The sequence below is a fragment of the Heterocephalus glaber genome, unplaced genomic scaffold (genome assembly GCF_053883595.1).
Source record: "Heterocephalus glaber isolate CG9 unplaced genomic scaffold, H.glaber_assembly_v1.0 deba00001509, whole genome shotgun sequence".
Classification (NCBI taxonomy): Eukaryota; Metazoa; Chordata; class Mammalia; order Rodentia; family Bathyergidae; genus Heterocephalus; species Heterocephalus glaber.
This window is the reverse complement of record NW_028258325.1, coordinates 25,708,013-25,780,101: the sequence shown is the minus strand read 5'-3', so window position 1 is coordinate 25,780,101 and position 72,089 is coordinate 25,708,013.

Below are 72,089 nucleotides of genomic sequence, written 5' to 3'. Positions count from 1 at the left end.
TGAGTTAACATTTAAACACAAGACTAGATAATTATGAAACTTTTAGAAGAAAGCATAGAAGAAATGCTTCACAACATTATTCCAGGCAATGGTTTTTTGGATAGGACCTCAGAAACCCAGGAAACCAAAATAAAAATAGACATATGAGATTGCATCAAAATGAAATAGTATTTGCACAGGAAAAGAAGCAAGAAGGTGGAAAAATGACCTTCAATATTAGGAGAAATTATGTTAAAAGTATGCATCACATACTTATTATTATTTCTGCAGTTAGGAGTCTTACATTACCTTAGCTGTGTTCTTCATTCAGGGTTTCAACAAAGTTTTGGTTAAGCTGTGATCTAATCTTAGGTTCAAGTTATTTCAGCTTCACATGATTGCTAGTAGAATTCATTGCAGTTATGATACTGAGGCCCTTATTCAGCTCAGACAGATTAACCATACTTTTCAAATATAATTATCATGTGTGTGTGAGTGTGTGTGAACTTGAGTCTGCCATAGTGCTCAAATATTTGCTAAAATACTGTTCTAAAGATTTCTTTGAAAGATTTGTGAATGAAATTCACAATTATATGAGTGGGCTTTGAATAAACCCAATTAATTTCCCTAACATGAATGTGCTTCATTCAAGTGGAGGTTTGAATAAAGCAAAAACTGATTTCTCCCAAGCAAAAGGGAATTCTGCTAGGATGATGTACTTTGGATTTGAACTGGAGTATGAGCTTTTCACCTTCTAGCCTACTCTGCTTTCCCTACTTTATATTTGCCAGCATCTATAATTTTGTGTTATTTACTTAGAATAATCTATACTATACATACATATATACATCTATGTGATATGTGTTACTTTACATGTATATAATCATTTGTCTTTTTTTTGGAGGTTCTATTACAGTTAGTGTGTGTCCTCCTCCATATCGCAGCATTTTGCTTCTTCAAGGCCAACAGGAGAGTTTGTTACTTCAGTTGGCTAAGTTTGAGTGTTTCATAACATAAGATCATCATGGGATTTTCACCTCATCATATTTCACTTGCTTAACCAGTGTGAAGCACATCTCAGTTCTACTAACACTCCAGTAAAGAGTATCACCAGCTCTGAACTGACACTAATTCCATGAGACTCAAAATAATGTGGTTCACCAAAAAGGGTAGGAGCTGCATCAAGGTTAGTTTTTGAATTGAATACAGTTAGGCTCACATTGCAAAGGTAAGCCAGTTTCCCCACTGATCAAAGGAAATTCTGGAAGAATGGAAAGTTATGGAATGGTGTTCACTGAATGGTATGCCTAGGTTCTTAAGCAGGGACCAATGAGCCATATGGGCTAAGTTTCTTCTATTATGATTCATTTATGTTGGATTCCTCCCTTGGACCATGTAATCCAAAACACAAGAGTTTGGCTATCAGTTTTCAATGAGAATTAATATCCAAGACTGTAAAGTGAAACCTCTTTTTGTATATATTTACGTTTTACATATCAATTCTACCTAATGGTGAGTGTATTACTGGGTTAATTGCAGGTTCTTATTGGTCAAGAACATATTCTTCATTTCTAGAGAACTAATTTAAGAGACTGTAATGAAACTGATTTAAGAGGTTCTTAAACTTGAAACTGTAGATCACAAGTGAAAATCCACTTTCCCTCTGGATACAGGAAGAGATCATATGCTTTTCTCTAATATTTTATTTCTAGGTGAACTGATTAGCTTCACCATTGTTGGTACAAAATAACACAGGCAGAATTTAAAGGAGGACAGTCTTAATTTGGTTCTCATTTTTAGAGGATTCCATCGTTGTTTACCAGCTCTGTATCAGTCAGTGCTCTCCAGAGACACAGATTTAATTAAAGATAGATAATACATAAGATTTTCAAGGTAGTCTTTCAATGGCTGCCTGCAAAGTCAAGTTTGGAAGAGTGCAAAAGGGCTGTCTGTGCACTGGAGATCCAAAGGATCCAGCCAAAGATTGAAGGTCTGGAGCTTGCTGTAGTGTCCCACGTGAATCCATATCAGAAGTCAAAGAGTCTGTACTGAAAGGCTGAAGGGTCTGTGCTGGAAGCCAGGAAACAATGTTGGATTTGAAGGTGAAGACTGGAGCTCCTCCAAAAAATCAGAAGCAATTCTTTCTTCTTTACTTCCTTTTTATTCCATTCAGGCTAAAAACCTACTGGTTGATGTCACTGACACCCAGGTTGGGTCTTCTGTCTTCAGTAAATCCCTTCAACCACACTCAGAACTATGCTTATCCAGTTTAGTTGAATGTTTCTTACTCAAATTGAAACAATCAGTTAACTATCACAGGCTTCAAAGCAGCAAAGGTGTGATGGAGCAAACCTTCTCAGTTCTTAGCAGCGAGGAAGCAGAACGCAGAGGATGTGTGTCAGAGAGGAAGCAGCCAGGGACCAGATATATTTCCCAACATCATGCCTTCCTGACCATCCAGACACACTCAGAAGTGTGCTTTAGTTAACACCTAGACAGCAACCAAACCAATCAAATTGGGAATTAAGCTTAAATGTCACAAAAGTCAGCATGAAATTATTTAAAATAGTTATTTACCTATTTCTCTTTTTTTTGCTTAAATTCTTTTATTGGTACATTTTAGGTAAACAATATGTTTACATTTATCATTGGGTGCTTGTGCCTGTACATAATGTATATTGGTTCTTATTTTTTAACCATTACCTGTGCGCCCTTCACCCCTCAACCCTTCCCTATTTACATACTTCATTTCCATTTTTTTTTCTTTTCTCATAATTTTTCCTTTCCATTCTTTCCTTTCCCAATCTTTTTATAAAATGAAGTACTACTCAGCCATAAAGAATGAGAAACTAGAGACATTTAGAGCTAAATGGATGCATATTGAGGCCATCGTCTTAAGTGAAATAAATAGGACACACACGTGTAAATACCAAATAGTTTCTCTAGTGTGAGAAACTGAAAGTGTAAACAAGGATGAAAATGATTAAAATGAATAACTGATAATTTGAAACTTTTTTTCATAGGCTATGACATTGTTTTTACTTCTTCCCTTCTGAAGAATTTTATTGCAATGAAAGTATGAAATTATTATTGTTTTTAAAATATTGACTTCAACTGAGAATTCTCTGAGCCATTCTTTCTGTGAATCTGTGAAACTACCTTGCCTCGGATTGAGATCTTCAGTGGGAGATTCAGTGATTTTGAGGATCTACTGATTTCTGAAGTTCTTCAGAGAAACAAGATAACAATCTAAGAAAATGTCTGAAATATAGTGTAGTTCTCAGTAATTTCTCTACACTAAGACAACAAAAATTCGAGTTAAAGACCTGCAGAAAAGGAGGGAAAACTCAAACATCTGTTCTCTGTTGAAATCTTGGAGCCAGCATTCCAACAGTACGAATTAAACAAAAGAAGATAGAGTTTTACAAAAATTGCAAATCAGAATCCAGGAACATATTGAAATGATCTTCTTATTTTCTCCTTCTGGTTGAACTTTGTAAAGGCAAATAAAGTATCCCAAAATATCTACAAACTGTTAGGTGAAATCATTTATATCTAATCAACAATTGTTAAGTATCCCAAGAAACAAGGTCTAAATATAACGTATTGAAAACAAAAATAAATAATTAAAAACCAGCTAAATATACTGAAAAATTAACTTTTGGAGATAGTAAGACATAAATTTATAGAAATGAAGGGTAATAAATTCAAGAAAATATATAAAGAAATTGAAAATTTTATCAGAGAACTAGAATTGTGACAAAAATAAATTTAAAATTTAGAACTAAACAGGCCAACCAAAGTCTATGATGAACATAGATTTCATGAGTAGAAAAAAATATCTTTCTCTTGTTGTAGCAAAGAGCATTATAATAAAGGCTGTAAAAGCTTCTCCAAAAAGGATAATTGTAGAAAAATATTTTAGGGTTTTTAAGGTTTAGAATTTTATGCTCAGCAAGGATTAGTCAGAATTTACATACTAAGCAAGGTGCTAGGGATATCAGTAGTTTCATCATTAAAATATGTGAGCCCATTCTGAGGTTTTTTTATGTTGTTTTTTGTATTCTAATCTAATAAATGTGGCCTGAACAAAGTGGTGTAGAAAGATGTGGAACTCAATAAATATGATGAATGTCATAGTTTGGTTTGGTATAAACCATTTTGAAAGTCTTAGAACTAAAATAATAATTAAAATAAATCAAAATGAAAAGATAACATTATGAGATGATGATTGTTACATAGAAAGACTTGCAGATTTATGGTTCCACTGCACAGATAAAGAGGTCAAGGATAAGATTAGAAAGACAACCATAACTTTTCAGTATGGTGACTTTGATTTTATTAATACATATCCAGACTGTAGTCTTAAATAACCACCTGTCTTTCTATATACTTGTATTGAGTAGATATAAAAAAATCAAAATATTTTAAAGGTGCATTGCTTATTTTAGCCAAGCAGCAACTTTGTAATAATAAATTATTTTAAGTTATACAGTAATTATCAATATCTCATTTAAAATTTTAATGCTGTATCCTCAAATTGCTTTATATCTGTTCCTTTGTTAATAAAACTTGAATAACACAGTTTACATAGACACTGTAGCAAAGATAAACGATCTAGAGATGACAGATTCATTCAGACTTCTTAGATGTTTTAAATAATTCTTAAATTTTGTTTACTTGATTATAAAGTGTCCTATGGGGTTTTGATAATGATGTAAATCTCTGAGAGTAAGGACAACATGCTGAGTTATTAAATTAGCCTCTAAATTAAATTTTGAGCCTATCTTTGTTTCAGTTTGGCAACACATACATTTATTAAGCTCAGAAGTACATTCAAGTACTTTTAAAAGAGAATAATATTTCTTTGAGAAGACTAAAATCATTCAACAATTTTTACACAGGATTCCACCCCCTCCTTTTTTATTAGAATTTTGAAGTTGGTGTCCATTTGTGAAGTTAAACAGACTTGTTACTTATTTAAATAAAGGTGATGTCTCTAAAAACATGTGACTGCTAATCTTCTAAGGTAGAAATATTTTTATGCTTCATGATTAATCCTTAGTTGAGGCTATCGACAATTTATCATGATTGTGTAATCTGTTGCTTTTACTCAATCTTCATGTCTGTTTTGCATTTTTATCATTTTCCTTCCTCTTGAATTTCTGCTTTACTTTCTTTCCTGCATCATGTACTGTAAGGTTTTTTAAATATCTTTTTAAAAAATTTATCCAAGTTTAATCTCACTTCAAAACATAGTTAACTATCACTTAGTGATGATTCAGTATAGAAAACCTGCCTTAGTCACTTTTCCATCTCTGGACACAATACCTAACACATACAACTGACAAGAGGAAATATTTTATTTAGCTCATTGTTTTAATATATGAATGGCTGGGTTCAAGGTAGAGATGTCATGGAGCAAAGCTGCTTTTTGCAAGGCAGCTGAGGAACAAAGCAGAAGGGCAAAATAGAAGAGGCCAGGGACCAGACCAAGGCCCCAAGGGCATGCCTTGTTTTTCTACACAGACATGCATAGAATTGCCCTTGATCCAATCTCAAACAGTATCAAATTGAAACTATTCTAATCACCACATCCTGCCTCTTTTCACCTTGCTACCCAAACACATGTCCTTAAAGCATACGTACGGTTTTGCCTCAAAATAATGATTATGTTATACATATCAGATGCCCATTTTTGCATTGGGTCTTTAAATTTGGGAGGTCTGATCTTTTTAAGATCTTTATAGATTCGAGATAGTAGACCTTTGTCTGAGGAAAAGCAGGTGAAGATTTTTTCCCACATTGTGGGTTGTCTCTTCACACTGCTGGTGGTTTCTCTTGCTGTGCGGCAGCCTTTTAATAAGAAGAGATCCCATTTGTTGATGGTTTGTGCTAGTTCAGGGGCAACTGAGGTTTTGTTTGTAAAATCTTTTCCTACACCAATGTCTTCAAAAGTTCTACCTAAGCTCTGTTCCAACTGTTTCAGAGTTTCTATTTTAATATTTAGGTCTTTAATCCATTTCAATTTTAGTTAAGTGCATGGTGAGAGATATAGGTCTAGTTTTAATCTTTGGCAAGTTGAAAGCCAATTTTTCCAGCACCATTGATTAAAGAGGTTACTTTTCCTCCAGTGAGGGTGTTTGACTCCTTTATCGAAGATGAGATGGCTGTGTCTGGTGTTGTTTCTGCATCTTCTAATCTGTTCCACTTGTCCCCAAGTCTGTTTCTTTGCCAGTACCATGCTGTTTTTATCACAGTAGCTTTGTAGTATAGTTGCAGGTTGGGGATTGTGATACCCCCTTGCCATGTCTTTGTTACCTAGAATTGCTTGTGCTATTTTGGGTCTCTCCTTGTTCCAAATGAATTTTTGGATTGTTTTCTCAAGGTCCATGAAGTATGCTGCTGGGATCTCAATTGGAATTGCATTGAATCTGTATAGCAGTTTTGGAAGTATGGGCATTTTCACTATATTAATCCTTCCTACCAAGGAACAGGGGATGTGTGTCCATTTCCTGATATCATCTTCAATCTCTCTTTTCAGAGTGCTATAGTTTTCAGAGAAGAGGTCTTTGATTTCTTTCCTTAGGTTGATTACTAGGAATTTCAGTTTTTTTGGATGCTATTGTGAAAGGAATTATTTGCCCTATTTCTCTCTCAGTGAGTCTGTCATTGGTGTAGAGGAAAGCTATTGATTTTTGTGTGTTGACCTTGTAACCAGCTACTTGACTGAATTTGGTTATTAAGTCTAGAAGACTTTTGGTGGAGTTCTTGGGGTCCTCTGTATACAATATCATGTCATCTGCAAATAATGACAATTTGACTTCTTTATTTCCTATCTTTATTCCTTTTATTTCTTTCTCTTGTCTAATTGCTGTGGCTAGTGTTTCCAAAACCATATTGAACAAGAGTGGTGATAGTGGACATCCTTGTCTTGTTCCTGATTTTAGTGTGAAAGATTTCAGTTTTTGACCATTTAGTATGATATTGGCTGTTGGCTTTTCATAGATGGCTTTTATCAGTTTGAGGTAGAGACCAACTATTCCAATTTTTTGTAGGGTTTTTATCATAAATGCATGTTGGAGTTCATCAAATGCTTTTTCTGTGTCTATGGAGATAGTCATACGTTTTTTGTCCTTGGCTCTACTGATACATTGATTGATTTGTGTATGTTGAACCATCCCTGCATCCCTGGGATGAATCCCACTTGATCAGGGTGTATGATCTTCTTGATGATCTTCTGCATTCTGTTTGCCAGTATTTTATTAAGGAGTTTTGCATCTATGTTCATTAGTGAGATTGGCCTATAGTTCTACTTTTCAGTTGGATCTTTCTCTGCTTTGGGGAATCAAGGTGATGCTTGCTTCCAGGAATGAATCTTGCAGTATTGCTTCCCTTTCAATTTCATTAAAGAGTTTGATCAGTAGTGGCAGTAGTTCCTCTCTAAATGTCTTGTAGACTTCAGCAGTGAAGACATCAGGGCCCGGGCTTTTCTTAGTAAATAAGTTTTTAATTACATTTTCAATTTAATTGGATTATATTGGGTTGTTCAGAATTTTTAGGTATTCTTTGTTTAACTTTGGTAATTCATATGTATCTAGGAATCTGTCCACTTCTTCTGTGTTGTCCATCTTATTGGCATATAGGTTCTGGAAGTAGGTATTGATGGGATCATCATCTGGATTTCTGCTGGGTCTGTTGTCATTTCACCCTTTTCATTCCTAATTGCATGGATTTGGGCCTTTTCTTTCCTTTTCCTGATAAGATTGGCTAAGGGTTTGTCAATTTTGTTGATTCTTTCAAAGAACCAACTCTTGGCTTCATTGATTTTTTGTATCATTCTCTTAGTCTCCATTGCATAGATTACTCCTCTGATCTTTACCATTTCCTGCCTTGAATGAGCTTTGGGGTTGTCCTGCTCTTCTCTTTCTAGAAGCTTGAGGTTCAGCATCAGGTTGTTTAATTGGGCTTATTCTGTTTTCCTAATATGTGTATTCACTGCTATGAATTTCCCTTGTAAGACTGTTTTCATTGGGTCCCATAGATTCCAATATGTTGTATTCTCATTGTCATTTAATTGAAGGAACTGTCTGATTTCTTCTTTAATTTACTCTGTGACCCATTGGTTATTCAGAAGTGTGTTGTTCAATTTCCACATGTTCATGAAATTTTTCCAGTTTCTTTTGCTATGGCTCTCCAATTTCATCACACTATGGTCTGATAATATACAGGGGATAACTTCAATTCCTTTGCACTTACTTAAACATGTTCTATGTGTGAGTATGTGGTCTATTTTGGAGAATGACTCATGTGCAGTTGAGAAGAATGTGTATTCTGATTTTGTGGGGTGGAAGACTCTGTAAACATCTGTTAAGTTCATTTGTTCAAGAGTTCAATTGAGTTCTAGTATTTCATTACTTATTTTTTGTCTAGTTGATCTATCTATTTGTGACAGTGGGGTATTGAGGTCCTCCACTACAATTGTATTAGTGCATATATGACTTTTCATGTCCGTTCACATTTGTTTTATGCAGTTGGGTGCACTAGTGTTTGCTGCATAGATATTAATGATTTTCATTTCTTCCTCTTGGATTGTTCCCTTTACAAGGATGTAGTGTCCTTCTTCATCTCTCTTAATCAGTGTTGGTTTGAAATCTACTTGATCTGCAAAGAGAATAGCTACTCCTGCTTTTTCTTGGGTTCCCGTCACATGAAGTATTGTTTTCCACCCTTAAACTTTCAGTCTATGAATTTCCTTTTGAATGAAGTGTGTTTCTTGCATGCAGCATATTGTTGGATTTTGCTTCTTGACCCATTCTGCCAGTCTGTTTCTTTTGATTGGAGAATTGAGACCATTCACATTGATGGTTATAACTGAAACATATTGACTTATCATTGCCATGGCTTTTTCTTTTTGTTGGGTTCTCCCCCTTTACATTTAATTTCTTGTTGTGCCAGATGGGTTCATTCTGCTTTGCTTCCTGGGGTTGTGATCCTCAATGTCTGTTCCTAGGATATTGTGTAAAATTCTTTGGAGTGCTGGTTTGGTATTCATGAAGTTCCTAAGGTGCTCTTTGTCATGAAAGTATCTTATTTCTCCATCCATTTTGAAAGATGGTTTTGTAGGGTACATCAATCTGGGTTGGAGGTTGTTTTCTTTGAGGGCTTGGAATATGTCACTCCAAGCTCTTCTTGCCTTGATGGTTTGTGTTGAGAAGTCTGGTGTGATTCTGATGTGCTTTCCTTTTTATGTGATTTGTTTCTTTTCTCTAACTGCTTGTAGAACTTTGTTCTTCTGTTGAGTTTCTGGAATCTTAACAATTATATGCCCATGTGTAGATTTTTTTTGATCAAGGCTATCTGGAGTCTTATATGCCTCACTTATCTGCATGTCAAGTTCTTTTCCCCTGCTTGGCAAGTTTTCTCCCATTACTTCTGCAAAGAGTTTTTTTTTTTTTTTTTTTTTAATGTTATCTGCACTCTCTCCTGTTTCTTCATTGACTCTGATCAGTCTTATTTTATTCTTCTTTGCATCATCTAGCAGCTGCTGGATTGATTTCTCATGTTCCTTTATAATTTTGAAACAATTTTTCTTTTCCTGGTCACTAATTGCAATCTTACCTTCTATATCTGAAATTCTGTCCTCACATTAGCTCATTCTGTTGTGTAGACTTTCAGTGGAGTTTTTCATCTCCTGGAAATCTATTTGCATCTCTTTTATGGATTCCATTTGTTTCCTATGTTGGGATTCCATCATGTTCCTCTGTTCCTCTCTAGATTTATTGATCATGTCTTGCACTAGGGGCACAATTTCTCTTGTTAGCTGAGAAATTATTTCTGATTTCATTTTTTCTAGATCCCCTTTTGTTGCCAGTTCAGTGGGTCCAGGTGGTTGAGTATCAGAGTTTTCCATCTCATTTCCCTTTGGGGTTGCTGTAGGTGATCTGGAAGTCTGGTTTTGAGACTTATTTACATTTTTTCACCTTTCGACTCAGGGGGTTGGGGGTACTGTTGGCACCTGTGCGGCTCAACTCCTCTGATCTGGGAGAGGTGGGCCATGGGCTGGGAGCGGCAGTAGGGATAGTGCCCTGAAAGCCCCCTCCTCTGAACCAGCAGTTGCGGGATGGTTGGTGGCCTGTAAGCCCCTTTCTCTGGGCCAGGATCAGTGGGACAGTGGCTCAGAACCCCCCTATGTCTGGGCAGGAATTCTTTAAATGCTGAGAACTTGATTAGCTCCAGTACAGTGGTCTGGTGGTCCAGTGTCCTCTGAGTCTTTGTAGTGTGGAACCAGTTGGCTGTACAGAGAAAAGGTCAAAGGAGCGGGGGCGGGGTCCAGTGGATTGCTGCCAGGGTGCGGGCTGATTTTGTGTTTTCAGCACAACTGGCGACCTGGGGACTGTGACCGCAGACCTGCCTGTCTGCAATGGGCTGATTGGGTGTTTTCAGAGTGACTCAGAATTAAGTGAATCTTGAGAAACAATTCCCTAGGATCCCCTTCTTATGCACATGTCCTAGGGACTCTCCTCTCAAATAAATGCTTTACATATTTGTACCATTGAGGCTATGATGGTTGGAGTCTTGCAGACTTCTGAGATGCTGTCAAGGCATTTTTCTTTCTATTGTACTCATACAAAGTACTTGTTTTCTTTTATTGGAGCTATTTCTTTGACAACTACACCTCTTTTTACTACACCTTTACACATAGTCTGGTCTAGGACAAAATTTTCATTTTTCAAATTTTTCAGCAATGCCATTTCCCCTGGAGTCTCACTAAAATTCTGGCTGAAAGCAGCCAGCAAGTAACCATGCTACAGCCTGACTGGTTGGCTGTCTTGAATTTTTCTCTACAAGAGAATTAATTAGTCCTCTGGCCTGACTCTCAGCCTCCAACAGTTCCAGGACATAAACAAAATATAGACAAATTTTCTCCCAGAGCATAACATATATGGCCTCAAATCCAACTACCGATGGAGGCTTTTTCCCAACTGAAACCTCCTGAACTTGGGCATTACTGTTTGCATTTCTATAAGCATGCACATATTCTGAACTCTGACTAGAATCAACTATCAAGCACTGTTTATAGCATTCTAGGACCTCAATAGCTTGCATTTCCAAAAATTTCCTGTCCTCCTCCAAATCTATTCCAAGGACTTCTAAATCACATGTATCTGACCCTATTTCTCTTGTACCAATTGTCTGTATTAGTAACTTTTCTATTGCTGAACACAGTGAAACCACAACTTACATGAGGAAAGGTTTAATTTAACTTACAGTTTAAATCTGTGATAGGACCATGCCAAGGCAGAAACATTATGGCAGAAGGGCATGGTGGAGCAAAGGTGCTTATTTGATGGCAGACCAGAAGCAGAGCAGAAGAAGTGTGGCAGAGTGGAAGGACCCCAAGACTATGCCTCCATGACCCACACAGACACACTTAGAATTCTTCTCCACCAATCCACTGGGGAATCCAAAAGCCAATCAAGTTGAAACTCTACCTTAACTACCAAAGAACCACATGGCAGGGTCATTATTGCACAATACAAGAAATATATGATTTTGAAAAACATATAAGCTGGTAGTACAGAAAATCATGGTCTCTTGGGCTCTCTCCACATGCTAACAAAGCAGAATGGAAACGTGTAAATATACAAGGTGAAAACTACACTCATGAATGCCTTTGGCATCTACAATAAGAGTGTGAAGAGTTAGAAACATAAGTGTGAAAACATTTTCTGAGAAATTCAGAGAAAACTTGTATTTTGAAGAAAGAGAATGAAGAATATCAAATGGGCAAAAATCATGTGCATAATGGTGTCTAGCACTGTCTCAGAAATACCATCTGTTTGTTAAATTAGTCACAGGTGGAAATGAGCAAGTAATATGTAGGCAAAATCAGTATGGTGAGTCTGAAGCAGGGAGTCTACAAAGGGAACAGCAAAAATTAAAGATGAGATTAAAGGAATCTGGGGGTAACTCCAAAATCTTAGAAGGATCTTTGTGGATTTTTTTTTAATGAAGAAGCAAATTTGGAGTATGAATAGTATCTAAAGAAATAATTTCAAAAGCAATAAATATAAATGCTCAAGTCTTTAACTTCAATGCTATAATTCTCATGGAAAACTGTTGTGAAAGTAGACAGTAACAATTTTATTGAAGAGTTAACTAATATTTTACTAAAATACTTGTATAATGAATAGATTTGCTAAAAGAATCAAGAAAAATTGGATGAAAATAATTCAATTTATAAACTAGCATAATTAATAACGAACACAAAGTTGTATTTAATGGAAACCAAGACAAACAATATTAATGACAGCATTTTGTGTGTAACTACTATGGAAATAGTGATATTATATAAGATTAATGTAGACTTCCTTATATTACTGTTATGTATTCAAGTACTAAAATAATTATGCAATCACTATGTGAACTTTACTGATTAAGCAAACTCAGGCCCACATATCCTGAATTCCTATCTTATTTGAAACACTATACTAGCTTTTGGATGTTGGTTGGGTTACTCAAATTCTTTGTGCCTCAGTTTTTTCAATATATAGGATAATAATACTAACAAATGTTTCACAGCAATTTTATGACAAATAAATGAGTTCACATATTCAAAATACATGTAACAGCTTGTCATTGAGTAAACCATAATAAATTAAAACATAGACTAAAGAGAAATGTGCAGTGTTTATCTATTGTATCTATTGTTATACATATAACAGTAAAATCTTCTTAAGACACGGTCCAGGAACACACCAAACAAGGCATTTGTTGAATGAAACTCCTGTAATATAAAACAAATTGTCAAACAAAAAATTACCTTACTGAAACATAAATACAAAGTCTGATAAGTATTTTCTGTGAAAAGCATCCTAAAAAGTGAAATTACATGTTTAAAAATTTGTGACATTTACTTTTTTGTTCTGGGGCCAGGGATTTAACTCAGTGTTTCCGCCAGCTGCCTCACAAGAGCAAGGTCCCAAGTTCGATCTCCGGTACAAAAAAAAAAACCCTACTTTTTTGTTCATACCATCAAATCTTTCAGTAAGTATTTTAATTTAAAAACCATAATATTTATCAAGCTATTGGTTATATACAGTATAATTTTAAGATAATAAAAAGGAGTCATAAGCATTATAAAGTAACAATATTTTTAATTAAAAAATATTTCCATTATTCACATTTTTTTACTGAAGTGGCAAAATTAGAATAAATGCTCCATTTGTGAAATTTGGACAGCGTTTTAAGATGTCAGAAAGAATAATTTAAGATATTTAGTTGTACATTGGAATAAGTGATCAAATAATGGGTGGAATAAGTCTTTACCAGACTGATTGGCAGGACATTGTCACCTCTGTGTAGACTAGAATTTCACCTAAAGCTAACAGAGTAATTTTTCTCAGTGGTATTTAATATTTCTGTGTAAGGGAAAAAATTCAGCAGCTTCAATGACCAGAAGTAAAGCACTGTTTCTTTATGTTTATTATAATTTGAGTAAACATTAAAAAGATGTTGATAAAATTATTTTATGTTCTTGGGATGAGGCCAAACCCTGCAGTTTCCATGATAAGACAGTCTGGCTTTCCTTGGGGGATTTATAGTCTAGAAGAAAAGATAGGCAAATTAGTATTTAACATGCAAAATGCTATTGGAATTAGCTTTGAAAAGCATGTAATCCAATATTGAGTGTAAAGTGGGCAGATTAAATAATGTTTTCCAGAAGTAATTGCTTATTAAAATTTTAGAGGTAGACAGGGCATAAGTCAGTTGAAGAATGAAGAAAATGACTGTTTAGCCTCAAATGTTTCAGACAAACAGATGTAGGTTGCATTACGTAAGTTGGATTAGCAAATCCTCTATTGTAAAACTCAAGCAAGATAACTTTGAGGGAGAAGGGATCTTTCAAGAAGAAAATCTAAAACTAGGTTCTTAAGTTGAAACTCAAAGTTATAAGATATTATGCTTTAGTTAGAGTATTAATAGTTCATGTTTAGAACAAATGAGTGGAGCACATATTTTGAAATAGACTGGTAGAGGTGAACCCTAAGGTTGAAGTTCAGAGAGCTGCTAGTACAATTTTCTATTTTATCTTTTAGGAAATTATAGTAAAATATGAAGATAGCCAAAAATTCTCCTTCTTGGTTTGTATGAATATTTCCAATGTAAATTTACTACACATCTGATTAAAAAGATGAAATTTATTTTACTGTGAATTCTAGTAGAGTGTGATTTTCTCTAACCAGTAGAATAAGACACATTTGATTTAAATTATCAAGTCTATACCTCAAGAAACCTTGAAACCCTTGACCTGAGATTTCCATATAAAAAGCCTTATATATGTATAATTAGGATTGGTTTTTAGGTAGAGAAATTCATCCAAACATCAGAAACTATTATCAGACATGAAAATGAGACTCTTTCAGGTAATCTAGCTCCACTGAAGTCACATGGATTTAGCCAGATACATGCCAAATAAAAGAGCCATCTGGAGAAATGCAGCCCAAATTCCTGATCCACAAATCTGTGAGCAAATGATATGGTTCTTGTTTAATTGCAAAATGTTTTGAGACAGATCTTGATGAAGATACGGTAATCAATTGAAGGGCTTTAAACAAAGAGAATAGATGTTAGATGATCAATTTCACTACTTCAAGATCACTCTGGCTAAATTGGGGAGAATGTCATAGTGTTAGGTTGTGAACAAAGATTTTACATGACTTTTACTATAATCTGTGAAAGGTAACAAATATTTGAAATAAAATGATTGCTTTAAAAATAAGTGGACAGATTTGACTGATAATACTATAAGACAGAAATAGTGTTTTATAGTAGTGAAGGATTTATAATGGAACAATGAAGAATGGTGTCAATTCATTTTTAGGATTATGCATGTTTTCTTAGGCTGTTCCTAAGGTAGGTTTCATATATAGCCATTTTGTACAGGGAACATTGGAAAAGATACTGAGTCAGTGTTAACTTTTGGAATATTTTTTATTCAGAAATAAGAAATTAAGTTCTTTTATAATGTAACTAATAAATAAAATGGAAAATTAAGTACAATGATCTGGATCAGGAAGAAGAAATATAGACTTAAAAAGCAACCTCAAATGTGTTGTGGATAAAATTAGTCAAATGGAGAGCAGGTTGTGAGTAGAGAACTCAAGGATTCAAAATATAAATCTGGAGGCTTACAGAAAAATTTGAAAATTAAAACAGAGAGAGATGAAGTCAAATATATCTGGGATAAGATAGTCTCAAAGGTTCTGCTGTTGTTTTCCACTTAGGAGGATTAAAAATTAGAACATTCACAGTCTATTCATATTCTCTGTCTCCCTCTGTCTCTCTCTCCAAACACTGTAAACTTTCTTAAATTTTTGTTTATAGTAGTAAGAAAATAAAGAGCAATAACAAAGAATCATAGCTTGTATATGTAAAATTGCTTCAGAAATTCATTTAACCATTTTTGTATATTGGTGCTATTTTTCTTGCTTGAATATTTCCAATTATATGAAATAAATACAAATTTTTCTCATTCAAGTTTTTAAAATAACATATATAATATGCTCTTCATTCTCCCTGACCAACACAGAGTACACATCTTTTTCATCTGCTGTCACTTATGTTCTAGTCAGAACTACAGATTTATTAACATTTTGCTCCTTCTTCCATAGGAAACCATTATTACTGTGAAGATGCCCAAGTAGAGACTTCCATATGGGTGGGTCAGGCAATGTGAGAGATATAAAATGGAATTTTTCTAGGCAAAGGCACTTAAGATGTGTGTGTGTGTGTGTGCGCGCAACACGCATACGTGAGCATGCTTCCAGCTTGCTTTTTTTCTCTACTCAGCAAATTTTATGTGATGCTAGTGATGAGATATCCATGATATAAAAGGAATCTGATTCCCCCAGTATTAGAAATAAATATTATTTTCTTCATTGCAATAGCTAGGGCTACAATAACTAATAAAATTAATTGGCAATTGTAATGGGAATTCCATGAACAAAACAATCTAAATTAAGTGAGAACAGTTTATTGTTTCTTGTGAGTTATGAAGCAGGAAAATAGCTGGCCCAGGCTAGGAAAAGGTAGACCTGTTGCCATCATTACATTAGGAAGAACAGTGCTTATCTGATCTGTATCTTTAGGAAACTGATTGAAAAGAGCCAATATTTCACTATTGTGCATTTTATTCATTTCTTATGCAAAGTTGTTGCATTGAATATATTGGCCCAGACAATTACTCAAAAAAAACACCTAGAAGGAAATTGAGAATGAACGTTTAAGAACTCAGCTTTTCCAATCATGGGAGTGTTATATATGCTTGGCAAAAACACTGAAATAGATAATTTTGAGTTAGAAGACCCAATAAAACATACTACTTATGGAAAGAAATCCAACATTGAAGAAAAGATTACATTAAGGTATAATCTTTCTACATAAAGTCTTACTGTTTACTATGCACACATTTGAGAAAAAGAGAGGTGCAGAGAGAGAAAAAAATAGAAATAAATAAATAAATAGGACATGAGCATTTATATGTGGCTACTGACACATGAAATCAACTTTTCCTTCTGCTACTTTTGTTCTTATTTTGGATTATAGTAGCATTCAGAAATATGTAAGTTATGAAAATATGTTTTCACATTAAATCTCTTCTAAAATAAGATTACAAATAGTATCATATTTAAAAATTACATGTCATGACAAAAATATGCTAAAATAATTTCCATTTTATCCCAAGAAAAACCATAATCCATAAAAATTATTTTGCATTAGATGCTCTTAACTGGACAATTCTGACTTCCTTTAAGTTTTGACAAAATTAAAGTATTGGGCATATTTAGTATTATTCCTGATAGATTAGAAAGTAAATTCAGTTATCTGACCTCTCATATCTAACTGACTCAGTTTTACTTTTCTCTGTTATACTTAGCACAAGGTGATCCAAAATTAACTGTATAATACAAAAATCGATCAGAGAAATATGTTCATAAAGTCTCTCAAACACTAATTCACTAAAAATTGTACCCACAAATTTATAAACCATCACCTCAAAAACACAGTGTGTAACTTTTCCTCATTTTTTACTATGTGATGGAACTTCTTACTCATAAGACAATTGTATACCAAAAAAATACTGTATCTTTCTTCAAGTTTTTATTATCTGTTCCCAAACTCAGATTCCTGGTTAAAATTAATGTCAAACAGAAACTGTCACTGTGGAAAGGACTCTCTAATATAATCAACAAAAAAGGATGAAACATAATCACAAAATATATGGCAAGAGAAAAAATATGTGAGAAAGCTGACAAGGAAATGGAATCTAACATAACTCTTCTCTTTGAGCTACTTACTTCAAGACAGATAAAGACGTAAGGAGCACCAATGTTACTGTCTCCCTTGAGCAATATCATTGTCTTGTGAGTAACAAGAATGACAGATGTTGACTGTGTTCATAGATATGTGAGGCTGTAAGGTCCTCTATGTTTATGAAAGGACAAAAAGGTAAAACTGACAGCATAAGAAGACCATATATTTCAATTGCACAACAAAGGGAGACAAGCTTGAGAATATATTTGTCCAGCCATTTCCAAGGACAAAGATGAGTAAAATCAAACAAGACAAATAACATTATAAATAAATTTCTGGGATATATTTGCTAACAAGTTTCCAAGATCATGAGTCAGTGTTCCCCCAAAAAATACAAACTATGTTACATTTTTAAAGAATAATTTATTTTTTATGATATAGGAAAAATATATAATCTCACTTACCAGTACTGGTAACATAAGTTTACTGTTTTCTCCAGCAAATTTGCTATTTTAATATGCTGACACAAGTAAATTATGAAAATAAATGTATACAGAAGTAGAAAATACATTTGTAAAAGCAGCAAACCACAAATTCTTTGAATTTTATAATTATGCTTCAACTGAAATAAAGTCCAAAAAGTTTGGCTGTTTTATAAAAACTTAAAAAATTAGATTTAATTACACCAATTTATTGGTGAATTTATGTTCCTGTCTTAAAAATAATACATTTTTTTCTAAAAAATTGTTTAGGCTTAAGGCAACAACATCAATTATATATATGTGACTCTAATCAGAACAGCTCTAAATATAACGCTATTATTATCTATTTCCATATTCATCAATTAATTCATAAAATGATTCATTGTTAGGACTCAGCTAACTGATAAGAATCTGCATGTGAGATTGTTTGTTGATATATTTACAAAAAGCTCAGTACTTAAAAGTCTAAACTTCAGTGTCAGAAAAACTGCACAACAAAGTCAAACTAATTTTAAATTAATTCTCAGTTTTATGTTATTGGACAAGTTAGTTAATCATTTAAAATAGAAGCAGAATCTTTCTTTAATAATACTTAGCAGATACAGCATGAAGATTAAGTCAAATGAGCAAATAGCCATCAATCAGATTAGATTAATTGTATTACTCCAGTAAATAATAACTCTAAAAGGAATGTAATGTAAATTTTTAGAATGCTGTCATGCACCTTACACTTTGGATAACATGATTTGGATATGAATGTTAAGAAGAGGATTCATCTGCAATGATGAGTTCAATAATAAATGTGCATTTTTGAAATCCCAAAAGTTGTGGTAATTTGTTACAAGAGCAATATAAAACTAAAATATTTGCACTTATGTGCACACCTATGCATATCCCAATATATGATCCTATAAATATGTTTTGTTTTAAATTCAGTTTCATAATAAATGGTATCCTAGAGGACTAAAAGCTCTAATTTTCCTTTAGTTATTTCTCTTAGGAAGTATATTGCATATGAAAACATGATTTAATTTAAATATTTCAGGCTACCTACAGTTTATTAGTCCTTAGGGGCAACTGACTCCACATCCTCTGATGCTCATTGTGCCCTAGAGAAGGTGGTTTTGCATTATTCATGTATGTCTGCATAGATCTGCCCTATGAGAATTTCAATATCTCTAATTGTGTGTGTGCGTGCAAGTGTATGTGTATCTTCATGATTTTCTCCCTTTAACTCTAGAGATTATTGTGGAAACAGAATAAAATAAAACTGCTTTGTACAACTCTCCACTTACAGTGACTCCCAACTCAATTTGTGAAGTTGAGATCCAACTTGAATTTTAAGTGTGTTCCTTGTAATATTGGAAATATTGACTGATGCATATTACACACAGAAAAGAAGGGAAGTAAATGTTACTGGGAGAAAATGAGTTTCAATATGAACTAGCAAAATACTAAGTATATTTATAGCAAATGTGGAATATTTGGCAGACAATACATATGGCAAGAGTTTCAGAAAGATTGCCAAGAAATAGAAAAATACAAATGCAAATTTTAATGGATTTTATCCCAACATAACTGGGGCTATTGACCAAAGAATAACTTTCAAAAGTCTTCAGTTTTTTAATTTATTTATTCGCTTTTATTTAATTCATTAAATTTATTGGTACATTTTAGGTATACAAAATGATGACTTTTATCATTGGAAATTTGTACCTATTTATTTCCTTTTGAAACTACATGTGAGAAAAAGAACTTAATCATATTGAAGAATTTTATTGATCAACTATTCTGAGGTTTCATAAATTTTTTGAATACATTACACTGTTTAATTTAGCAACATCTTTGGAGCTAAAGCCCCCTCCCTGCATTCCATACAGGATCAGAGCAACAGGTTAGAAATTCAAAGTGAAATAACAATTAACTAGCAGTTTCAAGCCCTGGCCAACTGGACTCAGAGTTCATTATGCAAAACCAATTGTTAAAATTAGTGTACCACATAAGAGTTTTTTGAATAAAATGGTGAATTTACTGAATTTTGGTGCTTCTAATGTAATTCATCAAATTTAGTAGATAAAAATTGTATCATATCATATGCTGTCTCAAGCTGAATGTGATAAATGAATCAAGTACAAGGAATTTCTAAATAAATTCATAAAGAACATAAACAATAAAATTACTTTAAAAGCTTATGAATACCATACAAATTTTAATAAACAATGTGAACAGTGATAATAAAAATGTTTCCCACCATTCAAATATTTTATTAAGTAATTAGTATGTCCTGAATACTAACCACTTTATACAAATTATTGTATTTCCACCATTTAATTTCAGGTCTATAAAACAGCATCCTCTCCCCCAGTGAAGTAAGAGTTAGAGAAAAAGAAAAGTTCAAGGAAACATAGACAGTATTAAATGAAGCAAGATCACGGCAAACAAAATCATATAATAAACAACAAAAATACAAAAATCCAGTTCTAGTAACTACAATTAAAATCAGTTTAATCTTTAATCCTTGGAGGAATCTTCCTATTCATATAGTTGTACCTACTTCTAACCAGGATTTCTAGCATTGCTAAGAATTACTTTCTTTCTAAGGGAAGTTCTCTAATGTTAAGTTTGTTTTAATTTGTCATTCAAAGGTTAAATCGCTACACTCCCTTAACATAGTAGATTCCAGTTCTGCAATAACTGTGAAGTATAGCCAGCAGCATTTCTTTTGCTTTCCTCTTTCCCTCTGGTCTCTCTTTTCCTTCCTTTGTCCTCTCTCTCTCTCTCCTTGCTTCCTTCCTTCCCTCCTTCCTTCCTTCCTTCTTTTCCTTCTGTTTGACTTGTGTGTTTGGAAGGAGTAGTGATTAAGACAAATACAGGAAAGTTTTGGACACAAAATGAAAGAAATCTTAAAATCATTAGCATCTTAGAGAAAAATCTAAATTGCATTCACTATGGATGATTCTATATAAATGCTTTGTTGTTACAAAAAAATTCTGAAATTGTGTCCAATACATGTTTTATGGTTGAACATCATGTCATCTTTTTTCTCTTCTATGGTGAAGAATAACTTTCTTAGAGTCCTTCAGAGCTTTTCATCTATCCTAGACACACACAAATTATTTTGCTTTTCAATTATCTGCATGTACATCAACAATTTGTATTATAAGGGAAAGTACTCCCCTCTCAATGTCTTAATATTAAAAAGTTGACTACCTTGAAAAGTTTTAGTAGCAACTTAGAAGAGAAAGTGTAGAATTCTGATAAATTTGATACTTACAATTTTTTGGCTTAAATTTAATTTTTCAGTCAAAGTGATTCATTGGTATTAACTAAGGGTCACAATGTAATACTTTGGGATATGTTGACATAGCAAGTTTTGAAGTAAGGATTTTGAGGAAATGTGGAGTGCAAATATTTATTTGATACAATCTTTTGAAAATTTGAAGGGTTTGATATATTTTCAGTTTTTGAAATTAACTAGAAAGTTATTTTCAACTATTATCTTTCTAATCACCATATCCCCCATATAGTAGTGACATATAAAGAAAGTAGATAGGTAAATCATGGCAGGGGCATTGCACATAATCAGAACACATAGATAGGAAGAGGTGTACATGTGTGTACATGCATGTATGTGGGTGTTTGTGTAGTTTTCTCAATGTGAATGGCTAAATCCAAATTTGAAGCTTACTTTTTTACCTGTATTTCAATTTACACTGTATAAAATTGAAATTTTATGACTTACGACAATTTCTCGAAAGACTTTAGGGCTGAAAAACCATGGTAACCATGCATGCTAATATCTATCTGTAAGTTCAAAAGAATGAGAAATCATTGCAGTGTTAGCATGCATTTTATACTTCTGAATTTCTGAATCTTATAGTGCTATCCCTTGAAATTAAATACAACAGCTTAGCAAGCTAAAAGGATTAATTAATGTTGTCTGAAAAATACACACTCTGAACGTAAAATATCACGTTCCTCCTCTCTGCTGTTATTTCGCTCTTTCCTAACACTTCTTTGCTACTACTGTGATAAAGTATGTTCATACTCAGAACTAGAGCTTTTCAGTTTTTGCTGTTCAGAGGCTATTTAATTTTAATTGCTCCCCAAGCATAGGCCAATTCAGAATGGCAAGAGCTGAGCAAGAATCCTTCATAGATCCTTTGAAGTATGAAGAGCTGCTATTCACTTTGCCTCAGGCTTCCATCCTCACATTTGTATGAAATGTTAGCAGCTGAACTCCTCTGTTGTGCAACTCCGATGTTGCTAAAACTGAAAATATGTTGTGCAGATTTAAGATTTTTTAAAACTATCCATAGAAAGGTTGACATACTAAAACTGACATTTTTTTTTTGCTATATGCATTTAATTGGCTTTAGAAATACATGACTGTGAAACAACACCAATGCTTCAATTAATTAAGCCACACAGGATGCACACACTGGACATTTTGTCTGCGTGTTTGAGTTTGAGTGATGAAGGGGAAAAGAATTAGAAATCATCTGCTACACCAGAGAGTGAAACCATTGAGTGCAGAACAGCAACTATTTTAAAAAAGTAATACCAATATCATAAGGTATTTAATTGATTGGTTTTTGTCTAAAGCAAAAACAATAACAAAAATTCATGCATATACATGCATATATATATACATATATATATATGTATATATACACTCATCCTTCATTGTGGAAAGTAGAAGATGAAAATATATAGACAAATTTCATGTAGGGCAAATTGGAATTATAAATAGTAACTGGAGTACTGATTATTATTCTTTTCAAAATAAATTTTAAAATAATACAACACAGGAGATTAAGCCAGGAGACATGTGAAAGGAAAATCATTTGAGCAATTACCTTCATTGATTATTTTATAAGAGGTCATTTTTAGATAAGAGAGGAACTTATGAAATTTAAATGCAATTTTTTAGAGGATCCAAGTAATTTAACAGAATTTTATTGGAGGTTTTTTGTTTTTTAACATTAAATTTAAAATAGTTTCTGTGTATTCACTTTGCTGGAATTAAATTCACTTCTTTAAAATAATTCACAAACTCTTTAAAAAACATTTACAAAAACCCCATTAATATTTGTATAAATCAATCAAATAAGACTTACTCTAAAATTGTATAGCCATCTTCTAAATATTCAAGAGCTCTTGTCTGAAATTTGTGTTTTCCTCTTCCAAGAATATTACTTATTCTATTTCACCATGAACGTACCATAATTTGCTGGTCAATCTCTTCTCTGAGTAATATTTTCTCAGACTGTAGTTGAGGTCTTTAATTAGTTGCTTTTAGGACATTTTTCTTCTTTCAGAAAGAAGAATGTTTTCCCCAAGATCAGCTGTTCAATTTAAGATCAGCTATTAATAGTGCCTGAGTACAATCCCAGCACTTGAGAGGCTGAGGCAGGAGGACTGGCATGAGTTCAAAGCCAGCCTGGGCTACACAGTGAGTTCAAGGCAGTCAGGTATAGACAACGAGACCCTGTCTCAAAAAACAAACAAAAAATAAAATTGTGCTTTTGTTTTCATTTTGAAGGTAGTTTTGTTTTGGTTTTTGTACTTTTTGTATATAAATGTAGATTATGTAGGAGTAAAATAACTGACTCCAACCCTGATTTCTGATAAGATTAAAAACATTACTTTCTCTATATTCTGTTATTTTCTGCCAGTGGTGTTCTCATTCAATTCTTAATTATGCTGCCAGGCACATACACCGCCAGACTGAATGTAGACTCTTACCATTCATTTCTTACTAATCTTTCTCTACTTTAGTTAAACCTGTTAAAAGCAGCAATGGATTATACTTTAGAAAAATTGTAATTACCAGATGTTATATTAGAAAAACAAAAACTTCAAGAGAAACAGCAAAGAAATATTGCTACATGAATGAAATTTGTTTCTTTGATTTTGCTTATGTAGAGTGAACAGGTGTCTAAGAAAAAACAAAAGAAGAAATTGTATATCTTAATTATATATGGGATGTCAAAAATTCCTTATAATATAAGATATTTGAATTTATCTTACATATTTTAAATAAGAAGTGTCTCAAAAAGATGCATATATATACTCGGAGCTTGATTCCCCTTACAGCATTACCCACAGCTGAGACTATCACTATCAGAAAGCCATTAGAACATGGGGGCACTAAAGTCATCAACGAATTAATCTAATTATGGGGTCACATCTGAATCTGCTATTAGGAGGTGGGGACTAGCTAGAGGAAGCAGGTCTTTAGTAGTGTTCCTTTGAGGATTATGTCTTTTTTTGTTGTTGTCGGTTTGTTTTTTGAGACAGAGTCTTACTTTGTAGTGCAGGCCATCCTTGAACTCATTCTGTAGCCGAGGCTCGTCTTGAACTCATGCCTCCTGAGTGCTGAGATTACAGGCATGCGCCACCACCCCTACCCTGCGATCATGTCTTTTCTTTCCACCTCTCCCAGCTTTCTGCCTGCCAGGAGATGAGCAGTTTTGAATCAGGTTTCGAGCACATTAGAGTTTTCTCCAATGGGCCCTGCTGCTATGATGCTTCCTCCCCACACGCCTAGAAGAGACAGAGCCAAGTGAGCATGGACTAAAACATCTGAAACTGTAAACCAAAATAAATCTTTCCTCCCTAAAATTGTATGCCCTAGATATTTTATCCCAGATACGCAAAGCTGATTAACAAAGCAGAAATTCAAAATGTTGTTCTCTTCTCTTTCTCCTCCAGTGAACCTTGTCTTTCTGGCCATGGAAAAGAGGAAATGGAAAGAGAATTGTCATTAAATGAATGAATGAGAAAGTGTGAGACAATGCCTAAAATGGAAGCATCAATGATTTTATAATCTCTTCATGGAATTGACATACAATCCTTTCAGTCAAGTTCTGTTCATTGCAGCCAGTCTGTAAGGCACCCTATACTCAGGAGGAAGAGGTTGTACAAAAGTAAGGAACTTCGCAGAGGCATTTTACAGCTTGCATAAAATACTCTAACCACAATCTCACATCTCTCCTTTAAGTAATAAACACTGTTTTTTGGAAGTTAATATATGTTTTCTGTTCCTTTCTTGGCACTCAACCTGTTAGGATCTGTCTTCTGATTTCAATATTTCACCACAATTGATTGCATTGTTCTTACCATAACATTGAGATAGTAAAGTCCAATGGACTCTTTTTCAGTCTCTCTTAGCAGAAAAACCAGTTTTATTAAGATTCTCAACCCTACCAATGAATTGTATCATATTATTCTAATCTGAATTTCCTTTCAGAGGCTTTCTGTATAGCTCCATTCATTGCCCTTTCAGCTAACATTTCTTTGTATGCTGATGTTCTCAAAATTCACATTAATTTTATATATATTTCTTTAGAAAAATTTTTTCTCTTTCATTGGTATATTGTTTAATGTTTCATAAATCTATATTTCCATTCTGTCTTCATTAATATTCATATTTATATTTCTGATTTTTATACCAATCTTGTAATCTATTTACCCTTATTTGTCACCTTCTATCATGAATTTTATCATGTGACTCTTTTTACCCTCAAAAAATTTCAAAGTCAGGGTTTGTATATAAATCATCACATGATCTACACTTTTCCTACCACCCAAGTAAATTTTTTTCAGAAATTTTCTAATATATTCTTTAAAAAATTATTTTTATTGCATTAGTACATGTTTTCAGTACATTAAGTTACATTCATCTTAGGGACTAGGTACATGGACCTAAGACTGCTTGTTTCTTTTCAGACTTTTCTGAATTTCCTTCATGATTTGAAAAATGATAACTCCACGAAGTCAAGAGGTATGAGAGTACTGGCTTTTTAACCATATTAACATTTTTATAATGCATGTATAAAAATATATATATTCCATGATTAACTCTAGATTTAGGAATGTATGATAAAGGGACTTATTTTTAATATTTCTAATCAAGTATTAAATCTGTATTATGCATTAATTATAGAAACATATATTTGTATTCCCTTTCTGATTCCTTTGCTTTGGTTCTATCATGAGTGTCTTTATTTTTTCTTTGCTTTAGGGATGTATTATGTTACGTTATCTAATTGTTTGGCCACCTGCTGCAACAGTAGCTCACATTATGAAGATATTTGGTCATTAGTCCATACAGTTATTTCACGCATGAGAATTATCATTTTTAATTTGGCACCAGTGAACTAATGCCCAGCATGTGTTCAAAACTACCACCTCCAAAGAGCAATAAAGTGAGTTGACTAAGTTGATTAAGACAATAAAACTATCAGAATTGCTTCAGGGTTAACAAAAATGCTTACATCAACTCACAGTGTTTATAATTGCTAGTTTTTTTCTATTTTTCTTAATGATAATAGTACAAACTACTAATGCAAGTTATAAATTAAAATGTACATAAAGTGATAATGTAGTTCATAAATTTAAGAATTCACCCATTGAAATTTTAATTATCAAAATATTTCAATATAAAGAACCATGATAAGATACTGAGCTAAATATATTCAAGTAACAGACATTTAGTCTTTATATAAGAACACCATAAATAATAGAAAGAAAATGTAAATGAAGTGGAAATGTAAGTTGAAAAAAATATGTTTTATAAAGGAGCATTTTTGCTCCTTTGCTTCAATACAATTGTCTAAAACTGCACTTTCATTTGATAGTATTCTGTAGTACAGAATGGTTTAGAAAGATTTTGGTTATCTACAGATTGCAAGCTCTATGAACAGTTTTATTGTTCACTGAAAAGGGGAAAAACTGGCATTTCTCACTATAATAGGGCATAACATTTAATATGGTCTTGATTGGCTCCTTTTTCAGTAACGTGCACATTTTACTTCTCTGCTTCTTACTTATGATGAAGAAAATATTAATTTTGACTTTTAACAAATATTAATATAGCACATATTAAGTTTCAAAGCTTAAAATAATTGCCTATAAAAATTAAATGAAATATTAGATGAAATATTTTTCTCTATATAACAAAAAAAAATTAAAAATTCATCAATTCTCTTTTTTGAGTTGTATAAACTGAAATAATTTTGTAATCAATATAATAGGAACAACACTGAAATTTTTAAAAGGAACTGGTATTTATTTTACAGAACTTTCCAGTGAAAACATAAAAAAAATGATAATTTTTGTTTGTTTGTTTGTTTTGGGTTTTTTTTGGTATCAGGGATCGAATTCGGGTCCTTCCGCTTGCGCAGCAGGCGGCGAAACCACTGAGCTAAATCCTCGGCCAAAAAATGATAATTTTAATAGATAAGTGAAAATTTGCAAAGGAATAAGCAGTAGAATGATTTGCCTTGCTTTACTTAGTTTTTATTCTATAATAGAGTTCTCAGTTGTGATGGTAAATTAGAATCACTCAAAGAGTATTTTAAACCCTATGAATACCTCTTCCACTTAAAACAGTAAAATCAGAATGTGATGGCAAGGAACAGGCTTCAGCAATTTAAAAACCATCTCAGATGATTCAAAGAGCAGCCACCAATCAGAGGTAATTTTCAGCATAAGCTCTTTGCCTTTACAGGATTCTAAAATGCCTATATAAATAAATTATATCCAGGCTTATCTGTATATAAAAATGTTAGTAAGTGGTTTAGACACGACTTTCGATATTTTCTATTTTGTTTTTCATTCAGTTAAAGTATCTTTTGAGATTTATTTAAAAATTAATAACAAATGATAGATATTCCATTTTCAGCTCTTATTAGTAGAATTAGTACATAACATTCCATGATAATTATATAAATAATATGACCAGTGACTGAAGAAATCTGTAATTCTAACTTTCATATTAAAATTTTTCAGGTGTCCCTTAAATTGTATGAAGTCTTTGAAGTATCTAAGGCTATGGGTGATAATACCTGTCAAGTCCTAGAAATTTCTTCTTAACAGGGGGAAAAACTAGTTCTGCTCACAGGTGAATTTAAGTGTAAATTCCATTTCCTTGATTTATTTGAAATGTTAGTTTCTCATGGATTACTGGGAGTGAGTTGAGTTGATTCTGGGTAAAATTCAAAGGCCACAGTCTGGAGAGACCACTGTTTCTACAAGGATTATAGCTAAAAAGATAACATACAACAATGTAAAACATTCATTTGAGAACATGATCTTATGGAATATCTCCATTACAATCTGTAGTATTTCTATAATAACTTATGCTTTGGAAGTAAGTGCTCAATATTTGTAATATTCCTGGTGCTGATTCTTTTGTTATTTTACATTATTCATAATGCTATATTTCTGAAATTGAGGATTACTTTAAATGGGATTTTAGATTTATTGTGAATGCTCCTTTTACATTACTAAAATAGTCTATGTTTGCTTTGGGATGTTACATAATTGAGATAAAAGTTTTTTTTTTTTTTTTTTTTTTTAGAGGTAGTAATCAGAAACAGAAGCAAGCTTAACTGAAGCATGAAATGTGATGTTGAAAAAATAAGAAAATAAACTCAATTATTGAAAGATATAAACTGCACACTATGTTGTAATAAAATGTTATACCTAGTGGGATAAATAAAAATAGTTATTGTACTAAAAATTTTTCCAGTTTAGTTGGCATAGAAAGATGAATATGTAGAACTAGAATCAGGTATACTAAAAGATGCCAGGGAATTAGAATATTTTTTCACTATTTGGAGTAAATTTGTAAGTTTTAAATATGGTTAACTATATATTTAAAAATTACAATGATTGATACGGCAGAATTTTTCTTAACCATCCCCTCTAATTATTTGAAAGCATCCCACATAAAGTCAAGCTCCATGAATTTATTAGTATTCCTATACTTCATTAAAAACAAGTAAATGTCATTTATTTTTAGAATGGATTGAAGTTTTAAAAGACTGACTTAAAGGCTTTTTCAAAACTGTTACATTATATATTTTCTAGTATGAATGGAAATAAAGAATAGCATTTTTTTTAAAATGAGACATGAATTTATTTATTCACTAATCCATTCAGTAATATTTACTGGGAAAAATTATATGCCAGGCACTATGCTAAGTACTCAACATATCACTCCCTAGTTTAACAAGTGTCACAGGAAATACATTAGTAGTCTAGAGGAATATTTCCTTAAAAAATGACTCATAGACTGTTTCAGAATCTTTCGGTGAAATCATATAAAAGTCATCATTTGTAAGTTTCATCTAAGATCAAATGAATCACTTTATCTTATGTGATTCCTAAGAATATGCATTATAATGAGTTCACTAGGTACTTCATGGCATGGAAGGCACATTTTGTTTTGATTTTGTTTATTTACCGTTATAAACTGAAATCTTACTAGTCTATGTTCTGCAGTTAAAAGAAATCGGGGTTTGGACCAATAGAAATAATCAGATCCTGGATATGTTTAAAGGTTTATTGAAAGATTCCTGCCTCGATCTCCACATACAAAATACCAATACTAGCTAGTACTTGGTCATATTTTCTTCCTTCGGAATTATTTCCTGTGTGAGAACTCAAGGCTCCATTTATGTTTCTTAGAAATATTAATGGATATGTGCCTTGCAGGTAAATGACATTACTGCTAACACCTTTTGGCAATAAGCCCCAGACTCATTTTGTAAGTGCAGAAATAAAGCACTCAGACACCATGAAATCTCAACAAGGCAAACTTACTTCTACAGATGGGTGCGAGCACACCCTAGCAATGAGGCAGCAGGCACCCGGAGCTGCAGCAGTAGGGTCTTATATATCCTAACATGAAGGGTAGCTGAAATTTCTCCCATTGGCTGGCTCAAAGGTTCATAATCTATCCTTATTGTCTAGTTTAGGTGCCGTGAGCGAGTGGGGCCTGAAGAGTTGCTGGGCAAGGTGGCTAAGGGGGTTTGGGGCACGAGGAACTCAAAGTCCTTACCAGGAGGTTTTCTGGATTACAAGCCTCTGATGTTTCCTGTAACTGTAAAAACTACAGCCCTGTTGGGAGGAGTGGAGGAGGGAAGCCTAGGTGAAATAAAGTTCAAGATAGAGGTGTTTCAGTTTATATTCTTTGATAGAAAAGACACCTCTGCTCAGAATTACCCACTACAGGCCACTGCAAAACCTTATGCAGGTGAAATAGTGGTTAAGCATTTCATTCTATTTTGTTTTCACAACTCTAACAATTTAAAATATGTAATTGAAAGCTACTAAACATTTAAATATAATCGATACTGATACAAGTAGGTTATTTTTCAAGTGTTCCAGGAAAATCTGAAGGTTTTGTGGGTTCCAGGGTTACTCACTGAGATAGAATGACATTAAAGAAAGGGGATGCAAATATTTAAGATAAAATATTTTTAGCCTAGAGTTAGATAAAAGTAAAAATGTACCTTTGAATATTCACCAGATCATTATTAGTATTTTGTAATAAATTGACCAATGAGTAGGAAATAATTTTATTTTTAATTAAAATTGTGGCTCATGAGAAAAGTAGGGAGAGAGTAAGGAGTGTGTGTATGTGTGTATTTGTGTCACATGTGTTACATGAATAATGTAAGAAGTTTGTTATATGTAATATACTCTGGTAGCCATTAAAGACCAAATTATTATATTAGAAGTGTGATGTTTTGAGACATATTTCTTTAAATGTACAGAATTTAGAGAGAAGTATATACATTTGTTTTTGTAGACAATTAAAAAAATTAAGTCTATTGGGTAATGTAATTGCAATTATTCAATTCAGTGACATGTTAGAAACTTCATATTACTTGAAAAAAGGAAGCAACTAATAAAGACCAGCTAAGTATCATTTGGAGAGCTCAGAATGTCCCTTTTGATAGATTACCAATGTCTTCAGATATTTCACAGTCACATCTATGTGACCTCTGCTATAACTACCAGGTGGTTCACTAACACCAAAATAACTCTTTTTGGTCAATATCATAACCCAACAACTACTAATATCCACAAATCATCTGGAGAATATCTATCTGTTCATTTCAGGTTCTTCGTTATATTTTGTTTTTATTATTCCATCTCTAAACCTTTAGCTACATTAATGGAATCCAATGTATAATTAACTAAACTCTTAAAACACAGTTTCTTTCCTAAAGAATCAATCCAATTCTTCTTCATCTTGGAGAAGTGTTTATAAGTAGTAAAATTAAGAGAAAAGTGTGTTAAAATTACAATAAAACCTTGAGTTGTGATTTATTTGTTCTGCAAGTGTTCTGCAAAATGAGCAAACATTTCTTTTTGGGGGGCGGGGGGGGATCGAACTCTGGTCCTTGTGCTTGCGAGGCAGGCAGCAGAACCACTGAGCTAAATCCCCAGCCCAATGAGCAAACATTTCTAATAAATTTAATTTGAAAAAGCCATATCTTGCAATAGAAGTAGTTTGTGAAACTGAAAGTCACATGATATGATTATAACTGAGCTAATGGTTCTCTCTCTCTCTCTCTCTCTCTCTCTCTCCTCTCTCTTTCTCTCTCGGATTATAGGTGATCATCTCCCAACAAGAGGTTATGAAGTAGATCTCATCTGCAGAGGAGGAGAAAAAAACAGAGGAATCTCTCACTTCAAATGATATTATGGAGATGTGTAAAATGTGAGAAACAGTGCAAAATTTTGTAGAAAACAACACCCGAATAAGATTGTAGTAGTGTAAATGATAAGTCTGTTTAATGACAATGGAATGTCACATTTTCACAAAATCTTCAAAAGGAGCCAAAGGCAAGTATCATTAGATAGGTGTCTTGTTAAAATTGCACACATAAACAAAAAGATGTTGATCCAATAGGTAGCAATTAGTGATAGCAGAAGTCATCCTACACAATAACCTTCCTCTCTCATCTCCCTCACATCTGTCACAAAGGTTTTCAAAGATAAGTGTAGGTTAATTTGTTTATTTCTCTTTTTATATTTTCTTTTTTAATTTTGTGTTATATTGTAGTTATCATTTTGATGTGACAATTTGGGGGTTGTAGAATGAATCATCTGAGTTTCCATTATTTCTTATGGAGAACTTCCCTTTGATATACAAATGCTTGGGATTATAAGCATGTTTCTGAAATGAAAAATGCTTGCAAACCAAAGTTTTGCTGTATTTGTATATTGATTGTCCTCAGTAACTATTTTAATGGCTATATTATGATATGTGTTTGCTACTTAAAGACTCCTGTGCATGTGACACAAACTAAAAATTTTTTAAATTTATGCCTTATAGAGGTTATTGTGTAGACCTAATTTCTCAAGGAAATGGAATGAATGCAGGAGCAGCATAAACTTTCTCAGACAATTCTGCAAATAACTTTATGAACCCAAAATCAAAATATTATTGCAGTAATATTAATAATGCCCTTTAAAGTAACTAACTTGTTTAACTCTTAAGCATGCCCAAATAGTAATTCACATTGTTTTAGATAGTTTAGCTTTTCACATATACACACACATCATATCTAAGATGGATACTATAATTATCTTCATTTTACAGAAGATAAAAGTAAGACTCAGAGAAGTAAAATAGCTTACACAAAGTCATAAAACTAAAAATTGGTAAAGATACGAAACAAACTCAAGCAATCTAGCTCCTAAATAAGAATTCAAATGTTGAATCAATTATAATGTGTCAGAAACTCTGTGAAACAATGAAATAAAACAAATCTCTAAGATTTAATAAGTTATTACGCGGTTAAGCTTTTTGAGTTATAGGCCAAAAATCACAAAGTAATTTATCATCAACAATTATTTTATGATTTATCTCCTGGTAAATTGATTAATTTTCCCCTTAATTTTAACAAAAACAAATTTTTGCCAACACCTGAGTTTCTAAAAGAACTTTCACTTAGTCATTAAATTCATTCACTTTTTAAAACTAGTACCAATACTTTAGAGCCCTCTACTTGTTTGGTAAGATGAAGTGGTTTTTCACTTAAAAACAATAGCCCATAATAAGATGAGGAATGTTAGGGGGAAAATCACGAAAGACTAAGTAGGAAAGAAGCAGCCTATGGCATGAGTCCACTCAGGAAGCTACAATTTAAGGAGTATTAGAGGAGCTTAAGAATTGGCAAATTGATTTCATTAATTCTATTATCTGTTTATCATTTGGAAAGCCTTTATATCAGCTGGGTGGTAGAGTGAGTACAAACAAATAATCCAACATGAAAATTCGCCTCTCTCTATGTGTATAAAGGAAGTACACATATATAGTTTTCCAAGTAACGAGGAAAGTTCCAGATATGATCAATGTTTTTGTGAGTTTTTCTCTCACATGTTATGTGTACCCTTGCTTTATGGTACTCAAAATGTTGTGATTTCACAAATATTCTCCAGCTTCTCCTTGTATTCTTGCTAACCAGGCCAAAATCATAGCACTCAAATTTTCAGAAGTCTTTATGTTTACAGTATCACATCCCCTGATTTTATATGGCTCCCTACCAAATTCAATATATAGTAAAAAGAGAGACCTATTCTTATATTGGTGTCTCCTTTCTGGGGCTGCTCTACCTGTTTTACCCTATCTATTTACTAACTGTAAGATCTGGTCACTTTCTCTGTGCCTAGGTAACTCATGCAAATAATGCAAATAGCAGAAATAACTTTCAGGGTCTTTGTGAGGATACAGTAAATTATTATGTGAAATGTAATTAGCATATAGTTAGGCACAGTATTAGCACAGAGTTAGTGTTCAGTAAAAAAAAAAAGAAGTTAAGAATTATTACTATTATTTAAGTATACATTTTGGCTATACTATACACTGAATTTACTTCTTCAGTTATAATAGGTTATTATGATACATTACATTGCATATAAATTAACATCTAGTTACTGGACTTAATTTTACATATATCACTTTATTTCTTTTACATACATACTTTACATTTACATACATCACTTTATTTTATTACATCACTTTATTTCTTAAAAATGTTAGGTAGAAATCATAAAAATTTATTTTTAAAAATGAGTTTTAGAGAATTAAAATTATTTCACTAAGTCTATAACCCTAAAAGTGTGATGATTTTTTTTCTGACAGACTGCCCAAATTTTAAATATTTAAGATGGTTCTGATGTTTTTAACACAGTTTCCATTGAAGAATGACACTGCAAGGAAAAGAACTAAGTCTGTGTGGGGAATCACCCTAATTCTTTTTTTGTAGAATCATAGGTGTACTACCCAGATTTACTTCATGACTGAAGATATCTTGACTGTAGTGAGTATAAAATGTGAATGTTGGTGGGTCCCAGCTGAGTCCCCCTCCAGCAATTTCCCTCAGCACAGAGTTATAACTCAAGGTCAAAACCAGGCACAACCCTCCTTCAATGCCAGGTCAGGAGGGACAAGGAGTGAGAAGTCTGGTTCCTCTCCTACCAATTCAAGGTATCTCTGAAGGACCAGCCAAAGTCCAAAGTTCTCACGTGATTTGCTGCAGCCTGTTTTAACCAAATTGCAATGCAATTCTTGTTACTCCTGGAGCTCAATCTGTAGGGTTTCTTCTGCAAACACCTGCACTCAGACCTTTAGCAGAGTCTTTGTTTTTTGAAGAGTGCAGCTCTAACTAACCTACTGTGCTTGGCAATATCAGGTGAATTTCTGTTTCAAAAGAAAATCTGTTATAGAAATTTTCAACCTTAGAATTAAAATTTGATTAAAATGATGTTGTTTTTCTCTGAGTAACTTTAACAAACATATTATTCAGCAAGAAACTTACTGCATTTGAAGTTTTCTACTTGAATTAAGTTTCAATAACTCTGAATTCAATATTCATCCATTACTATATGACTTTCCTTTTTAAATTTTTTTCTCTAAAGTGAGTTAAGTAACCATGCATTTGGAAAATTGAAAATAAATGAGTGTATATCATCCTAAAGCTTTCTTTTCCTGTATTTTCTGTTTATTTTTTTGGAAGTATGGAAAAAAAATAAAACAGACCCATGATACACTGTGTAAAAATAAATGTATTCAGGTATAACCTTGGGAAAGATAGTAATGATTGATATTGAAATGAAAAAATCTATTTAAAAATTACAGTTTCTCCAGTATTATACAAAATAGTGCTTTCTTTTTACATGATTTAGGCTTTTGAAAATAATCTAGTTCAAACTCTGCATTTTATAGTTCAGAAAATGAAACTTGGTTCAAAGAAAAACTTAGTGACAGAAAATGCATAAACTTTTTTCTCTGAATTCATGAAAAATTCATATTAGTTCTACTCTATTATGAATATTTTTGTCATCTCTGAGGAGATAAATTCTATAGTTTATTGATAAAAAGGAAAATGAAATGTCTAAAATATATATGAAATTCTATGTATCAGGAAAAATGTATAAATAAAATTAATATGTTTCAATATATCATGCAATTTTATAAATATATAATTACAATAAAATATAAAATTAAATTATATCCATTGTCTCTGAGAAATATTTTTTTTCCAGAAGAGGATCAGAGCATGCCACATCAAAATATGTCACTTTACCTTACTGACTTTTGAGATGAAAGTAGTGGGAAAACAATAGATACAGAAAGAAGTCTTCTTGAAGTGTTATTTATCTGACTAAAAGCACAAATTTCTAAGACATAATACTCTACTACCATAAATTCCCTTTCTTTTGAAGTTGGATGGTCATGAATAAGATAGAAAGTTAAAAGTGAGATGTCTAAATAAATAAATCTTATTAAAATAATCTTTACCTTCCATTAGTTTTCTCATATACTGATATTTTCATAATTTACCATTCTTAGAAATCTAAACTCCCATTTCCTTCACTTAGTTAGCTCTCTATAATTTATTACCCTTTGTTACAATGGTATATGATTTTCTGTGTTGAGACACTTCTGTGAGCATTTACTTTTTTCTATGAAGCCCTCATACATTTAAAAATATTAACAAAACTGTTGAGTTTTCTTCTACTGATCTGTCATTTGTCAGTTTAAACAATAAGACACAGTCACTTAAACAAGTGAAAAAGATCTTTTTTCTATGCATTCTTATATGGCTCTAGGGTTTCACTGTCACTGCTGCTTTTCCTGAATTCTTAAAGTGAGCTAAACAAAAGCAACATAATCAAGAATTTAATGGTGTCGAGAAACTGATGTCATAATGTTATATTTAAAATTTGTAATTTTTCAGAACATATTCTAAAATTTGAAATATTTTATTTGGTTCATGTCAAGAGATTTAACTTGGTAAAACACTTAGCTTAAAATATTTACCACAAAACTGAAATCTACATCTCCAAAACTGTATTTATAAAATCACATTAGACAACTATGTCCATGTAGTGGCATATGTCTTTGCAATATAGTCTGACATGTAGCTAATTTCATCTCAATTTGTTATGTGGCCATATAAATCAAAGTGAACAAATGAACAGCTACGAGGCAGAACAAATAAAAGGTTCTAGGGAGTCCTTATACCAAATGTAGACATATGCCTGACCTGTCAAGTTCCCTTTTTGGCCATGCAGCAAGTGGCTATCCAAAAAGCAGAGGGATGGGAAGAAATATTTTAGAAAACACAACATTAGAAGTCATATGAGCAAAATATGAGTTTTGACTGGAAAATATGAACATTTTAATTTTTAAAAATTACTACATTAAACATATATTGTCATTAATCCCACTCAAAATTCCCACCCCTCACTTCTTGCCATTTTCTTTTTTTATTTCTTTGTTTTTGTTTTTTCATATGAGGGGGTGGGAATTGACCTCAGGACTTTGTGACTGCCAGGCAGTCATGGTGCCACTGAGCTAAATCCCTGGCTGCTTGTCCCTGCTTTCTTTCTAAAGCAGTTCTAGAAGTCTCTCTCTCTCTCTCTCTCTCTCTCTCTCTCTCTCTCTCTCTCTCTCTCTCTGAGACAGGGTCGTGGTTGGTAGTTCAGGCTGGCCTTGAATTTACTATGGAACCCAGGCTGGCTTCTAACTTGCAGTGCTCTTCCTGCTTTAGCCTCCCGAGTGCTGGGATTGCAAGCATGTATACTACAAGAAGTCTTTCTTGATGGTATAGTTGTGCTGTTGTGGCTCTCTAGATGTCCAGAGTCAGCCAAAAAAGTTTCACCTTTAATGTTATTTTGATTTGGGGGAAGAGCTAGAAGTCACACAGTGCTAGATCTAGAAAATAATGAGAATGAGGACACAGTGGACACTCAAGATAGAGGAATTCCAGAACTGCTTCAGACAGAGGCAAGAACAATAGAATAAATGAGTTTGAAGGAAAGGGGAGTATTTTAAATGGGATTCATGGCAAGGTATCTTTCATTGTAATAAATATTTTAAAATTTAAACTATATATTTTCATCACCCTTACACTCAAGAGTATTACAGGAAAACATTTCTTTTGTCAGAAGCCCATTTTGTTCAATGAAAAAAAAAATTATTGTATCAATCCCATAATTCAAAAAGAAAAGCTTAGCTCTCAAAGGAAATATCAATTGGCAATTGTATAAACTGACACCTATGCCAAAGGATGTAATAAATTGTCAAATACACCAAATTTGCTTCTAGAAGAATTACAACAATAAGTGATGACCATTTTACAGTCACATCCTTGTTCACAAAGAGCAACTTCACACTTGTTTACATGACTACTCCTTGCCAGTGCTGGTAAGCTTATTACCAAAACAAATTGATTTAGTAAGAATTCTTTAAGGGAAATAAGGATTGTTTTCAGAGTGATTAGTTTGTAGAGATTTTAATACAGAAACTTTTAAAGTGTGGACAGGATTAAAAATTGGATAGGGGAGCTACTACAAAACCTAGAGTGGAAAAAGACCAAAAGAAAAGAGGTTTGGGAAAAGGACATAGTGCACAGTGAGGTGAAGTGTGAAGTTTTTAAAATTACTTTGGGTAAAGAACCAAAATGCTATAAAACATTGAAGGCATGGGTATTATTTTCTACATTGTATAGTTACACTGAAAAATAGCATCAGTTTCCTCTTGGGAAGGCTTAAAGGAAGATTTACAATATATAACTGTGAAAATGGTGTACAGTCTTTTCTCAAAAGGAACCAACTTAACTCAGGTCAAGGGATAGCAAAGTTGAGAACTAATTTTTATAGAAGAACTGAGTAAGAGACCATACATCCTATTTATAGTGAGTTGATAAAAGTTTCTACTCACCCTATGTCTATATATTGTTACTGATATATGTTAAGCATCATATTAGTGGTTGGTAGCTGTCTTATTTTTAGTAATATCACAACCAATCAGCCAACAACAGAAACTTTCCTTGTGGGAAAGAATATGATCACAATATCTTGTATATGATTTATTGTTATCAGTCCACCCCCCCTATATTTGGTAGGTAAAAGCTGTTACTTGTTTTTCTGTTGCATAGTTATCTTTTTACTTTTAGTACGATCATAATATTTAATTTATTTCAGCATTTCCATAGTCATCCTGATCTGCAGAAAAAAATCCTACTGAACATTTCAAGGATACTTATAATCATCTCACCAAAGTATTTCTTAATATCTTTGAATGGGATCATGATTTTTCTTCTTTTGGTATAAGAAATGGATGTTTTAACAAATTTTAGATAACAAAATTCTGGCATTTACACCTCATTGACTATAGGCCATTAAAGATTCCAGGCTTCATTTAGTCAATTGAATAGAGTACTGAGGCTACACCCAACTTCACAGGCTAGTACAGTACATCTTGAATTTGAGGCTTGGAAAATATTGTCAATAAATTTGACCCAAGAGACTGTTATATTTAAGCCTTCTTCAGTCAATATTCTAGAATCCCATCCTGTACTTGCTCACAGGAAGCTTTTGTTATTTGTTGGTCCATGGCCTCAAAAAGCAGACCCTATAATTGTATACCACAGATAATCAAAATTTAGTCAAGGAAGCTGTTAATTCCTCAAATACATGAGCAATTAGATCTCAGAGTACCATTATGAAGGTCTATATCCTGATTTCAATCCTAGCTACCAATTGTTGTATCAGACACTATTTTAGCAAAAAATAATTGAACTGCATAATTCTAGATGCATTTAATAAAGCAAATATTACAATAAGATTAACATAGATTATAAAATCAAAGAAATGCATAATTTCCATTCAGATGGAAAGGACAGTAATCCACAATTCCTTAAGTTCTGTTGTGTACCTAATACTCATCTCAATGAGCTAAATTAGGCTTTTTAACCCATCAATTCTAGGTTGGCTCACAAAGTGTTTTCACTGAGAGCATGTTGGCAGAAATAAGATGAGTCATTTTTGCCAGGGATTTAGCTCAGTGCTTCCACTGCCTGCCTCACAAGCACAAGGTCCCAAGTTCTATCCCTGGTACCAAAAACAAACAAACAAATAAATAAATAAATAAATAAATAAGAGTCATTTTGAAAGAAATTCTGAAGAAGTCTGTCACCTTCTACTTTCACACTGTTGGAGCCCTGACAGCCTAGTTACCCTTCTAGAAGAGAGAGACAGATCCAGGCCTTAGCCTTTACAGACACTCAAGCTAAAATTCAAGTTGAATCCTGCTGCATGTGCTCTCCTAGCCAATGCCAGAAACAGCAAAGTTGTACCTACCGCATACAGTACCTGAAAAACTGAAGAATCATGAGCAACTGAATGATTAATATGATCATTTACATAATTTGGGGGCTATTATACATCACTAGAAAACTCATATCTAGTAATAATGAGGCATTTTACTACTTTTGGTTCTAAAACATACATATTATCTTTCTGGACTGAATATAAACTACAACTTCAAGGGCCGGGGATTTAGCTCAGTGGTTTTACCGTCCGCTGTGCAAGCGCAAGGACCCGAGTTAGATCTCCGGTACCAAAAAAAAAAAGAAAAAGTAAACTACAACTTCTCTTTGAAATCCCAAGCAGAAATAATATATGAAACTTCTGATCCTCTAACTAATTCATTGGCACTACCTTTAGATCTTCTGTATCCAATAGCTTATATTGTAACTTTTTAAATCAATCTCTTCTTTTTGGGGGGGGGTACCAGGGATAGAACTCAGGACCTTGCGCTTGCAAGGTAGGTGCAGTGCTGCTGAGCTAAATCCCTGGCTCCTCTTCCCTTTTTTCTAGTTGTTCATTTCTAATTTGGGAGAACACTTCTCTTTGGTTCTTGATATCACTGTTACACTTGGAAAATGTATCTCTGAAATAAAATAGCCATTAAAATAAGAAAGGATTTGTACAAGAGTGGATAACAAGAATTTCTTCAAGATTGGGTAAAATATTAATTAATCATGACTTTAAATTTCAGCAATATAATAGTAATTTCACAATGGCTGTTAATAAGAGAAATTACTATATTTGTGAAAATCAGTGCTTTCCTTCTACTAATAATTTCAGTCTTCTTCCTCATGGACTAACATATGTATTATTTATATCACTGTCAAAGTTTATATGTAAGAAAATACCAAGAATTCATAGGTTCTACTGAATCATTATTAGCTATCACATTAAAACAAAACAGATTTTATAAATACTATGATACTTAATATGTTGTCGTTTATAATATGATAAATAAATATTCTGTTTGGCAGAATAAACATAGTAATTGCTAAATTCAACAGATACTTCCTATGCACCACATACTTTTCTAAGAGATTAACCACATTAACACATTTAATTCCCATAGACCTCCTATGAGTAATATTATTATCTCCATTGCACTAATGAGGACACAAGAATACAGAAAGATTGTGTAAATTTCTACATTAATTGATTATAGAGCCAGTAGAAGAAATGTTATTGGGTTTTCTATAAGGTCCTGATAGGAGGACACACCTTAAAATATGAAGTGTATCTATTTTCTTGTAAATATTATCCAAGAGTTACTATACAGAAAAGCTATCAAAGATGTTATTGTTCCATTCCTCCTTTCTTATCATTTGGTTTCCCTTATTTTTTCCATTCCACTTAATAACCTATTATTAACATGTAACCAATTACATAAAGTATAAAGACAGAGCTTGACTGTCTTATAATACTCTACAAACGTTATAATTTTTCGCCAACTTTCATTTGGGATGCAGAGTTATTAGTAACTCTAAGAAGAATAAATCAATTCCTATCTCTTAGTTATGATTTAGATAATAAGTTAAATTAAAGTGAATCATTATAAGAATATACAAATAATCTTCCACCAAAAAAATGATTGCTTAGGTAGGGAAGAAATTGTGTGGGAAGTGGGAATGCCCTAATTTAATAGTCTGTACATTGTGTTGTGGCTGCCATTATCTCCAATAAAAAGCAATACATTAAACTAGTAAAAGTGAAATTTTCCTGCATGATTAATTAAAATAAAATTTATTGCAAAAATCACACTGATCTGAAATATATTTACAATAATTATTTTTCTAAAACAAATAGATTAATGAAAGAATAGGTGCTTTTTTTTTAGTGTGAAAGAGTTTATGGAAGGTTGGGATAGCTATGGCTTTATATTATCAGTAAATGCTGATAGATATAGTCCTTTCATGCAAATACAGAGATAACTTATTCCAGTACATTAAAAATGTTGGTGTTCCATATACAGCAACATTGTATGCATTAATTATGCATAATAATGGTTTTGCTAGTCAAGTAATTACAAATTGGAATGGTTTATGTGTGGATGTCTACCCAAAGCCTCATGCAATCATAGGTGTAGCTTTGGAGAGGTGACTGGACCATGGGTGTGTGAATCATCACTGGAATAGTGCACTGATGGGTTTGTAACTTGGTGTGATGTTGGGAGGTGAACCCTGGTGAAAAGAGATGGGTTACTGTGGGCATGGCCTGCTTGGATATATATCCCTCCTCATCTACTGATTTTTCTCTACTTCTTGCCACCATGTCATGAACTGTTCCTCTCTGCTATGCCCCTCTGCCATGCTGCCCTACCTTGGAGTCAGGCAACTATGGACTAAGACTTTTAAAAAATATGAGTTAAAATAAGCCTCTCCTCTTCTAACTTGTGGGTGGGTGTCAGGTATTTTGTCCCAGCAACGAGAAAATAACTAAGATACAACCCAATGGAATTAACACACTACATTCAAAAGAGTTGCAGAGTCTAATAGTGATAGACTGAAAGGATTTCCATTTAAATGCAAGATTGTGGATAAATAGTAACAAAAATTATTTTGTCCAAAGAATGCATAAAAAAATCTCTCAAAATGTCATATATGTCATATATGCTGTATGGATGTGGGATGCTTTTTGTGAGCTCTTGATTAGCTCTTCCCAAGTCACTCTGACACTCTCAGTTGAGCTGAATAAATAGTATATCCACACCAGTTCTGTGCTTAGGTAGGTAGACAATCCAATCCAGGTTTGTCCTGTAATTTTCTTCTTTTAAAATGTCGACTATGTGTTTTCCATTATAACAATACTTCATTCAAAAACTTATTAAATGGATTCCCACTCATGATTAGGTCATGTGCTATAAAATATATTCTACTGATAATGGTTATAAAAGTCATTGTACAAACATCACATTGATTTCTGTCTAGTAGGTCTTATTTTCACTCAAATAAAAGTACACATATTTTTCTGTATCCAAATATTGTGCTTTAGCTGTAAAAGAGTTAAGCAATGAATTAGAAAATAGTATTCATCATCAACAAACTTTTACCACTTAGATAAACCTATATGTGGATGTCCCTCAAAACTTCATGAATTCATAGGTGGGGCTTTTGACAGATGACTGGATCATTGGTGTGTGGCTCTTCACTGAATTAGTCCACTGATGTGTTTATAGCTGAGTTGGATGTTGGGAGATGAACCTTGGTGAAATGAAATGATTTGAAAGAAAACAAAAAGATCTCAGAGGGCTTAAACAAATTAAAACAATGTAAATAAGTAGAATATAAATTGTGGATAGATTATGAATTTTGGATATTTTTCTTATGGGTTCTGTGACTGTGTACTCACATATAATGTCTTGTGAAAATTAGTTTTCTTTTTATTTCTGAAGTGTTAAATTGTGCTTTCAGTATTACTATATAATCATACTTTTAAATCCATCTTTAAACAGATTTATATTAAATTCCATATAGAGTATGAATTTAAAAATTATTACTACTATTATTATTTTTAAAGTAAATAATAATACAAATAATACTTGATATCCTATTTCAGATGTCTTTAGTAACACTTACTGAATGAAATTCCTGCTCATTTATGAATTCACTTCGTACACAATTATTGAATGTTTACAACATGATAAGTTCCATTTTAATTATAAACTCATTTGGTAGAAATGGACAATATAGAGATTTCATTCTTGTGAAGAGAGTGATAAATAAGTAGCAATAAAATAAATAAATAAATAAAAAGTAAACTTTTTACTAGTCAAGTAATTACAAACTCGGGTCCTTGTGCTTTCGAGGCAGGCGGCGGAACCACTGACCTAAAGCCCTGGCTCTAATGTATTTTAGAAGCCTTTGGAACTGGTTTGTGGGAGATACAGAAATATTTGGAGGTCCAGTCCAAAGAAGCCCTACAATGCTTGAGCTGAAATTGATAGGACAGAGCTCAGAAGACAAGAATGCTTACATAAATCCAGAGAGTAATAACCAGGCTAAGGAATTTTAAGTTGGGAACTGGAGTCCATTGGCCATTGGACTTTAAGCCCTATGTGTTATACTCTGGCAGATAACTTGTCTACATTTTGCTCATGACCTGCTACTTTGCAGGAGGCTGAGACTAAGAGGAGCAGACTAATTAATCTGGTAGAGGGGAAATTTTGTACCTTCTAAACCAGGTTGCTACATCACTAAATCTAAGAAACCATTGCTAACAGCATATTTATAAGCTAAATAGTTAAACTACATCTAAAAATTTCAAGGCAGTTTAATGTTCAGGATCCAACGTGTGTAATGGTAGGGACTTTTATCCAGCTCTAGATTGAAAATCAAAAGCAAGAGGCACAGCTGAATGATTTAAAAAGTTTTGAGTTTGACCAGAAAGGAAGCTCTGGTGGAGTTGGCACCTGCAAAGTTGGGGCATAAGAGAGGTTAATTGCTGAAAAAATTAGCAGTACAAAGAAGCCAAGAACTTTAGAAAAGAAACATAGAGCAAAAATGGCTTAAAGACATGTCAGGAACCAGCAACCCCCACCACACCCCCTTCATAGGCTCAAAATTGCGAAAGTGAAAGACTTTGGTTTTAGAAGAGAGCTCCAGGGAACTGTGTTCCTGAATGGCAGCTCCCTGGGAATTAGTACCTCAGGATTGTGTTAATAGTCCTCGTCCATCCATCAGTTCAGAGACCCTCGCAGCATGGCAGATCTTGGTGTCATACATATGCTACTAGTTTTACAGGCATGGAGAATGCAAGAGTTTGGGGGTAATGAAGACTTTTATCTAGATTTCAAAAGAAGGGCTTAGAGTCCAGGCAGTGAGCCCCTCCAAGGGCAGTGTGTATAGCTGTGAGAGTGAAGCCTAAAGTGCAGTGGAGACACCAGAATGTTGCAGCTAGGAATGTGAAACATTTGAAAAAAGCTACAAAGAGTGAGCAAAGCCAGTTTAAAACAGAGTCCATTAGAACTACAACCACAAGCATGTGCTTCCTTATGCCTTTAAATTTTCAAATATATCCTCAACCTGAGCAAGAACATACTAAAGTACTAATCAAGATACAGTAGGTTTTTTGGGTTTTTCTTTTTTTGGTACCAGGGATTGAACTCAGGCCTTTCTGCTTGCGAGGCAGGCAGTGGAACCACTGAGCTAAATCCCCAGCCCCAAGATACAGTAGTTTTGATATTTATTCTGTCCTTTTTCTTCTGAATTTGGTAATCCAGCACCCCATTTCCTGACCTCTAACATAATTTGAACACATTAGCTCTGATTGTATAATCCATCTCTTCCATTGCAATGGATATTTTACAGAAATCCTGAATGTTTTGTGAGGAAAACTCTGCCATTCAACTGAATACTAGTAGTAATTGCTCCATAAATCACTTTTTCTATTCTTCAATGAAATTCTGTATTTTACAGTTGACTTATATTATTGACTAACTATATGCTTAATTTTATGTGGTGAATGCCTACAGTATATGCACACTGCATACTACATCATTTCTACCCTGTTCCTGAGTGGACTGACATTCCATTCTTGGATCTAAAATGAGACTCAAATCATTTATCTCATCATGAGAATAACTGTGCTAAAGGCTTGTTTCTTAGAGAACTCCATAATCACTTGGACTTGAGGAAACACATACTAACCACCCACAATCAAGTCTCTTGATTATAAATCATATTATTTGATTTATGCCACAATAATCATATTTGAACTCATATTTTCATATGAAGGGAATGCTTAAATCTATGTTTCAAATCCTCCAAGTACTGTTCTGGTGCATTTTAATTTTAGCCAGTGCGTTGATAGTGCTCAAAGGGAAAGCAAAATGGATTTATCCATCACTGAACACAATTAATTGTACATCGGCTTCTTTAGGAATGTAGTTAGATAAAATGACTTAATCACAATTTTTCAGGGTGAAATTATAAATAATTAACCAATCTGACTAAGACTGTGATAAAAAAAAAAGTGAAATTCAGCACATCCAAGCAAATGACAGTCAGATAAGGAAATTACTTACAGGGAATATTCTATTACTGTAACTGATTTTGCTCTATATAGCAATGCCTACTTGTTAAAGCTAGTACTGTTTAATACAGAACTATGTATAATATGATTGGAAATAAATTTATGTATCTGCATAAATAATTGTTTTGTGAAAACTTGTATTATTTAATGATTTTTACTTTTCACTATTTCACATCTCAGAAAAATTAAAAATAAATGTGTAGCATTAGGTTACAATCAAATCATTAAAAAAAGAAGAATTTCTTTTGTTTGAATCCAATAGAGAATACACATTGAGCAGGTTTCCAGAGAATTGCTTGTGGCAAGAATTTGTCAAACATGATTATTCTTTGGTATATTTGCCTCAATATGCAGGCTCAGATTCTGGAGAGATGACTATTTGTTGGTGATCCTCAAAAAACAAATAAATATATATTTTTGTCTACTGCAGCATTTCTACCAAGTACCTTGTCTAATCATGCTTCTCTCTCAAATAATATTCTTTCTTTTTGTTTCAAGTTTATTTAAAATCTGGTGGGTATCTTATGCATTGAAACTTGCAACCAAATCAAACAAACCAACCAACAAAGGAAGTATTGTACTTTAAATTCTGGACTAGTATGGTTTAAGCAATAACTTTTTTTTTTTTTTTTTTTTTTTTTTACAATTCTGGTGGCTGAAAGTCCAAGATCAAAGTTCCAACAGGGTTTATTTCTTCTGTGGCCTTTCTTTTTATCTTGAAGATGACTACCCTTTTGCTGCCTCTTCATAAGGTTGGTTATCCTGCTCTGCAGGCATGCCATTCTTCCTCCTTTCCTCCTCTTATAAGGACACAATGATAATGAATTAAGGCTGTAGGGAACAGGGGAAGGGGATGTTACCAGAACCTCTGCAGTAAGTCCTAGTCTCCTGCGAGCCACTGCAAAACACAGTGAATACAGGAAAGGTAGAAAAATGAGACTGAGAAGAAGCTAAGCTTTGGGTCTGATCAGTGCTGCTCTGGGCAGCAAAGACAAAAACCCCTACCTTGCAGCACCTTTTATTCAGTACATCAGGAGAAACAAATGTAACAAATGAATATGTAGATTTCAGTACTTCACACTGGGATAAACAAGGTGTAACAAAAGACTGGGGGGGGGGTGGAAATCTAAGAACAATGAGGAACTATGCAGATGAAGATTTGGTTCCTCCTAGGAACTACACAGATGAAGATTTGGTTCCTCCCAGGATGTCTCCCTCAGGTGTGGTCTTGTCCTGGAGCATTACAGCATCATGGGATCATTGAGATCTCAGTTGTGACCCAAGGCCAAAATGGAATTATGTCTTGAAATGCCATAGCTGGCCTGTAGGTGGAAGAACTAGGCCTAATCAAATGATTTTTCCCTAGAATTATGTAGCATTGCTCCCAACATAAGGCTCCACTATAAAAGCCTCACTTTACCTTTTTAAAGACATTATTGCCAAATTAAGTTATTCTGAAGAACGGGAGATAGAGACTTCAATATATGAATTTTGAGGGTGTGGAAGATAAAACACAGCTTACAACGTATATAAAACAGTAGTTTGACACTGAAATCCTTCAGTTTGTCCTGCAACTTTTTAAATTGCTTCTGGAAAGCTACATTTTACAGCAGCTCTTTTAAGCATCTTTTTCATATTAGAATCATTCTGTCATTTAAGATATGTGAGATATAAAAAGTAAAACTGCAATAGTATCTAGCCCTCTTTCTGTCTACCTTGATTATTTTCAAGTAAGTTCATATAGATCATGGATCATTTTGGAGTGTTTTATTTTTTCCCCCACACAACTAGAATGTATTTATTCTTTGTATTCCTGGGTGTTAAGAGACTCAGCATCCATTTTCTTCTCCTGACAGTTACACTGAGTGCAGCAACTTTCTTTCTTTCTTTTTTTCTTTCTTTCTTTCAGTACTGGGAATCAAACTTGGGTCCTTGTGCTTTCAAGACAGGCAGCGGAACCACTGAGCTAAATCCCTGGCCCTACTTACTTCTTACCTAATTCCAAAATTCATTGCATATGGAAAAGAAACTATAGCGCATCCATTTGGTAATGTTTTAGAAGTAATTCCAGGATAACAATTTAGAATTTGTTTTTTTAGTTCTTTCTATTATGGTAGAAGCACTGAATTATTAGATTAAAATTCTTCTTAAGGCAGGTGTGGTGGTGCATGCCTATAATCCCAGAACTCAGGAGGCTTTCAAAACAGGAGGATCACCATGAGTTCAAGGCCAGCCTGAACTACATAATGAGACCATGTCTCAAAAACAAACAAGCAAAAAATTCGTGTTCAAAATAAGTCAACTCCTCTGCAATGATTTTTCTATTTATGTAAAAAGCTCTTCTTACCAGCATCTTCCACAACTGTCTTCCAGGCCTTCTATGTGCAACTCTCCTTTTTCTACATTTAATTTGGCACATACTAAATGCCTTCTTTACTATTTTATATATCGTTGTTGTTCAAGAAATTTAGTTTCAATTGCAAAATCATATATGGGATAAATGACTCCTCTAGTGATTTATAAGTTGCCACCCTGAAAACAAATGAACAATATTGGAATGGGATTCTTTTGCCCTCCACTTCAGCTGGTGCCAACATCAAGTCAAACAAGAGACCGAAGTGATAGTGAAGGGAAAACAAAACTCCTTTTGTAAGAAGAACTCACATGAGAATGTAAAGAATTTTTCCACCAACCAGTGACCACTCAGGTTTATAATATGCAATGAGCTAAAGGAGGAATAGAGGAAGGGAGCAGATGCTGCACTATGACTCTCCACTAGTTCTCTGAGAAGAGGACTAGGCTTCACGGTAACTTTAAGCTCAATGAGAAAGATATCAAAAAGAGAAGTGGAAAGTTATAAAAGATTTCTTGTAGATAGGAGACTCTGAGAACTGTGATATTACTTCTGGCTTGGTAAAATAGAGCACAATGGCTGAGGCTTTAACACACACTTCTAAATGCAAAAGATAGGAAATTGTCACCTGTATAGGTGACTATGAAAATACTCTCTGATCTGGATATGCTGTGAGTGTGTGCTGTAAAAGTACAATTGCTAGAAGCTTAGTGCTCCTTGATAATTGAGTGGTAGAACCTTTATGAGATGTCCCTAGTCACAGGTGAGAGGTCCTTGGAGGTACTGTCCATGGAAGGAATTAATGGTGGTATAATGAGTTGGGTGATTCCTTATGCGAATGAGTTGTTTTAAAGCAAACTTGGTTGGTTGTCTCAGCTCTCTTGCTTGCTTTCTGTCTTGTCATGTGATCTAGTTCTCTGTACATGTTTCCTCCAGGATGTTTTCTAGGATGTGTGACAGTCAGAAGACCCTCCCCAGAGCTAATCAGATGCTACTGCCATGCTCTTCATCTGCCAGGATGGTGAGTTAAATAAATCTTTTCTTTATCAGGTACCTAGGTATTTTGTTGTAACAACAAAAAACAGAATAAGACAATGAAGAATAATAGGGATGGGGAACATACAGTTCTCTCGATATTTGTACAAATTAAACATGGATTATTGTAACCATAGTTATATGTAGGCTTTTTGCTTAGTCAGAGGACAATGTGTTTATGGTTGTCTTGAGACCTGTGAATAAGAAAATACTAAAAGAAAGAGTTAAGAGATTTTTGGCTAGATGCTCAGAGCTAAAGAAACACTCATGAATCATCACTTGGATAGAGATGCTTCCACCTAAGTCAGAAAATTTTAGTAGAAAGAATTTATGAATCCTAGACAGAGAAGACAAAACCTTCCCAAGGAGAAATGATATTATATTTAAGGAACTTTTAGAACTCAAGATAGCATACATAGCTTAGAAAATGTCCTGTTTAAGCAATAACTACCTCTGTTCCTGTATTCACAGCTGCAGGTATGTTTGGCTTAGAGGTTTTTTATTACTTAGAACTATACATCCAATTTCTCAATAAAGACTGTTGTGCCTGTTTCTATAGTTTTCTTTAGAACAGTGTATTTCTTAATTTGAGTAAATGTAGACTTGGATATGGCAAATATTTTTTTATGCATGAACAAGAAAGCTAATTCTCTGAATAAGTAATAGAGTCCACAAAATATGCTGGCAATTTTCTGACTTGTCAAATATTTAGACTTATTAATTATACCTAAACAAGAATAACATATGGATCCATTTCCTTCAAGATATTGCTCCATTTTCTCCCTTCCTGTTTGTTTGCTTGTACTTTTTAAGGTCTTAGTTAATTCTTCAACATATGATCTTGCTTAATTTTGCACAATTCCTGTTTACTGCTCTATCCAGATTGCCAACATACTCAGTGCTCCCAGATATGATCGTCTATTTCTTCACAGATCCAGTTCAGTCATTCAACAAGAACTGACACAGAAATCCATTTTCCTGCAAACAAACTTTTCTGTTCTTTTTCACTTTAGAAACCACTCTTTGACCTCCATTATTCATCGTGTGTGTGTGTGTGTGTGTGTGTGTGTGTGTGTGTGTGTGTTTTACTGGGAATTGAACCCAGAGCATTTGCACTAAGCTATATCCCCAGCAATTTCTCTCTTTTTTTTTTTTTTTTTTTTTATTGGAACAAGCTTTTGCTCAGTTGCTCAATTGCTGTTGATGCCCCTGCCTCAGCCTTCCAGAGACTCACAGGGAGGCAGCAACAGGCATGGTTCTGTTATTCAATCTTTGCATGTTGTCATGTCCACAGAAAATTTTTAACTTCCTACTCATAGCTTTTGTTGTTTTTTATTGTTTATTGAGAACTTATACAATAATAGAACTTATCTATTTATTGACATGTATAAAGTATTTATTGATAAAATACATTTCTTCCTCTGAACTCTACAAATACCTGTTTATCTCTATAAGAGTTCTATTTCACAAATATTCTCAAAAATATACATATACAACCCCAAATTATTGATTTTAATGATTACAACTTATTACCAGTTTTTTCTTTCATCTTATTGAATCCTCTCACCATACATTTAAGACAGCATTGTGTATATCTACTTAAATTTCACTTGTTTTTTAAATGCAAAATCTAAACTTAAAATTAACTCTTATCAAATTTACCCTTAAAGAACAAGTCAATTTTTTCCACTGTTTTCCATCCCAATTGATATCTCAAACATCTCTCACTAGAACAATGACATACTTTTGTTGAGAGAAAACTCTAATTTATAACTCTGTTTTCTATAATTAATTCTTCATAAAAATGCCAAGAAATTTTAAAGCTATAAATTAGGGAACATTAGTATCCAAGTAAAATTTCAAGGAAATACAGAAATATTGGGTAAGAATATTGAGAATATTGATTGAAAGCCGTGGCTTTCAAGCTAGTTAAGCACCTCCCCCCAAACATTTTTCTTCATGAAGAAATCTTTTACAGGCTCTGGCAGTAGCAAGAGGAAATGCCCATAGCTCTTATCTAACTATAAAGAGAGAACCCTTTGGGAAATTTCAGGATGTACAAAAGCATCCCATATCCCATAACTAAATTCTGTGGAAAGAATATAACAGTTGGCTGGCAGAGAATTAAAGCAAGATATGATGACAATGTCTTATTGGATAGAGGATTTTAGTAAATAGATGTTATTTTTAAAGGGATAATGAAAATTCTGCAGTTGCAAAATAGTATATACAGAAAGAAAAACTTCTTAGAGAAGATTTACAAAAATTTTGAGCTAAGAGTACAACAAGAAAATTTGAGAGAACTGATAGTGATTATGTAGGCTATAGAGCAGAGAGAAAAGAGAATGAAGAAAAGTGAACAGCTATCTGTATCAAAAGTTCATCTGCATTTAGGAAGTATTAATGTGGAATTGCAAAGAACACAAAATATCTAAAGAATTTAGAAGATCAAAGATGGACAGACACCCTTTTCTCTATTTGAAGACCTTAAAAGTGGCAATATTCAAGGAACTAAGTTTTTGACATAGGATATATATTACCCTGGTATATATATATAACTATATATATATATATATATATATATATATATAAAACTATATATCAATAGAATAGAACTGACAGTCCAAAAATAAACCTTAATTTTATGGTCAATTGAATTCCATCATGGATGCCTAGACAATAGAATGGAAAAGAATAAACAAACACTGCCAAGACAACTGAATATCCATTTCAAGTAAAATGAAATTGGACCTCTATCTCATCCTGTATACAAAATAGTCTATGTGAATCTCAGAACACAATATAAACACTAAAAGTATAAAAGCAAAGGAAGGGAGAGCAGGGGAATGAGGAAAAAATAAGAACCAAGATATATCATATAAATGTACAATTTCCCAATGATGAATGTCATCATATTGTGTACTGAAAATGTACCAATTAACTTAATGAATTAAAAAAATAAAGGATTAAAATAAAAATTTAAAAAAAGATAAAACAGGTTAAATCTTTATGATCCTGGATAGCCAATGGTGTTTTAGTTATATATCAAGGTATAATTGGTATATACCTAAGTATAAATTGAAGGGGTTGGAGAGTAATTGCTAATAGACACAGTGTTTTATTTTGGGTAATGAACATGTTTTCAAATTAGATTATCTTGATAATTTTACAACTCTATTAACATAAAATATTAAATTGTACTTTTCAAGTGAATGTTTTATGTTGTGTAAATTTTATGTCAATAAATCTCTAAATGAAAATAATATATACATGGAAAATATAAAAAGGATTTAATTGATTGCCAATATGTTAAAATAAATTCCAATTCTTACTTTTTCCTGCAGTCTACAGACCTGTCCCTGCTTACTTTTCTGTTCTCATCATTAGCAATACCTCTCATCTTTTTCTATGTACACTGGTCTCTGTTCATTCCTGGAAATCTGCCAAAATTTGAGGGTTTTATTTTCTATATTAATATCATTCCACAGTGTATATTCGCTGCTTTCAACTCTCTTAACTCTTCAAATTATTGTTTTTTCAATATTATTCAATTCCCAGCATGAGTTTATCACCACAAACAGGTTTTCTCTAACCTTGCTTTGGTAATCAATGCATTTTGACCTTCCCGCTCACAACACTGTCTTCATTATATTTCAGAGGAGTGTTTAATTTTTGTAATCTGGTTATTTTCATCTTACTTTCTCTAGAATTTAGGATTTATGTACATAATGATCATGTGATTTTTCATTCACCTCAATATTTCCAGTTTTAGAATAATTCCCAACAATAGACTTACTAATTTTTAAATGAATAGAAAGAAAAAAAAAAACTACTGCATTAGCTGTGTCTACCTAATACTTAGTATCTAATAAAGAAATAAAACGTTAGGCTTTGTCAGAATTAATAGTAATTTCACTGTCAGCAGTGCTGGATGAATAACTTCGGAAAAGACTGTTAACGTCTCAGATCATCATTTTTCTCCACTACAAAATGATGACTGATACACGGTCACCTACAATACAAGCTAGATAAAAATTTCCAATAAGATGAAAAATATGACAGGCTTTTATAAATCATAAAATGATAGCCAAATAAGAATGATGTTCCAACAATATACTGAGATTCCACAAAGCTATACTCATAATTCCTCCCTAGTCTCAATGGACTTCTTTATAAAGAATCTCTTCATCATAGATAACAATCTGGATCACTTCTGTATTACTTTATTTCAAAGATAAGGTTAGCCTTTACTTTTCCACTGATTTTTTTAAGAGCACTATTAACTCACTAATAGATTATTATCTCTCTTCACCTATGTATACTCTATCAGAATTAAGTCGTTTGGAAAATCTATGAATATATAACAATTTGTCTTTAACTGTTATTTTGACCATGAAGTTTTCTTTTGTAAATGTTTTAATGGCATCTTCTTTCTCTAAATTTATGATTTAAAATGTCTGAATGACAATAGTAATGTTATAAAAATTATTTACAGAAAATATTCACATGTGCTTTCAATATAATAACAATAATGTTTTATTGTCACTTTACAGATGATGAAATTGTAGATCAAGAATTTTAAAATCATTTCCTAGGCTCACAAATACAATGAGCATCATGAATAGGATTTATACTCTAAATTTATTAAATTAAAAATTCCTTTTAATGAATTTAACCATTTAGTAGTCCAATTATGTAGAAATGAGATGACCAAAAATAGCATATTTTCATTAATTTTTATAAAATAATATAACAGGAAATATAAAAGTGACAATTTTATCAAATTTATTTAGTACAAGAATCAACTGGCTGAAATGACACCTGTCAGAGAGCACCTCTCGGTATAGTCAGCATCTAAACAAACACACAGACTGAGTCCTGCTCAGGGTAAACTGTTGAGTGATAAACTTCAATATTCTGAGCTTCACTTTTGCTCTGTTTCCATTTTTGTTTGGTTTGTCTTCTCTTCCCTTACTTTTTCTTTCTAATTCCCTTCACTGAAACTTAGCTGGCATTACTTTACAAAAATCCACAAATCTTACAACAATAATTCTTAAAATAACTGCTTTGATAGCTATCAAAACAAAGCTCTACCAATGGTTTTGAACAAGGGACCTAAAAAATAAACTATTTCCTAGCTATAGCAACCAGAAGTTTTGTCTCAATTAAGGATAATGAAAATAGCGACCTAGAAAAATATCCCAGATTTCACAGCCTTCTCGTTTCTCATCTTATAAAGTTCCAACCCTATTTATGTTTGGGACTTACCTGTACTGATGGTGTGTCTTGCTGTGCATCACATGATTAAAGCCTCCAAATGCACAGGAGTTATTTTCAGTGTTTTTCACCTCAATACTATTAGAGAGCAGACAATATATTTCATTTCTTTTTGTATCTCAGTCACATTCCCTCCAAATTAATCAGGCTTCCATGTTCTTAATAGGCTCTCAATAAGGGCATATCATTTCAAAATCATTTTATATTGCCATGAAGTAAAGTCTTATGATTCCGTATCTTGTGCAAAATATCTTTAGAATCTAGATGGCATGAATTATTACTTAAATGCTCAGTATATTTTCCGTATTACTTTAGCTAGCACCTGAGTCTTGTGTAAAGTTATTTCACAGTTAACTTTCTCAATTCAATAATAAAACACCTTGACCTAAATTCATACCTTAAGATCAGTTACTGTTCTAAGAGATTACTTGAACACTTCTGAAATTGAGTATGTATGAATAATTCAGCTTCTTCTTATAAAGCATTATTATTATGATGATTAAACTAAGTAAATTATTTAAAGTCCTCCATTAGCTTTGTAAAACTCTAGGTTACCATATAGATCATACAAAATGTTATTTGGAATATTTTTAAAGCTTTATACAATAAGAATGAGAACTTGAGGTTAATAAAGATCAGTAAATTATGAGGGAGAAGTAGAGAGAGAGAGAGACAGAGAGAGAGGAAATGGAAATAAGTGAGTGTTCATTCTTTTAGTTAATTCTAATTAAGTATGGTAAAATTTAAAAATGTTTTTAAAGGTTAAAATGCTTCAAATATTCCAATATTTATGACTTATGAATTAGTACAAAATATACTCATTTGAATAAAATAGTTCATTCAGTTGGGCCCATAACGAAATGGTGGGATTTTTATAATTAAGTATAAATATTTCTAAAGTAAATAGGAAGGTTTTATATCTGATAGCATAACTAAAGTAGTAATAAGATAAAATCCTTCTAAGAGACCATATTTGAGATTGTAAGATAAATTAGAACATAAAAACATTTTTATGCCTATACTGTATGTTTGAAACTTAGGCTGTGCTTATAAAAATTAACCAAGCAATTTAATACCTGCTATCAGATCTCCAATTAAATTTATGTAGTTTTCATTTGTTATACACAGAATATTTATTTCTATAAAATTATTTACAGAATAAAATCTTACCTGAAACAAAATCTGTATAATTTATATGAAACTTATAAAGTTTAATAAAAGATAGAATACATTTGTAAGACTTGCATGTGTTGATATATTAATGAAATTCAAGTAAATGACTACAAAGCCAAAACGCAAAACAATATATTCAAAAGTATGGTTGACAAACGTTATTTGAAACTTACCAGTAATCCTAATAGCCACTTAATTTGAAAACTACAACTTGATGTGACAAAAATCAAATACTATGCTTTGGTTGCATCTGATATATGTGTGAGGTTGAGCAAATCTCTTTTTCTGTGAAAGCTTTAGTTTCTTTATCTCAGAAAATTGTGCTTCTACAAATGATAATAAAGTGTTATTTTTAGAAATATTCTTTAGCATTTCACATGCAGGGCTATGTTGTATGTCCTTTAAAAAGAAAAGTACTTTTGGGATACATACTTTTGGATAAGGCTCAATAATTTAGTGGACTGATGATATCGATGTTTGTACTTTTTAGAGATGAGAAACTCAGTGAGGCTAAACTGTGCAGACCAAACAATTATTACTCAGACTTAGATGTAATGATTCGATCATTATTTAAATACAGAGATACTATGAAAATTAAATAAAAACAATGGATATGGGTTTACTTTGTAAAATAAAATGAACACAAAGAAGCCTGAGTAATAATACTAAAAGATTACAATTTGAAAAATAACTTTCTAAAAATGTGAGCAAGTCCATTGAGAAGTAAGACCTATTCATTTTTTTTTTTTTTTGGTACCAGGGATTGAACTTGGGTCCCTGCACTTGTGCAGCAGGCAGCAAAATCAATGAACTAAATCCCCATCCCATAAAACCTATTCAGAATGTGTACTTTAAAAGCCACATTGCAGGTTCACATACATTTGAAGATACACATGGGACGATACTGAAAAAATTTCTTTCAAAGTAAACCCAGTTCATAAGATTTTTATTTAAAAATTTAAATCATTTAATTAAAATATGGAACTATTTAATCTGGCTCTTATGCTCATTTATCTAGCTCTTTATTCACCTGTTTTATAAATAAAAGCTTTATCTATAGAAAGCAATAATTTTAGTACATTCTTAACTTGGTCTCTTTCCTCATTTGTAAGACACAACACCTGACACCCACAAATTAAAGAAGTATCTGTCTATTTTGGCTCACATTTATAGTCCTAGGCAGAATTGAAATAGCAGGGGGATATGGCTCACACAGTGGTCAGGAACCAGAGAGAGAAGGGAAGAGCCAGAGAGGGAGAAACACCCTTCCCCAGGGTTTCAACTCTTTCCCCAAGCTCCAACTTCCAACAGCACCTCAGCTGCTGACACACTGGTGATGATTCCAGCAATGAGTCTCCTCATGATCCAATCACCTTGCACAAGCCCTACCTGTGAGTGAATGAAGCCTTTAGAGGGCATTCTTAATCTAAATCATAACAATTTTCATAACTATGCAAATGTCACCATAGCCTCATTTTTTAAAATTATTCTTATTCCTCCCAAAATCTGTCCAATTGGAGACAATAGTAGTTTCCATTCTAAGCTTCAGAAAACAAAATCTACTGCTTGTCTCCAGAACTGCATTTTCTTCACATTTGCAATAAACAGAATTATACATTATATTTTTTGAGCTCAGTCATATTGTAGCAGGAATTTGTAGTTTGTTCCATTTCATTCCTGAATAGTATTACATGGTAGAGATATACAATATCTTGTTTATCTATTCATCAGGTAATGAACACTTGGACAATTTACAATTTTTACTTTTGAAAATTTATTTACAAGGTTTGGTCTGAACATGTTTTCATGACTCTTGTATGGCAGATACCTAAGAGAAGAATTTGAGAGTCCTAGGGTAGATTTAGGTTTCTCTTTTTTAGAAAAAATTCACACCAATTTATAAAGTGATGTTGATCATCTTTTCATTCTTTTACTTATTTGTATATGTAATAATTACATTCATCTTGGAAAATTACAAAGGAGGAAAAACAATATTTCATGCACAAGCACCCCCAAAACAAGTAGTATCAATTTTAATCTCAGACAATGTAATCTTCAAGCTAAAACTGATTAGAAGAGACAAAATTACAATGCAGTTAAAGAAACAATTGAAGAGGAAGAGATAAACATTTATGGACTGATTACTGGATCACCTTTCTTCATCAAACAAATACTGCTGAATAGAAAAGATCAAATAGATACTAACCCAATCATAGTAGGCCTACCCCATTTTTACAAAACTAAAGTAAAAATAACCAGTAAAGCAATAACAAGTTTGAAACACATCCTTGAATATATGGACTAAGTAGATACCTAAAGAGTGTTTCAGCCTACTGTAAAAGCATGTACATTCTTCTCTGCAGCATGGTATTTTATAATGGTATTTTAAATAAATGGTATTTTCTTCAAAATAGATCACATACTAATCCACAAACTCTGCTTAAATAATATAAAAGAATCAAAATCACACCATGTTTACTATCAAATAACTGCACTGAAATTAGAAATCAAACACAGAAGAAACCACAGAAAATTTAGATCAAATATAACATTCCTTCCAGAAGAGGAGAAATCAATTCAAAAATTCATATGGAACCAGAATAGATCTAGAATAGTAAAAGCAATTCTAGGCAACAAGGACAAGGTGGGGGACATCACAATCCCAGATTTCAAGTTATTCTACAAAGCTGCAATGATAAAAACAGTATACTATTGGAAAAAAAATACAGACTTGTGGATCAATGGTACAGAATAGAAGATACAGAAAAAACTTCAGGCACACTCAGCTACATTGTCTTTGACAAAGTGGCCAAATTGCTTCACAGGAGGAGAGACAGGCTCTTTAACAAATGATGCTGGGAAAAGTTGCTATCCACATGCTGAAGGCTGAATCTAGATCCATATCTCTCACCATGCACTAAACTAAAATTAAAATGGATCAGAGATCAAAACATTAAAACAGAAACACTTAATCTTCAGGAAGACAAAATAGGTAAAACCCTTAAAAGCATAGGTATAGGCAAAGACTTTCTCTGTACAAAACCCCAGTTGTACATTTAATAATACCAAGAATCAACAAATGGGATCCCATCAAATTAAAAAGCCCCTTCACAGCTAAGAAAACTACTAACAGAGTAAACAGACAACCTACGGTGTGGGAAAAATTTTGCCAGGTTCTGCTCAAAGTACTAATATCTAAAATATATAAAGAACTAAAAAAAAATAGACCCTTTAAGTTTAAATACCCAATTTAGAATGGGCTTCTGAAATGAATAGATATTTCTCAGCTGAAGAAACAGAAACTGCCAATAAATTCATGAAAAAATATTCAACGTCCCTGGGCATTCAAGAAATTCAATTAAAACAACACTGAAGGGCCAGGGATTAAGCTCAGTGGTTTCGCCGCCTGCTACACAAGCACAAGGACTCAAGTTCAATCCCCGGTACCAAAAAAAACAACAACACTGAGAATCCATCTTCCTACAGAAAGAAAGGCTATCACAAAAAAATCAATGAATAATAAATGCTGGCAAGGCTGGCAGAAGAAAGGGACCCTACTTCATTCTTGGTTGCACTGTAAACTGGTACAATCAATATGGAAATCAGTACAGAGATTCCTGAAAAAACTAAAAATAGAAACTCCATTTAGCTACGTATTCCCCTTCTAGGTATCTTCCCAAAAGAGTTAAAGATCATACCGCGGGGAAGTATGCATACATATGAATATAGCGGCATAATTCATCATAGCTGAATATTGGAAGCAGGGTATATATCCTTCAAGAGATGAATGGGTAAAGAAAATATAGTGTCAGGGCCGGGGATTTAGCTCAGTGGTTCCACCACCTGCCTCACAAGCATAGGGTCTTGAGTTCGATCCCCAGTACCAAAAAAAAAAAAGAAGAAAGAAAATGTAGTATCTATACACACTGGAGTATTACTCTGATAAAAAGAAGGATAAATTTGAGTCATTTGTAGGAAAATGGATGCACTTTGAGACCATAATATTAAGTGAAGTAAATCAGAAACTCAAGCTTAAATATTGCATGGTTTCTCTTATATTAAAAATTTAATATATAAATAAAATACAAAATAAGACAGATAATAGGAAAAAATGAGAGGAAAAATATTGTTATCCAGTGTGGACAATGTTTCTAAAAATGTACCTTGACTTACTACACTTATTTTACGTGTTTCATATGATTTTGGTTTACTGATCTGTTTTTTAATCTGTGTATATGATACTTACTAACTTTATAAATTCTTGTAAGATAAATAAATGAATTTAATGCTGGCAAAATAAAAAGAGGATCCAGGAAAGGAGAAAAAAGAATTGAAATACATTAAGTTCATGTACTAATTCACTACAATAAATGTAATCATTATGTACTCCAAACTTCTACTAATAAATGAAAAAAAAAAAGAAAATCTGGAAGCATTTAGAACTTACACACTCTTGAACACTCAGTGGGTCACAGAGGAAATCAAGAAAAAAATTTAAAAGTTCCTGGAAGTTAATAACAATGTCTGTGCAACATACTGGAACATCTGGGACACAATGAAACAGTTCTAGGAGGAAAGATCATTGCAATCAATGCTCACATTAGGAAAACACAGAAAGATCAAATTTAATGTGAAACATTAAAGTACTTGAGAAGCAAAAACAATCCAAAGGTAGGGCCCAGGATTTACCTCAGTGGTTCTGCCGCCAGCCTCGCAAGCGCCAAGGACCCAAATTTGATCCCATGTACAATAAAAAAAGAAAAAAAAAAAATCCAAGGGCAAAATTGAAATTAACAAGGGAAAACATAAAGATTATAGTGGAAAACAATGAAATTGAGACTAAAAAATTTACAAATTATCAAAAAATTGAAGAGCTGGTTCTTAGAAAGAATAAACAAAACACACAAACCTGTAGCCAGAATTACCAAGAGAAAGAAAAAAATAAGACTCACATCGATTCAATTAGAAACGAAAAAAGCAGGCCAGGTATTTAGCCCAGTGGTTCCGGCAACTGCCTTGCAAGCTCAAGGTTCCGAGTTCGATCCCTGGTACCAAAAAGAAAGAAAAGAAAAGAAAAGAAATGAAAAAAGCAAAATCACGACAGTGTCAAAATCCAGAGGATAGCAGGCTGGGGATTTAGCTCAGTGGTTCTGCCGCCTGCCTTGCAAATGCAAGGACCCGAGTTCGATCCCCGGTACTAAAAAAAAAAAAAAAAAAAAAAAAAAAAATCTAGAAGATAGCGATTACTATGAACAGTTGTATTCCAACAAATTGGTAAATTGTGGAGAAACTGACAAAGTCCTAGGCTCATACAAACCACCAATGATAATCAAAGAAGACACAAAAATACTGAACAACCAAATAACAAGCGATGAAATTGAGAAAGTAATGAAAATATCTACCAACTAAAAAAGCCTAAGATATGGTGGATTCATTGCTGATTTTTATGAAAACTTTGAGGATGTTATATCACCGATATTTCTCAAGCTCTTCAGTGAAATTGCAAGGGATAGAGTGATTCCAAACTTATTTATGGAAGCCAGTATCACCCTAGTCCCTATATCAGATAACAACTCAACTTGAAAAATATAGGCAAATCTCCTTAATGAACATAGATGCAAAAATCTTCAACCAGGCAAATTTTACATCTTGATCATTTTTACTTTCTTGTTCTCTCCTTCCTTATCTACAATTCTTTCACATATCCACAGAGTATTATTTTCTACCATCTGTCTTTTCTTTTATTCTTAAATTATTCATATTTTGATTAGAGAAATCATGTAATATTTGTATTATGGTCTCAATATTTTTTTCTATTTTCCTACAATTTTACCCAGGTTCATAGAGTAGTTCTCCATTGTGTATAAACACCACATTGTGTTTACCCATTCATCTATTGATGGGCATATACATGGTTTCCATAATTTATCTAATGTATGTTGTGCTGCTGTAAACATGAGTATGCATTAATCACTGTAATAAAATGATTTTAGCTGTTTTTGGAAGATACCCAGAAGAACTATAGCTTAGTCAAATGGGATCAATATTTTTAGTTTTTTGAAGAATCGCATACTTTCTTCCATTTATTACTTATTATATATGAAATTGTCTTTAAAAATATACCTATTCAAATCTTTTGTTCATTTTTCGTTTGTTTTCTGATTGCTGTGGTATAAAATTTCTTTATATATTACAGGTATAGTGATCCTCTATATTTTCAAATATTTACTTTGTATTTATTGCTTATCTATTTTTCCTTAAAAGCATGTCTTTTGAAGAATAAATATTTTCAATTTTAAAGTCAAATTTATTAACTTGAGTAAAGCATGCATTTATTCCACATTTAAAATATTTTTCTTAACCCATTTATGCAACTTTCTACTTATACATGATTTTGATTTGGAAGTAAATTACGCTTGAAGAGAGAGTTTGAATATCTGTTTTCTTTTATATTTATTTTATATACAAATAGATAGCAGATACTGCTATTTGATGCTTCAGGTTGTCTCAACATTATAATACTCATTAAAATTAATGTAAGAAATATAGGAGTTTCTGGCATGTACAGGTACAAATTAATCACCAGATAAGCAGGTAAAAGTTTATTTTAAGCCTGTGCTTTGACTTATGAGGAAATCAGCCAAATCTAAAAAAAAAAAAAAAAAAAAAAAAAAAAAAAAAATCAGACTGAAGAGAAGTTTATCCAATACAAAGAATAAAGACCTTTTCCAATGACTTAATTTCTACTTATGAAAAATACTAAATAAAGGTTCCAGCACTAGCCTTTACTTTCCTGGATCTGATGGCTAAGGAAAGTTTCAATTGACACTTGAATGGGAGAAAAAAAAATTAAAATCTGAGATTTTTTAAAAATGTATTTAGGCCTGTTGTATTCAGTATTTCAAAGAGAAACAGATTTAATATAGGGCACAGAAATTTACAAGACTGACTGAAAATACCTACCCTCAGAGTCAGTAGAAGAGTGCAAGAGACCTTGTCCCTGCACTAGGAATTCAGAGAATCTGGTTGGAGGCCTGGAGCACATGGCAATTTCCCATGAGTCCAGCAGAAGACCTGGAGACCAGAGTCCCTATCAGGAAGTGGAGAGATCTGCGATGGAAGACTGAACAGTCTCTGGTGGAAACCCAAGGACTGGAGCTGGAGGCTAGAGAGTCTGCACTGGCAGGCCAAAGGGTCTGTGCTGCAAACTGAAAAATCTGCACTGAAAGCCAAGAGAGGACACCCAAGTCGAAGGGAAAGACCGGAGCTCCTCCAAAGAGAACAGCAGCCATCCTTGGCAACAGGGAGGACCAGAGCTCCTCCTAACTAAACAGCCAAACACTTCTTTTATTTATTTATTTTTTTTGCTTAAATTCTTTTATTGGTACATTTTAGGTATACAATAAATTTACATTTATCATTGGGTGCTTGTACCTTTACATGATATATCTTGGTTCTTATTTTTTTCCCCATTTCCTGTCCTCCTGTCAACCCCTCCACCCTTTTATACCCTTCTGACAACAAGCCTCCTGAAGTGGACACCCAGAACCATGCTGACTCAATTCAGCTGGGTGTTCCCACTGGAGTTGACAATTAATCAATTAACCACCACAGCCCCATTTGTTTTAATGATTTACAATATAATCAGGCTGTCATTACAAAATAACAGGGAGTGAAAGACATAAACAACTGAAATTTATTTCTCATGGTTTGGAGGCTGGAATTCCATAGTTTAGATGCTAACCAGTTTATTCCATGGTGAAAACCTTCATCCTTGTCTGCATACAGGTGTCTTCTTCATATTCAGGATTTTGCTTTGCTGTCTGTGTACAGAGGGAAATTAGGAAGGAGAAGGAAAAAGAGACTTTTTTCCTTTTTATAAGTCATGAGTAAGAATGTTTTTATGAGTTTAGAACCACATTTTTATGACTTCATTTAACCTTAACTACCTTATAATATTGCTGTCTACCAGTACAGTCATATTAAGTAATAGAGCTCCAATATATGAACTGGAGGGAGCAGGCAAAATTCAGCTCATAGCAAGAAACACATTGACTTTTTTTTTTTTTTTTTTTTTTTGGTACCAGGGATCGAACTCCGGTCCTTGCGCTTGCGCAGCAGGCAACGAAATCACTGAGCTAAATCCCCGGCCCCAACATTGACTTTTGACACCATTACATAATTTCTAAGATTCTATGTGGGAAATTGAGAAATTTCTGGAGAACATATGCATTATATTTCAACAATAATTTTAGATCTTACATACCTCCTCTCCAAGAATGAAGTAAAACAAAGTTTTTTTTATTTTTATTTTTAGATAAAATTAATCTTTCTGTGGTAAAATGAATTAGCACTCAATGATCTCTTATGTAAAGCAACAGCTAATACGAGGAAAAATGAAGTGATTAAGGAACACTTCAGAATTAGGACTTGGACCAAATTATCCACAAATCAAGACCAAAACTGTGAATAATAAATTTCATAGAAAAAGAAATTAGAAATAACGCTGGAGGAAAAACTTGTCTGGCTTAATTAACCATACTAAGATAGTAAGTTTTCAATAGGAGAAAGATGTGAATTTCTCATTAGCTTTATATAATTCCTTAATTTATTCAAAAACAGCTTTCTTTGCCAATATATGAATTTGACATTGTTTCATGAATTAATTCTTGCAGGTTAGTTGAGACTTTTGATCAAGATAATACATCCCACTGAAATTTGACCACTGATTAACAATGCCATTTAAATTTTGGCTTTCTTTTCATTTAAAAATAAGCCTATGAGACTTGGCAGTTTAAGTGACAATGTGTGTGGCAGTATGTCCTTGCACATTCTCATACCCCTGTCAGTTTCCCTAGGTTAGTTATCAATTCATTGATATCCAAAACTTTTTATGAACTAGAAATTCCCACTCAAAACTGAAGGTAGCAAGAATCACAAAAGATGATTTCCACTGAAATTTCTATGCAGATTAAGAGCCCTAGAGAAATAATTCCTGAATGATAATATCTAAAAGTATATAGTTACTCTTTCCTATATCAGCTGAATTTCTCTACTTGAGAACATAATTGCAGATATTTTCACTTGAAGTTCTTCAGGACAATGCACCCATTTTGAGAATGAACTCCCAGTTTCATATTTTATGGCAGAAAAATTTAAAAAGTGAAACATGTCTCTCACCTGATTTGTAAAATTTAAATTCCAGTTGGGAAATTGACAATAGATTTATTAAACTATGAAAAGAAAAACTAAAACTTAAGGAATGTAAGATCAATTTTCTAAAATAATTTCAATCCATTTGAATAAAAATATTTGGGATATGTTTTTATCTAAAGAAAATTCAACTTAAAACAGATATGTCTATATTAATAGATGATTAATTTCATTATTTTGAATTTTTAAAAATTTTCAGGTCATCTTTACCAAATCAAATAGTAGAGCACATACAAGTAAAGCTAGTTTCTTTCTAAAGTAAGTGGCAAAATTAATGTTTTATCAAATCTTTTATTTATGTATAACAGGTAAAAGTGTAGTTGAGGCTATTTTTAAGGTTCTATTTTATTTTACAGCTTATTTATTTTAAACCAGTACATATGTTTAGTGTTTATAATATAAATATTCAAACAATCTATTTTTAAGAAAAATAATTTATGTTCATATAAAATATATACTTGCAACTATACCTTACTAAAGCCTAGCTGGCTATAGGCTAGGTTTGGTTTTGAAATTTATCTACATTAGAATTTTTGTGGCCCATGGACAAAAATGAAAACATATATCCCCCAGTTTCCTAACTGAAAAGTTCTTAGTGGCATTCATCTATAATGCTGGAAATTATTGAGCTATGACCTGAAACTAGGAATCAAAAATACTAACCATATTTAAATTTTAAGAGAAAAATCAAGCAATTTTAAAATAATTCTGAGTTATATTTTTCTTGTTAAAAACTGCACTTTTCTTTATGCCCAATTCAAAAGTTAATTTTAGACATTCATTCTGTAAGTGTGGAAATATAAAGCATAATTTTCAAGTTTTAGTAATAAACTGATTTAGTAATAAACTGATTGTTACTTTTAAAAGTAATTATTTTTAAGAGATGAGCAGTGTGGAGCTAATAATTGAACTACAGTAGCTTTACTTACAGCTCTTTGCCCAAAACTGAATATCCTGGGGAAGCTATACCTCCTAATCTCAAATACATTCCAAAATTCAAAATATATACTATGAAACCCAGTACTTAAAAACATAAGAAAAATTAGTAAAGATTATATTCTATATCTATATTTTAAATTATATTTTGATTATTCCATTACTTCATCTTTGCTTTGTGTTTGAATTTCTGACTAGCTGCTAATACTCAGGTCCATCATTAGCCAGTTTAGATAATGCTCTATTTTCCACAGGCAAATAACCAATTAAAAATATTCAACCTCAATACTAAGCTTTATTTATTCCTCATAGTTACAAATTTTAATTTTAAATTAGTAGATATTAGATAGGTTGAGCTTTTTCATATAGGAAATATCTCACAAATACACACAAAGTAGATGTAATAGTGCCTACACATATACAAGAAGAACTTTTAACATTTAGTCATGTGAAATATTTTTTGTATCTTTGTATCATTCATTTAGGATTCACTTAACAAGTGATAATAATTAAACTTCTGTACTGTTGGGGAACATAAACTGAATTACTATAAATATTTAGTCAACTAGAATATATTGCTTCCAGGAGCTCTTTTTTGTGTTTTTGACAGAGTCTTCGGGTTTTTAAACATCATTTTACTACCTGGTATTTTATACTCAGTACAGTATAATTACTAAATCATATTTTAAAATGAACATATGGCTGTAATTGGGATTAATAATTGGACTTTATTAATTTAGAATGCATGACATTGGAAGAAAATTTAAAATTTATCTTGGCGATCAGTAAAATCCATCAAGTTATTTCCTTTGGAAATATGGAAATCACTTTTTATAATTCTGTTTCAAGAATTTAATTAATATGTCTGTGTAATAAAATTTAGTTTTAATATACTACATAAACAAAGGTTCCTGTGTTTTATAAATTCCTCTGGAAATGTAACAACTAAGAAATAACCCTAACCCTACCCCTAACCTTATTGATATTTTAGATAGACAAGGCCTATAGCAGTGTGCAAATTCCAAATTAAAATTCCTTTTAAAATGATTGAAATATTATTCTACATTAATATGTGATAATACATTTGGCAAAAAATGTTTCTCAATCTGTTTCAACAGATGTTTAAAAACAGCTGTTTTCAATATTATAATCACCAAAATATGTAAAAAAAACACAACAGGTCCAATAATGTTCCTACTGTGGGATAAAAAAGAAAAACATATAATAGATATTATATAGATTTGACACTATATTATTGCCAAATACTCATTGAAGAAAAGTTGCCAGTACTGTGACTGCTCCAAATCATTTGGTATTCCAACAAATTAGTTTTATCTGGCCAGCAATGTTATTCTTTATTTAACATCCTCTGTATTTTATTATACCTTAAAATTAATCTACATATTGATATAATGGAAAAGCTACTTTTTACATTTTGAACTGTTTTTAGTGACTTCTGCTTATCCTTGAAATATGACATTAAAAAAATCATCAAAAATTTTCATAGACCATACATATAGTATCTTTTAAGGATGATTTTTTAAAAGCAATGAGATAATTAAAATAACAATTCTTTTAAATCTTGGAAGATGAAGTTAATGTGAGGAAATGTGTATGCATACCCAGGAACATGGTTCTAAAAGTTGAGTCACTCAGCTTTTGCTAATGAGAAAAATCCTTCTGATGAACTGCTTAATTGGGTTTAACAAGGCTGTTTATAGCTAGTCCTAAATGCACTAATAGGAAACTGAAGGCCAATACTCAATGTTAGCTTGGCTCCCGTTAGATCTGGCTCATAATTACAGTTTGCTCTTTAATTATTCTGCTTCTCATTTTCAATTTATGATTAAGATCAACACTGCACCCCAGAGAGTGAAAGTGCTGAGTGCACAGGAATAGAACAGAGGGCAGCAAATCTTTCAGCCTATTGGCCCGGGTGACAAAAATGGAGTTAGTTTTGTTTTGTTCCAAAGTAGAAGTTCCAGAGTAAATATAAAGAGAATATAATTCAGGAAAGTAGTACCTCTATTCCTAAATGCTGATAAGGCAATAATATTTTTATAACACTTTCGGTATATTTTATTAGTAGAATAGCAGTGAATAATGCATTCTGGACTCATTATGGAGTCTATTTAATCTCAACTGAGAAAAATCTCTGGCTTCATAAAGTTGGAAAATGTTCTTAAGCTGTCCATGTTCCAGCCACCATATATCTCAAAGTGATAGAATAAAGCACCAAGGATATTTGTTAATTATTTCAATTAAAATATGTTGAACAATGCCTAGTTCATTGCAAGGCCTCAGATTTATGTAAGATATTATCATTATTTTGACCAAAATATTTTTGATGATTATGTTCTAGAAGATCTTGCTGATTTCATATAAGAGATATTTTCAGTTGAATTTAATACCTGTCTCCAGACAAATAGGACATATTATATAATCCAATATTTTTCAGCATAAAACTAAGGAGTCAATGAGAAATAAAAACAATACATATAAATTTTACCATTTAGATTCATGTTACAGATCTCTTTACAGATTTTATGTTAATTCAGAAAAACATTTAAATTTCTGGCATGCCTTATGGGCTGTCTTTGCATCCTAAACTAGAAACTTCTTCTTAAAATTGGCCTCAAACCATCACCAGTTAACTCTAACAAAAGAGAAATAGAAAATCCCAACAAATGTATTTTAATGTAATTAGAGTAGCACATATGCTTGACCCCTTAGTGATATGAATAATGAAATAGGTTTAAAAGATTAACAGGGCACTATAAAGTAGGGAGGATAAAGACAGAATCTGTTAAGCAGATGATACCATTTTAATGTTCATCAAGGCAAACAAAAATGGCCAGGGCACACATAGGGACATTTACTGTATCACTCATTTTATCATGTTGTCTGAAGGAATAAAAGGTTGGACATTAGACAGTTCAAGTAAAAGACTATACTCTTTCAGGCTTTTTTAATGTGCTTGGTAGTGTTCTTTAAGGAAAGTACAATTTTTCTCTTCCCCGCTTTAAGTGTACTGTTCAATTTCACGTGTGAATTATCTATCTTTCTAAATGCTGATTAAATAATCAAGTGATTTTTATCCTAGTATTTTGATGAAATTAACATTTTTATTTTCTAAATTATAATAGTATCATATATATTCATCTCTTGATGACTTTAGTTATCACACTCTAAAAATTTAAGTTAATAAATTTATAACCAGAATTCCACTGGTTTCCAAACCTAATTTTTAGTAATGGGACTTGAAGAACTGAACTAAACTACTGAGATATAACAGCCTGTTACTTAATCTTAAGCATCTTTTAATTTCAAATTTCTCACACAAAACCCCTAAGTACTCATGGAATCTTCAGCAATGAGTTTATAACAAGTCTATAACAGAGATCTAAAACAAGAAAGACATGGTAACTTTCTTTTCATAATCACACAGAACTGAAAGTGCAGACATAATTCAGTAAAGATTTTGCTTCAATTTTTGCTGGTAGCCATCTCATTCTCACAGCCTCAGAGAATATTGTTGATATTTTTTTGTGAAGTTACTATCTTTCCATGTGCCAAATGCTATTCTAAGTTCCTTCCACTAATTATCTTGTTTACTCAAATCCAAGTCCTTTGAGACAGAATGTTATATATATATATTTTTTTTTCACTCCTGGCCCACAATTATAAATGAAGAAACAGAGTCTCAGAAAGCTGAAGGTTATATTCTTTTAAAGTTGTATGGGTAGGATTTTATCATAAGTAGTTGGACTCCTAAGTAATCAGTACTTACTACTGGATGAAAAAAAAGAAGGGACTAAGCAGAAGGCAGATTGGAATATCATCCATTAAAACCTACTCCCTCTACTGACTAAACTCATGTTACCAGGTACATATTCTATGAGAAGTTATCATTCTACAAGATTAACGTATAATTAATTATAGTCCCTCTTTTTTTCAGGACTCTAAAACTTTTAGATTCTCTTTTAGATTCAAGTAAGGATCCCTCTAAATTAGCATAAGAAAAATGTTATCTAAACAGCCATGTAGTGAATTTTACAGAATTTGTAAGCCATACAGTCTATGTGAGAATTGTTGACCTTTGAAGTTGTAGAGTAAACTTGATCACAATACAATATGGAAAAGCAGGGTCTCAGTAGAGGGAGGACAATGAAATATGAGTTCCTGAAATAACAACCCTTAAGCCCTCACTTTCAGAACCATTTCAGTATCATACTCTTAAATTTTGTGCCTTGGGGCTTTTAATGGTTAAACATAATTGTCAACTTGATTGGCTCAGGAGCCTCCTGGGGTATTAAGAAAGCACATTCATGAGTATGTATAGGTGAGTCATGAAGGTGTGACTTTGGATAATATATGTGGTCCTTTCCTTTATAGCACTGTTGCTCTGCTCTGTGGCCCAGTTGCCATGAAAAAACCAATTTGCTAGGCCATTCCATTCTGCCATACTTTTGCCTTGGATCTACTCAAACATGGACAGAATCCACTGAAACCATAAGCCAAATACTTCACTCCCTCCTATAACTTGTATTATGTATAGGGTCCTAACAAAAGAAAGCTAATAAAGAAATTGGTACAAGTTGTGAGGTTGTTATTATGACTACATGTGACCATGCTGTTCAGAACCCTTTATAACTGGGTTGTGGGAGGAGTTTGTAAAAGTTTGGAGAATTAGATTTGAAAACCTTACTACATTGTAAGCAAATGATTGATTATTTTGGTCAGAACTCAGAAGACCAGAACATTGTTAGGAATGTGAACAGTAAAGTTCACATTCTTGAAGTTTCAGATGGGAATGAGAACTTTATTGAGACCTAATGGCCATGTATATATTCTGAAAAGAAATCTGTTTCCATTTTATATGTATTGAGACTTTATGAGAAGCTGAGTTTAAGAGCTATAAAATAATGGATCTAAGGAAAAAACTTTCAAGGCAGTCCAACATTCAGTTTATGGTGTAGTTACTGTACCCATTTGACCAGATTTATTTTGGAAATCTGGGGCAAAATGCAGAGCAAGATTATTAGAAAAAGTTAAATTTTGACCCTAAATTAACTATGTGTACAATTAGGGTCAAAGGAGGTATGGTAGCTGAAGAGAATTGCACCATAAAAATAAACCAAGTATTTGGTACAGGGAAGAGAAGAAAGATGTCTTGAGGGAATCTCAGAAATCAGCAAGAGGCTCTTCTTTGCTGGTGCAGGGGTACAAAGGGGTAAACCTTTCATTTAAGAAGAGAGTCCTTGGGATCCCTTTTGTAGATAGCCTTCCTATGGAATTGGTTCCTCTGGAGGCATTTCATTCTTCTAAGCTATTCAGGCACTCAGAAGCTGCTACAGTCATGATTCAAGGGGTCCTGCCTACTGCTTTTGCTGACAGTAGACCTCAGCATCAACCATGTTACACTGGTTTTACCAGCATACAGAATGCAAGAGTGTTGGGCTCTTAGAGACACCCACACGTATTTCAAAGGTAGGTCCTGGATGCCACAAAAAGTCCCCTAAGAGGACGATACATTAAGCTGTGGAAATGAAGGCAAAGGTACAGTGGAGACCCCAGGAATTCAGAGATGCCAGGAGCAAGGAACATCTGGAATGGAAAGCTCTAGGCAGTGAACAGAGCCTGCCTAAGAGAGATGACCATGGGTTGCAATCAGCAAGACCAGGGAATTGGGGTTTCCTAAGTCCTTTGGAGCTCACATCTCTTCTCACTATCATGACACTGAGATGCTGAACATAGAGGAATAGGACTTACTGTTTGTTCTGCTGGGTTTCATATTTGTTTTGGTCTGATTTTGCCTTATTCTCCCACTCTTCTCTTTCAGAATTGGGATGTTTGCCCTGAGCAACTTTATGTTGGGATTATGTAAGTTGTCTTTTCTCTTTACAGAGTTTCACAGACAAGTGTTTGTCATGTGTATCAGAGGAGACATTGACTTGAACATTTTAGCAATGCTGGCACCATTGGGACATTTTGGAAAGAATTTTTTTGTTTGGCATATATACAAGCTATTTGTATCTTGTCATGTTACATTATTTATGTATCGTGTTTATTTGGAGATTAAGTATGGTATAAAGAGCTATGCCTGGGTGCCAATTCTGAGGGAAATAATCAAAAGAAAACATCTATACTACAACTGGGAGAGACTTTATTATACTAATCAGCTGTAAAATGAAACACAAAATTTTTTTCAATACATTTGTTCAGTGTTTCTCACAGTCATAGTAAACTTGGATGTTGAAATCACTAGATTCTCTCCATTTGAATTCCTGAGAGTGTGACAGACTTTTCCAATGCCATTTTCGCAATTTTAGCATACATATTCTATTTAAAATTAAATATATAACAAAACTAGACTTACTCCTTAATTTTTGCTAATAAAATAGAGTTAAGGCCTGGATTTCCTTAGATTCTTTCATCTATAATTGTAATTAGACCCAATATGTGATAACTGAACCATGTGAGCAGTTCATCTGATTCCCATTAGCTGTGCATGGCTGATAAAATGCTGACTTCATATAACTTAATCTATTTTAATGTCAGAAATAGGAAAAGGGACAATGAAGAAGTCAACCTGCCAGAAACAAAAACAATAAAACTTAGAAACAATCTGTCTTTTTACTTTTGTCATTGCTGAGACAAAATACCCAACACTTAAAGTTAAAGGATGAAAGGTTTATTGTAGCTCACAGTTTGTAGAGGTTTTAGTCTATAGTTTGCTGGCCCCAAGGCCAGGTGGCATGGCAGAGGGTTATCACAGAGGAGAAACAGTCCATGGCATGGTAGGCAGAAGGCAGGGAGCAGCA